Source organism: Engraulis encrasicolus, chromosome 22 (genome assembly GCF_034702125.1).
Source record: "Engraulis encrasicolus isolate BLACKSEA-1 chromosome 22, IST_EnEncr_1.0, whole genome shotgun sequence".
NCBI lineage: Eukaryota > Metazoa > Chordata > Actinopteri > Clupeiformes > Engraulidae > Engraulis > Engraulis encrasicolus.
Genome location: NC_085878.1, coordinates 43,189,639 through 43,261,727, shown reverse-complemented (window position 1 = coordinate 43,261,727; position 72,089 = coordinate 43,189,639). Strand labels below are relative to the sequence as shown.

Here is a 72,089-nt window from a genome sequence, read left to right as displayed (position 1 = left end):
GTGTGTGTGTGTGTGTGTGTGTGTGTGTGTGTGTGTGTGTGTGAACAGGGGAGGGGGGAACCTGTTTACTAAAGTCATGGGGAGGAAAGGGGCTCTGGCTGATGAATATAAAGTGCTACTCTGAAGGCTGACATTCCCAGGCTCTCTGCTTCACACACACACACACACACACACACACACACACACACACACACACACACACACACACACACACACACACACACACACACACACACACACACACACACACACACACACGAGCAGCTGCGGGGGGAAGCGGGGCTGACTTCTCTCAGACACTTTGACAGCCTCGGCCTTTTCAGCAGCACATTGCTGAGCCAGCCGGCCCCTCTCCCCTAGCAACAACACACACACACACACACACACACACACACACACACACACACACACACACACACACACACACACACACACACACAGACACACACACACACTCATGCATACAGGCACAGAGGCAAAGGCGTGCGCGCGCACACACACACAGAGGCATACGCAGGCACACGCACACACACGCACCCACACACACAAACACAAATGCCCGCTAACCTCTCTCTCTCTCTCTCTCTCTCTCTCTCTCTCTCTCTCTCTCTCTCTCTCTCTCTCTCTCTCTCTCTCTCTTTCTCTCTATCTCCTGCATCCAAGATACGACCAGGGGCCACAGGAGGGAGGGAGAGAATGGAGGGAGTGAGGGTGGGAAAGAAAAGGGGAGGTGGGGAGGGGTGGAATACAAAACAGAAGTGGATTAAGAAGTACCCCCTGCTCTGACTCTACCCCCACCAGACGTCGGCTGCAGTGAACTTGAACTTGATTGAGATCCTCGTCTTCAGGCCGGCTAATGAGATTACTCCTAGCCTCCTGATATCGCAGAACAAAAAAAAGAAATAAAAAATAAAGCAAAGTAAAACTATCGCTTTCTTAAGGTGCCAATGCAGCTTCGCACTTGGGGAAAACACCCATTCAAAGGGGAAAAAAAAACAACCACTAAGGAAAGTGGTAAACAAAGAGCTGCAAACAAGAGAACACCGTTTTTTTAAAGTTCAGTCCAAGAGAACTCTAAGCGATTTGAAGGCATACCAGCCAAGTTTGAGAAGCTAAATAGTGTATTCACACGTTATTCACTTGAGAAGCTCTGAGTCATAAAGAGGAACCAACTGTACAAAGCTTATTGAAATATATATGACCCGAGAATATAAAATAGAGTGCATTTTAATCACGCCCGTATCTCATGGTCTTTTTGTAATAGAGAGGTCATGGTGGAGGGGAAGAGGGAGTTTAAGTGCTCCCCACTCTCCTCTGCCATTTTGAAAATCTCTCTCTTTTTTCTCTCTCTCTCTCTCTCTCTCTCTCTCTCTCTCTCTCTCTCCTTGTCTCTGTCTGATCTCACTGCCTTGCATGAAAAAACGGTAATTGCTGTTCAATTTATATCCTTCCTCTCAGATTTGGCAAAAAGTCGGAGGTCCTGTCTAATTTTCCACTGCTTTATCACAACGTAACGTGCAATAACTCTTCAATTGGCCGTGGATCCGATCACTCAAACGTCTCCACACAGCTCTCTGCAATGAGTAGATGGATAAACACATCCTCAGGAGACAGAGAGAGCCCTCAGAAGGCAGAAGATGTTTTCTACCAATGCTTCTCTCCATCTCCATTGATAAAGGCATCATATGCTTACCCAGATGCTGTTCATTGACTTGGCTCAAGCCCTGTAGTCAGATTCAGGACATGTTTGCTTTAATCTTGAAAAATGCTAATCATTGATTGTGTAAAATACTAGGCTAGTTATTGATAACGGAACGTGCTTGTCGACAATGACTAGTTGTGTACTGGATAGTGTGCTTGACTAGTTTTCTGCTAAATAACTGAGCAAACTCAAGCCTTTAACATAGAGCTCAGAACTCACGCTCTTTAAAACGGAAAGGAGAGAGGGAAATAAAAAAAGTAATCCACAATAACTTGCAGTCAAGTTGCCCCCCCATGTTTGGACCTGAGTCACCTGTGGTGCGCTAGCCAGTTCCTTTGGAGCCTGTAAAGTGAACCAGGAGGACTCAGGCATGGGAATCCCCTGCTCCCCAGCCTTTCACACCGCCACACCGTCTAGAATAGATGAAAACGGGGGAGCTGGAGGAGGAAGGAGGTGGTGGTGGGGGGGAGCAAAAAATGTCTGAAAGCTCCCCTGTTGATGCTACAAAGCTGAGAACAACCCTTCTGCGGATAATCTCGCTTAGCCCGCAGATTAAGAAGGAATCTGCAGCTGAGCAATCCACACTGGGGGTCGTATCATTCACAGAAAGCACACCATTGACTTTAAGCAAATATGGTGAAAGCATTCAGGTTTTTTGTCTGTCCCTTTTTGTGCTGTTGTTACGGTGTGTAGGTGCATAACTAATGGTAGATAGCGCCGCGGATTGGCCCATAGAGGTGTTCTGAGAATGTTTGGAGATGTTTGAGCAGACCGGTGAAAGCTTGTTCACCAGCTCCTTTCTCTCTCTCTCTCTCTCTCTTTTAATATCTTAGCTTCTTTACTTGATACAGCACTTGACCCGTTGCTCTATTGAGCAGCTGGTGACGATTAAACGCCTGAAATGAACTAATTTCAAAGGCGGTTGTCAAGGTATGGTCAGAAATGTAGAGGGGTATTTTGTTTACCTTTTTCCAACAGCTATTTTTTTTTACTTAAATCTATGCAAATCATCAGTGGATCCTTTATTATTCACTGTTCACACAAACACCTTTTTTCTCCACAATCATTCACCTTTATCAATTATCACACTATCAGACATAAAAGATGCTTTGCTTTCTCTACAAATCTGAAGACACATTTCATGCTATGCGTCCAATGAAGACACAAAACAAGCTGTTTATGTCCAATCTGTGGCGTTAAAGAAGAAAGGACAATGCCATGCAAAAGAGCCCCCTAATGGCGGCCATATACATGTCTGTCTGCCTGCCCGTTACGTCGTACCCACATGCTAGTCTCTGGTTGGCCTGCACTATTCACATGCCAGCTGCTGCATCAGTCTTGAATTCAACGCACACACACGCGCACACACACACATGCACACACACGCAAGCAGGCAGTAATGCCCCTCCCCCTCTCTCATGCACACACCAGCATTCAAAGATGCACACAGGGACACTGAAGTACACTACCAAGCTGTGATGCTCAAACACACACACACACACACACACACACACACACACACACACACACACACACACACACACGCACACTCGCACTCACACACAGTTACCGCCATATTTATTTCGATTCATTTTTCCTCCTTAGAATATCTACACGTGTCTGCTTGAATTAATTCTTTCTTTACTGCGAGGGTGGCAAACAAGCGCTCTTTTCTCCGGCTCTCTCTCTTCTTCTCTCCCCATTTTCTCCTCGCTCCTTCTCCCTCTGCCTCTCTTGCTCTCTCTCTCTCTCTATCTCTCTCGCTCTCTCACTATGCCCATCCCACCTGCTCACTCGCTTAAGGTAAAGGCACTGTAGCTTCGACTCAAACATGGCGTCTCATCGAGAGAGCCATCTGAGCATCCCTTCCCTTCCCTTCATCTTCCTCTCCTCCTTCTCCTCCAGTGACCCTTTCCCTCCATCTCTGCCCTCCTTTAGCGTGGTGCACATATCACTTGCCGTCATGATGGGGCTGGCTCGCCTCGCCTCTCCTCTCCTCGTCTTGTCTTGCATACATTATCTTTTCCTTTTCTCTCCACTCTTTTGTTTTGCGTGAAATACTGTCCTCGCCTCCCCCCCACACCCAGTGTAAACTTTTTGCCCCCCCCCCCCCAATCTGTCTCTGGGCATTTGCTGTATCGCCATAGCCCCGTCTCTCAGAGGGGTTATATATTGTAATGTTGATTTAATTAATTGCCCTCCCCACTGTTGTGCTTGGACGGCGGGAGAAGAGACAGCTACTCTCCGTCTGTTCACCTCGTCCCCAGTAGGGCACGGTGGAGGCACATGTCTGGAGGGGGGGCATGTTGGGGTGTTGTGCACACACACACACACACACACACACACACACACACACACACACACACACACACACACACACACACACACACACACACACACACACACACACACACACACACACACACAAATACAAAACTAAAGGAGAATGAACCATGACTAGCAATGCATAACATAACATGCAATATTGCAAAAGTGCAAAGCCATGCTGGCCGAAGTAAAACGATCAGCTGCAAAATATATGCAGTAACACAGGTATTAGCACGTATGATCATGGCACAATTTGCAACAAGCTTCATGGAACGCAGCACTTGTGTGTTTGCACATAATATGCGTTAACATGTTTGTGCATTTCGACTTGTTGTTCTGCTAACACTATGCACTAAAGGTCACTTAGCCTGTAGTCGTATATGAAGTTTCACTGACTTGGAAGTGAAAAACTGGCGGGTTCAGATTTATAATAAAAAAGACTGTTGTATAAATGAGTCAAGTAAACGCTAGTTAGTGCCTCATCTGCATGGTGCATGAGCGACAACAACATCATGCCAACTGCTGCAATTAAGCTCACTGTACATACTCCATATGTCCCATTCATCATCGCTGGCTGATGAAAAGGCTGTCCATTAACATGCAAAATCATTTACATACATGCACCATAAAGTAGACAGACAGGGAGAGAGAGAGAGAGAGAGAGAGAGAGAGAGAGAGAGAGAGAGAGAGAGAGAGAGAGAGAGAGAGAGAGAGAGAGAGAGAGAGAGAGAGAGATTAATGCTCAAATGCATGCCAGAGAGAGGGAGAGACAGAGGGAGAGCAGCACCAAGAGGCCCCCTCTTCTTTGTGAATCTTTTTGGGTGGGGTGGAAGGGGGGCTTTGACGCCAATTTAAGCATCTGGTTCTGTCTGGTCGTAATGTCTTTCCCACCCTAGCTAGCCCTGCGCCGCCATGCACCCACCCACCCCCCAACACCACCACGACCACCCCAAGGCCCCCTCCCACCATCCCTCCCAACCACCTCCACCACCAGCACACATGCAGACAATGGGTGGGAACGGGGTTGTGGTCCCTGTTGAAGTAGCACCCCCACCCCACCCAACTAAACCAGCCCACCTCACCCCCACCCAGAATAAAGCCCTGATTGTGGCCAGGACAGGACGCTCATGCCATGTGCTGTTTACTACAAACCATGCAAGGCATACTCACAAACAGTACACAAGAGTACACATGCAGGTACTGTATGTTAAAGCACACACGCACACACACACACACACACACACACACACACACACACACACACACACACACACACACACACACACACACACACACACAAACACACACACACACACTGACTAAATTGTGTAATCACTATGTCATAAACCTCCCCACTATTGCACCAGAATCAATGGTATTTCTTTGACTGAAGAATTAGATTAGATCAGCCATACTTTATAGCTGGCACAGTTCTCTTGAACAGGTATAGCTCTTCTCACCAATCCATCTCTTCCCTCTTCAAACACACCATAGTTGCAGTAAGTAAAGATCTGGCTATTCTAACCTACAAAATGGCTAAATGGCTAGACTTCAGGAATCATACAAGTGATGTGTGGGGGGCACATCTTTAACGCCATTTTCACTATTGTGAGGGTTTAAAAAAATCAAATCAACTTAAATCGCAAAATTTAAATTTGACGAAGGTGCAGGGGAGATTATACCAGAATAAAAACAAATCATATCATTAAAATATCCTGCTTTACTTTCATATACAGTATAGGACCTACTTCCTTTTTGTGTCATAATTATTTCTGCATAAAATATTACACGTCACCAAAAATATGTATGCCAATGATTTTAAGTTGTCCATGGCGATGACTCATATTGTATGTCTACACAGTCTCACGTTGGATTAAAAAGCAAAACGGCGCTTACATATGCATATTGATTTAATTGAAACAAAACACTGACTGATGAAAGTGCATGGAAACCAGCGATTGGCTGATTAACACTAGAATCCAACCTGTCTTTAGCAAGGCATACATATACAGTGCAATAGAGTACAAACTTCCTGCTTTTTCAGGGCAGACTGAACAGCATTTAGCATTATAAGCATTTACACATAACACCTTTCTCTCCCTTATGTGTGGGTAGCACACACACACACACACACACACACACACACACACACACACACACACACACACACACACACACACACACACACACAGAGAGAGAGAGAGGCAAAGGCAGTCACCTAGAATTCCTTCTTGAAATATTCATGACAGCTGTGGCTTAAAAATGATCAACCAACCTAACATGGCAACACAACAGAGCGAGTGTTTTCTTTCTGCATTACAGCATTCACAAGATCACCACCACCACCACAAAAAAGCCCAGCCCCTTACTCCCTCTCTTCATTCTTCCTCTCATTTGTTTCTTGATGGCGCACGCGCGCTTTGTTTATGCAGACATTTTTCATTAGGCCTTGGGATATGCAAATGAGGCAGAAGGAGGCCACTCCCCCCTTCTGCTGCATGATGCCAGCTAATTAAGATCTGCCTATTAAAGGTACAGTAAGATTAAAGACGGGAGGGGATTTCGGACAATAGACTGACCGATGAATTGTAAGCAACCCAACTGTCAAGCTTTTGTCTCGCTTTTAGATCAATGGTAATTTTTTTTTTTTTTTAAAGAAAGAAAAGAAAAGGGGTGTTAAACCGTAAAAAGCCAAATCTCATGGCTCGGTGTTATGTACCAAAATATAGTTTTTAAATAAAATGTTCAGTACATAGGGTTTTAAAAAAAACAACTATTCAATTTATACGTTTTATGTGCATAAAACCATCTGCACTGACAAAAGGGACATGAAATAATGCATATGATCTGGAATTTAAAATGATAGAACAGTGTGTGTGTGTGTGTGTGTGTGAGAGAGAGAGAGAGAGAGAGAGAGAGAGAGAGAGAGAGAGAAGGCCCTAAATCTGTAGGCCTCTTCATTGTATAATTTTAAGCCAGTGCAGAAAAGCACCGTCTGTTAAGACGCTGCTGTTCCTTTAATAAGGGGCTCGGCCTTCGCAGCTCGTTTCTATGCAATTATGTTAATACGGGGATCCTGTCTGGTCTTTTTCATTAACGGCCGCGCTGGCATCATTGTTTCCTTTATTTGAAATCTCTGCGAAGCAAAGTCACCAGCAATGCTTTGCATGCAGTGGGTTTTCTGTTAGAGCAAAGATCGACTGTAAAGCAAGTAATCTTTTTGAGGATGGCTATGCAAATTTTTCTAGCTTAATGTAATGACTAAATCCGTGCGTTAATAGGTTAGCAGGATGACTGCTAATGCGCAACGTTTTCGTGTATTTTTAAGGACAACGGTGTCAAACAAAGCAGACAAGGTTCCTCGGGCAGTAAGTATGCGAATGATTTCTATTCTTCGATGTAGATTAACATGCTACATTACGATATCGAGGGCTTGCGTGATTTTCTGATGACGCATTTATCCATCCCACCATTTCCCCCCTCATGCGAGTAGGGTGCAAACCCTCATGCGAGGACAAGGAGCTGTAGCCGTTCCAGTATCTCTCGACCAACGCAGAGACCGACTGTATCTCTCCATCACTTTCATCACGGTTTTCCACCCATGCATACGTTTCTATCCCCCTAATGCAGTCGTTGGCGTTACATATATCAAACCACATTCTATAATATGTCCAACGACCTCATATCATTCATATCATATTCATATCTTATTCACACGAATTATTATAGATGACGTGCCGATATTTTTTACATGACGCAACCAGGGAGGTTTTACACAGGAGTCGTGGCTCAGTAATTCAATAAAGGACTGAACATTTACACATATCGAGTATATTATATTTATCATGAGGATGTTATAATCCAGGTTGAACTGGCTGATAGGTATGGGGTTTTTGTACAGTGATCAGGCGATATTAAGAGAACTATACATGAAATTAAGTCACACCATATAGGCCTAACCACAAACACATATTAAGGCAACAGTGAATTGTATGCCAATTGATATATAAGATACACAAAAAGTGTGTGTGTGTGTGTGTGTGTGTGTGTGTGTGTGTGTGTGTGTGTGTGTGTGAGAGAGAGAGAGAGAGAGTGTGTGCGTGCATGCGCGTGTGTTGGGCAAACATAGCCCTATGTGTGTCTGTGTGCACGTGTGTGTGTGTGTGTGTGTGTGTGTGTGTGTGTGTGTGTGTGTGTGTGTGTATGTTTGTTTGTACAGTATACATACTGTAATGTACTTGCTTATGCCTGCATGGTGATGTGTGTGACAAAGGATTTGTGTGCACTGTATGTGTGTGTATGTGTATATCTGTGTGACTGTGTGTGTACATAAAATCGAGCACACCTCATTCTATTGCGCTTACCGGTAGTCTGTGGCAGCGTACTCACACATTTTGCAAGTGTAACGACCCACTGGGCTAATTATCAAGTGGACGTTGGCCAAAATAAACAGGCAACACTGCGACACAGACACCCGGCGATACTGTATGTAGTAGCTGCTCTATCAGAGGTGGAGGTGTGTGTGGGGGGGTGGGCGACAGATTAGGTGACTAGTGTGAAAAACACAGCAAATAAGCAAATACACAGACAAACCAAAAAAGGAATCCTGTGTGTGTGTTTGTGTGTGTGTGTGTGTGCATGTGTGTGTGTGTGTGTGTGTGTGTGTGTGTGTGTGTGTGTGTGCGTGTGCGTGTGTGTGGGTGTGTGTGTACCCACCTACATATACTGTGGGTGATGGCAAAGCGGAGGTGGAGGAAGATGTGTGCGTGGGCGAGGGATTTGTTTACATGCTGTGTTTTTCACCACAAATTAACAAAAAAGGAAACAAATATAGTATATATTTACGGCTTAACCTACCTCATGCCAACACAGCCATTTTAAGGTAGGGGCGGCAAGCGGGGTCTCCATCAAGATGGCTTCTGGAGGCGTCTCTGAGGCAGGGCTAGCTTGTGTGTAGCGCTCCTGTGTCACCCTGCTCCTTGGAAGATGCCAGGATGCGGGGAGACCATCAGCCTCTTTGTCCCCTTGCCTTGGCACTAGGGCAGGCGCTTGGCGTTCCCGCTCTTTTTTTCTTCCTCTTCTTCACACCTCTTTTCTTTCTTCCATCCTCCCGAGGGCACAGATGGCACTGAAGGCTTCCGTTGATGGAGAGGGGAGGGGCAGAAGGCTCTCTTTCTCTGAGTGTGTGTTTTGTGTGTGCGTGTGCGCGCACGTGTGTGTGTGTGTGTGTGTGTGTGTGTGTGTGTGTGTGTGTGTGTGTGTGTATGTGTGTGGTGGGTGCTGGTTGGAAAAAAGGATCGTAAGAGGGTGATTATTATTTCTTTTTAGACAACTGTGCCATTCACAACCTCCTCCTCCTCCTCCTCATCTTTCTCCTTCTCCTCCTCCTCCTCCTGCTCTCTTCCTCTCCAGCGAGTCCCCGAGTGGCTGGGTGGGTGGCTTGGTGGCAGGAGGCCACTCTGAGGAAACAGGCAAATAAGCACAAAACAAAAGCCTTTCATTAGTGCCAAAGCCAACACCATGGAAACCACCATATAATCTTCCTGGAGGAAGAAAAAAAACAACAGAAAAAAAACGATGCAAGGAAATTAACAGTCGTCCTTTTTGCTAGTTTGTATTTGGGGCACACAACACCAACGGCCAGTTGTAATGAAAAGGAGGGTATGTGAAGATGCCGCTTGAACGAAGTAGATATTGTGGAGGAAACAAATAAAATGGACGTCACTTGGCTATCGGTGATACACACACTGATGGCCGACCCCTTACCTCGATGATGATTGTAGGAAATATTGACTACATGAATTGAATTGATTTGAATACATTTTAAGAAAAATGGGACATTTTATTGAGAGTCGAGACAAAAGACTGGGAGTTGATAAGACCAGTAAGGCCTTTATGTATGGTATGTTTACACTGAGGCCGCTTTCTACATTCTTTCATCAAGGGGTAAACAATCTAGTCCAATTTTGATAAATGAGACCATAAACGAGGCGATATAAATCTTATTCGCTCTATTCTTCATGCACGTGTGACTTTTGCATGTATGACACCGTAAACCTGCAACATGAAATGGAGCGCTGTTCAGTCTACTTCGTAAATGGGAGTAGGTACAGCTGTGTGTGACTTCATGATTGTGAGTGTAAAAGAGAGAGAGAGAAAGAGAAAGAGAATATGTGCCTATATCCTAGATGTGTATGATCATGCATGGTGTGTGTGTGTGTGTGTGTGTGTCCACACATGTGCAGTATGCATGATTGTGCATGTGTGTTTGTGTGTGTGAGTGTGAGTGTGTAAGAGAGAGAGAGAACAAAATCTACCTAGATGTGTCTCTGTGTATCATTCATGGTGTGTGTGTGTGTGTGTGTGTGTGTGTGTGTGTGTGTGTGTGTGAGAGAGAGAGAAGTGTGTGTGTGTGTGTGTGTGTGTGTGTGTGTGTGTGTGTGTGTGTGTGTGTGTGTGTGTGTGTGTGTGTGTGTGTGTGTGTGTTTTAGTGAGAGTGTATATGTCGCGTGGTATGGTGGGGATGCTGGAAAACAAAAGGCAAAGTGAATCAAAGACTGAGAAGCAGAACTAAAATGTGGCGTAGAGATGAAGCTGACAACGCTGTTTAGGCAAACAAAGCCGTCTCTTATTGACGAGCAAAGCCGCCACACTGTTGGTATCAAAGATTATTTTTGTCAGTCCTTCCTAGCCTGCTGTTACTCGCTATACCTACCAGTCTAGGTATATCATTCTCTCTTTCTTTCTCACTCTTCTCTACACTCTGTGGTCTACATTACCTCTCCTCAAGATCTCTCTCTCTATCTCTCTCTCCTTCTTTGTCTCCACTTCAGCTCAGCTCAAAGTGAGCAGCAGCCTATACAGTGCACTTGCTCTCCTGCCAATCTGGGTCATGCCAGTGCCAGTGGCAGAGATCACAGCATGCCTTTTGTCACTCCCCCTCACCTGAATCAAAGTGTGCAGGGTACAGGAGACACTCTCCTCTAAAAAAATCTTTCCATAATGAGAGTGCATTTCAGTTGTATTATACTGTACTGTATACTTAACATTTGTGTAGTGCATAATGTAATTCATTATTATGGCCCTGATGAATTGTTTGTGGCCCTTTGAAGTCGCTAGATTGGTTGGCACGAACATCATGGGCGCAGGTGCACACAGATCAGTGGTTGCATGGCGCGAGGGTGCCAACGTACCATGTAGACTTGCTTCTGTTGGCCTGTGTGATATTCTGGATGTTGTTTGATGAGAGGTTTTAGACTGTACCTAGAAAATAGGACACAGACAACACACATACATATATAAAGAAAAAAAAAACATGAAGCATATGATTTGTACATCCGTCCATGATCTTTAACTAGGCTGCATCATATTTACAGGGGGTGTATATTTTGAGCCTTAATATGCCTCAGCCTTATTTGTGTTCAGAAATGGAACCCACACTCCTACTGTGCCATCCTGTAAGGCAATCTCAACACAGATTTACTGACAACAGGTGTGCTGCATATCCCGAAGTAAAATATAGGCCTACTGTAGACTGTACTGCAATGAAACGGCCCACAATGGGGAATGGTGTCAAGTGAATGTTCAATTGCATTTCAGGGATGAGTGCAATTAAACGCCAAAATACACTGTTGACTTTCAACTTTTGGCATGACAGAAGTTGAAATTTGAATGTTAAAAAAACTCATTTTGGCACTCGAATAAGGGAAATCCTGTTGCCTACATGAATTGCTGTCCTATTCATTGCAATAGTAGAGGGTGCTGCAATTCCCCACTAACACACACTTGTGAGTTTTTAAACAACTATGGTATGGATGTTTGTTTCATCATTTCAAAACATCATAGGAACATCTGACTTTACCATACTGAAATGAAACCGATAAAACACGTTATGCGTCAGGTCAGGAGCCATAACCAAAATAGCAGTTTATTTGAAGAATATCTGTGTTAGTTTTGTCATGGTAGGCGACAAGAGGATGAGCAGTGAATCTTTAAAATCCTCTTGCAACATGTAGACGCTGTCTGATCGTGGGAAAACGGCGTTCAGACTTTTCACAGTCCTGTCAAACTTCCCGAATCAAGCCAATTAGCCAGAGCTCTGCTGTAGACATTGGGAAAGTCGACGCCTCTCTGCTGCTAGGCCCATTGCTGTGAGTGCTTGCAGGTTGAATGTAAATGGATTCCCGGCTTGAGTAGCCTACTCAAGGAGGACTTTTTTTTTAGCTTGCGCTTGCTTTAAGGGTTGTGTCTCAGTTCCATTTTAAGGGGATATTCGTATAGTTTAGAAAAATGTATAATGAAAGAGGTATTTAACCACGTCGTGGGATAATGGCTTACTATTATTCGGGTGAAGCATTTGGGTTTTCTCTGGCACTAACAACGTCTTAAAGCATTCTGTTAATGTATGGTCGAAGAGCATGCTTTTGAATAGGCCTACACCAACAACTCGAAACGCCACTTTGAGACAAATGTACTAGACTAATTGCACCAGGAAAAATAAATATGTGGGCATCTTACGCTGTCGATGAACTTTTTTGTTTTTACGTGTATTATTTGGATGAACATCACTGGTGTACGAAGTTGAGTGAAAGATAAACATATTAGACCATACAACCTTGGGTAAATTCTGCAATTGGTTAATGAGTCTACGTGTAGCCTAGGCTAAGGTCATAGATAAAATACCAATACAGTATCTCGTTCTTGGCGATGTGGTGTAACCTCGCAGATTAGCCTATAGGCCTACTATAATTTCAGCATATTCTGCGCAATCCGCATATGCGATACCAGTTACTCATCAGATATTGTAAGGCACACTGTAATGTTTTGTTGCTAAGCATTTGCTAATCAGTTCATAATCAGGCCTACCTACAGGCCTACATTACGCGTAAAAGTTCACCATGGGGTCACGAGATGGGATGTTTAAATGCTGACATTTTTTTCCTGAATGGTAGGCCTATTATAGGCCTAAAATACTAGCAAGCATTGTAACAAAAATCCCAAGAAATTATTAAATTCAAACTCACCTTTGTGTAAACCTTAGAATGGCCCAAAATGACCAATTACAGCTTGGTAGTTTGGAAAACGTTTCCAAACCGCTGTTTTGGAAGCCATTCCTACTTTCGGTGATCTAGCTTTATGACGGAAGATTATCACTCATACAGCTAGATAACCAAAGATAGTAATTGGCCTCCTTTAATTCACAAAGCCTGACACAGCATTGGCAGCACCTGCCCAGAAAAAAGAAATTGTTTACACATTCTAATGCGCAAAACACGCACGCACACACACGCGCGCACAGAGACACAGAGAGAGAGAGAGAGAGAGAGAGAGAGAGAGAGAGAGAGAGAGAGAGAGAGAGAGAGAGAGAGAGCTCAATTCCCCATGCATCACAGTGCCATGATACACAGTGCCATAATGTAACGGTTAAGAAGAGTATCAAGCATACCTTAATGTGCAGAATAGAGCTATGCTACAAAGAGAAATACCAACATGTCCCTTTCCAATTAGACAATTCAGTTCCCGCTATGTTATAGAGGGCTCAATGCAATAACAAAAGACTGAAACAATATTTTACGAAAACGAACGTAGGCCCTACTACTACTAAAATAATTATGTAGCCTATCGATGTACACCCTGGTGAGAGCATTGTGTTTAGTAGACGAGCCTCTGCATTTATATATGGCCCATACCTTTTAGGCCTACCTGAACTTAAACCCGTTTCAAAGAGGAGGGAGGCTTATATCTAAATAGCATCTCGGTCAGTTAGGCCTATACTATCGGCAAACACACATTGTTAATTTCATTTTCCTGTTCAGTTTCCTGTGCTTAACCTTCTGGTGCGTGTTGGGCATTTCTTTTAAATGAGGGGAAATCATCCCAGATGCATTAAAATAAACGCGCGGTCCATATCACAGTCAGGGCTCCGCACGCACGCGCAGCTATCACTCTAATGAACCCACGTTTTTCTTTTCATACGTCTGACGTCACCAAGTTTAATTGCTCTCATTTGCTAGGCTACTTGTAGGCCTTTAAGAATAATAGTCCAAAGTCACACTCACCAGTTTAATAATAGGCTATAATTGGGAGAATCTATCCTTGAATATGATAAAGTATAACGGGACACTAAAACGACCACTAAAATAGGTTTAAAAAAATAAAATAACTTAGGACATATCTTGACTTAATCACGAGTCACAGCCTAATGGCCTATTTAACCAAATATCAGAATAAAGTCGATGCATCCGAGCATTGGTGGAAACATGGAAGGCCAAAGGCCTTGTCAACAGATAGGCCCGACAATATGTGGAAGGAAATTATGTCAGTATCATGCGCTTGCTTTTTGGGGTCTATCTAACTTTGAAATCCATAATTACCCATAAAACACAGCATAATTACAACAAGCATGCGAATAGTAGGCAAACGGTTTAAAAAAAGGCTAGGGATTACCAACACAATCATTTTATTGCTGAGTGTATGATAGTAACCGATATGTCTGCGTTGGCATGACATGTTCTTTTCTCTGACGACACAACACATACCCTACAACAGCCCTAATAAGGCAACGTAAATGACATTATAGCCATTGTTTAGGTTTGTTTGACTGTGGCACAAATGCTATAAAAATCCACGAGCGTTGAGGCGCCACATGAATTTGGCCTTGCCGGCCGAGCTTAGTGCGAGACGCTCCACATCTCACACTAAGGATCTATTTGGCCGAATTGAATACCGTACAACTTTTTCAAAAGAACAATCCCTCTTGGAATACATTTCAAAAGTAGGTCACACTCACGGCACATACATCTTAGCCATATCACGTTAAAGAAAACAGTGGGGAATGAGAACGAGCGGCGACTATGCCTAAATTTGAGACGCTGCTTACTTTTTGTCTGGTTAACTGTTTATTCCACTCCGTTATGGCTGTAACCTGCGATCAGACAGACGACGTATTCAGATGATCCATTGAGGATGGCGCTGGCCCGAGAAGGTACCACCTTGTTACCAGAATAATTTTAGGTTAGTCTTGTTTTTAAGAAAATAATTCACCAGCCTCTGGCTCGAGATGAACGGATGTGTTTTTCTCCTCTTGACAAGCGCAGAGGGTGTTCAGTCAACGCACGCTAGTATGTCAGCGATCGATCTTGAAGTATCAGTTTATTTCCAAGATGGGGAATTCTTCCTCGTTGATCTTCGTGCCGTATTCGCTCCGGAGATGGCTCAGCCGGTGACAAACATCATCTTTGCGCGTAACCGGTCCGCAATCAATTACTAAGGAGCGGAGATGCGGGAGTAGAGCTGCTCCTCTTCATCACGCTGGCGATGCTCGCACTACCCTCCAAGCCACTAGTCTCTCCCCTTAATGCTTCTTCCACAGCCAGTTCTCGCCTGCAGTGACGTCACTTCGACAGCAGGCTGGCGAGTGACCAATCACAGATACAGACAGAAGAAAAGATCCGTCTTTCTGTCTTTCTCCGTTTATGTGTTTTGGGCGCGTGTGCGACCTAGTTGGGGGAGTGTGTGTGTCCGCGCGCGCGCGCGCATTGGGAAAGAAAGGGCTTTTACTTATGTATCAGAGTACGTGTTAGAAACAGACTGAATGGCAGAAAGATATATATAGAGAGGATGTGATAAGTGTTAAAAAAAACTTTTTTTAAATACTGGCAAAATTCTACATATGACCGAGGTGTTTGATGCGCATGGGTCCAGTACAGTTATATATTCACAACGTGTAATGTCTCTTAGGCTATCCCATACTGCTTGTATAGTTTTCCCATTGTCTTTTAAATGCTTGGATTTGTAACTGGAAGCATCGTATAGCCTATATTAAAACAGCGAGTTGTTCGGTATAAACTTTTGGTCGCCAGACTTTGGCTGATTATGTACCCTTAGCAATGGTTACCATAAAACACATCCCTGGCACCAAGCGAAGACTTGAAAAGGGATTATGAACTAATGTGGTTAGGAAAGTCTAGATCAGTTAGGAACATTTGCACAACGTCCTTTTATAAATGGACCATTCCAAGCATCTGTTGCGATTATCATTTGCAGCCTATCAATAGCCTATCATTATTTAAAAGAAAGTTTAATATAAGAATGGTCCTAACTTGTGTGATTGCAAATATTGCAGGTATGCACAAACTTATTCTAAAGGCACTTCAAATGCAGTTTCTTGGGAATAACAGCATTGGGGAATGAGAGGAACATGCATAACCACGTTAAAATAAACTTGAGATTTCTGTGGATTCATAGGCGACACACAAATGAGCACTTATGCTAGGCCTATATGAAAAGTAAAAAATATTTTTTATTTTGTAAAGCTTTCATTCATCAGCACTGCTGCCTTTGATGCAACGCTACATTTTATATAGACCAAGCCTATTTTTAATGCAAAGAAAATTATTTATATCTCCACACATTCTTGTTTTCTGTACAAACACCCAGCTTTTGTGTCCTCATCCTGCCAGCTAACGGCGCATAGGGATTCCTTCCTAATTAAGCAGCAAGCGTTTTGAGAAACCAATCAACCTCAGAGAAGCTATGCCGTCATTAAGCGCTTCTCATTGGCCGTAAATTGCAGGGGAGCAAATTACACCAGCCTGCTCAAATGTCTCTCAATCTTTGAGATACTGTGGTGTTTAGCTAGATTTAAACGCACAGGTTGCATCTCGGCTTCAGTCTTTTCATCTTAAACAAACAAAAACACAGCATCTGACAACTTTTGGAGAATGCGGTCTCCTGGGATTATTTTTGCCTACTGTATCCTGAAAAAAAATGCTCGACTATTTTCACTCATATTTCTAATGCTGAGATAAAAAAAATGGCTATCTTTTTGGTGCATGCCTTTGGTAGGCTACACTTTGCTGTCTTGCGAATTTGGTTTTGTTTCCCAAAAATAAAGCAGCATGTCATGTTTAGGCTACAGCAGTTGCGTGAACACATCCTTGGTGTGAATGCAAGTTGTTAGGCTACTTTGCGTCAATTCAGCCTCACATCGACTGCTAAATTGTCAGAATAAACTTGATACACAAGTCGCATTTTCAAAGATGTAGATTAAATATTTGAAATGCTTGCTACATAGGCTTTATCCGAAGTTGAGAGGGAAGCGTAATGACATCGGTATTCCGAGAGTTTGTGTAAGGCTGAGCGCACATCGGGCTGCTGCGACCCCTGCCCTCGGTGACATTGCAGAGACCCATGTGAATAAGAGTCCGGTCTGTCAAATCACAAGGGTGCACCAGGGGTTAATTTAAGTGCTCGTGAAGCCTTTCATCACCACATAACGTCCATGGTTACCAGTTGTTCTTTGTCACGGACCAGTTTATAGGTTAGCCAATAAAATAGTCTCGTTCAAGTGCAAGCGTTTGCGTGGCATGAGACCATCTTCTTTGCATCAACCGGTTATAGGCAATCCGCATGCAGCCTAGGCCTAGGCCTACTAATAACTTATAGGCTACAGCAATCTGTTTACCGATTTTGCCATGCAAAAGTGTTTTATGACATTTATGACTAGCCTACTGTGCAACGTCCATTAGGCCTTTTTGAACTATAGGCCTATTTGTGTCATTTGTGTGTGAGTGTTATTTTTTTTTTCTATTTTAAATATTGCCGAATTTGTCATGCATTAGATAAGAGTGTGGTTTGTCCGATGATGGGCATAGTTGGTTTGACCGAGCAAGCTTGGTCCAAGACTGGTGTGTGGCATGCGGTGGTCGGGGATGATTTGGGGAATACTGGCCTCTTGTGGTGAGAATGGGATGTGCTTTTTCACATCAGGACACACACTGGCCTCCGAAGTCAGCGTTTTAATTAACAAGGTAGTGGGTTCTCTGCTAAAACGTGCAAATAGCTTAATGACGCACGATACAAAGGATTTCGTTCAATCGAACTGATGAACAAAATAAGAAGTTATTTCAAGAAGTGTGCAGCACAAATGAATCGACTATAGAGGGATGCAAATCCCCTCTCACCTCATTTCACAAGTCGTCACTGTGACATTTCTGTGTGCGAGATATCTGTTGATTGTGTATAAATCATGAACTGTTTTTTTTAAATTATTATTATTATTATTATTTTTAGAAAATCGAACATGTTTTGTGGGGCTATACGATATCTGTCATGGTGATGGGCACGTGAGCCCGTTATTTGTTAAATATATTGCGTCTTAGGCCTACGTGATTTGATGTTAAGCAGTCGTTTATTGAAAATAAAGATGCATTTAAAACAGCTCTGTGTATTGTGTGTGTAGCCTGTGTATGAGCGTGTTCTGTACTGTGTGTGTGTGTGCGTGTGCGTGTGCGTGTGTGTGTGTGTGTGTGTGTGTGGGGGGGGGGGTTGAGGAGGATTGGGTCTGCCTGTGGATGAGACATGGTGGACTGGATTCCAAAATGTTTAATGACAGTAGGCTAAAGTTTTACTGTAGCCCCGTTATGTAGGCTAATGCGCAATTTTGCGCACAATCTTGAGATCTAAATTCGATTCATTACAGAGCTCAGCCACCAAAGACCTCAAAAAAGCACATGTAGTCAATAGACTGTGATTATTCTATGTAAAACGCAATAATCAGATATCCCAACATTACAATCGGTGGTCAATTCGAGAGTTTTCACAACACGGGCCACTAGGCTAGAGGGCCTACATCAATTTCGAAACGCCATGATAGGCATACCCTTTAGACCTAGTAGCTACCAATAAAAAAAAATGACACAATGAAAGAAAAAACTTTCTCTCTTTAAAAAAAAAAAAAAAAACTCAACCTGCTAGCTTTGGCATTCGAAGGACGTCGGCGGGAGTTCTTTTTTGGGAACGTGTCATCTGTCATCGAACGAGTGATAGTTTTTTTGACATGTCATTGCAAAAGCCCAGTATACAGACATACGTGTAGGCTACATGTGGGTCTCAAACTTTTGATTTGGTGAGACAAATAGCCCTTTCAATAAAACGCACTTCTCCATAACCATCGTTAAAACACATTGTAGGCTAATTTGCAACTGTAAACACACTCGAGTGGAATTATAAAGACAGGTGGTTCATGTCTCATGTCTCATAATGCCTGGAGCCCCATAATGCGCGTCGTTCCACCAGTGGAGCGCTGCAATAATAGTCGTTGAACAGGGGCCGTATGTTAATGGGTTAAACCAACGTCTTCTCCTTTCAACCACTTGCCTATGCCTATTTATTTTAGACTTTGATAGAGATGCATCAAAACCTTACTGTGAATACCTGCTATAGGCCTATCACTTCAACCAGGAAAGCTCGTCGAAGATGAATGACTGTGGAGTCAGTCCAGGACCAATCGAATGCCTTGTGGAATGTCCCTTTCCCAAATTATTGTCTAACAATAGCCCATAGAGTGATATATGTTAATTAATGGATTATTAATGAATGAACATGTATTTATATAGCACAATATCACAGCTACAAAGCTTACTCAAAGTGCTTTGCATTCACACACACACACACACACACACACACACACACACACACACACACACACACACACACACACACACACACACACACACACACAGTGGCGACTCCTGGTGACTGGCCACTAGCCTGGTGACAAGATGCACCTCTGCAATCACACACATGCATGCACACAATGGCGACTCCTGGTGACTGGCGACTGACAAGATGCACCTCTGCGCGCGCACACACACACACACACACACACACACACACACACACACACACACACACACACACACACACACACACACACACACACACACACACACACACACACACACACAAACGGAGTAGATGTCTTATTGGCGGTGCAGTGTCAGCTGAGTGCATTAGATGTGTCACATGTTTTAAGGAATCTGAAAAAGAATCTTCAGCTTCATGCTTACGTAGTTGTGACAATTCAACAATGGAAACAAAAAGCAGTGTCAAACGTTTATTTTGAGGCTCTATTTTTTTTTTCAAACATTGACAAAATAAATTGTAGCAGGCCTAATAGGTGGTGACATAGTGTTGTGCTTGCAAGGTACAGTTTATTTGTGTTGTCCATATTATGTAACATTTATTTTGGAAATATGCCTAATGTGAATGAAAAGACGTAATTAAACGTGGAAATACCAAAGTGCTTTTCCTGAACAAAAGGGAATCTAACCACGGTGCAATGCAGCAAAATAACACAACACACGAAAACAAATGTCTATAGCCTACTAATGCATCACAGTCTCCTAAATGAATTGCAGGTATTGCAACTGGGCTGCTGATGCGTAGGATTGCTGGTGTGATGGCTACACAATATAAATGCACCACAGTATGACAATGGACATTGGGAGTAAAGATAGAATAATATGATATGAAAGATTTTAGCTGGTCAGTGTTACAAAAACAACAAAACAAAAGAATGCAATGATCACCCACTATTCATACAAGTTATAGATCATCATTCTCTTCTTTGAGTCATTTTGGTTGATGTATTTTTTTCAGCTTTATACAGCTGAGCTGACCGCAGCCTGCCACTCGCCAGTAAGACATTTACTGTACCACTGCTGCCATCTGGTGGCCAATAACTGAATATGTTCAAGAGATGCAGTTAACAAACATTCTGCAATTGGACTTAGGCCTACTCTAAGGTCAATGACATTAACAACGCTTAAGATATCATGGATGCGTATACACCATAGAAATTATTTTTTTCATTCAGTGAAACGTGTTTTAAAAAAAAATACTATTAGTATTGATCTTTCACAGAAAAAGTCATGTAAGTGGGCATGCTGAAATTGAGGCCATCTAGGACGTCTTTTCTGATGTAGTTGAAAGGGTCACAAACTGTCAATGAAAAATCATGTTGATTTATGCACTCTATTCCTACCCTTTCTACACGTAAAGCTCAATTTTTGAGAGGTTGCTGACAAGAGGATTGCCAGAGACAACTGGAAAGAACAGTAAGTAGGCTACCCGTACAGCAGCTGATTTTGCGCTTAAATGGCATTCTCTCTGTGCACTGCAGAAAATGGTTTCCCACTGCTCTTGGTGTTCACAGGTGCACTACAATTTTCTGTGTGTGTGTCCACTAATAACCGAAGGGTCAAAGACAAGTAAAGAATCATGATCCTAAAACTGACAAATATCTGATGAATGATGTCAATGCATTTGAAACATGAATATAGCCTACTACATACAGTAGCCTATTTATCATACGATCATATCGTATAAGTTGTCAAATGAAACCAGATTATAGCCAAAGGGCTGCTCTATATATATATATTATATATACTATATAATATATATTATACGTAGGCATATATACGCCGGTAGTCCCTAGACAGGAGTGCTTGTTAGAAATATAGTAAAATAAAAGAGAGTGATACATTTCACAATGACAGTCAATGGAGGCAGCATGGACACAACAAAAATAATACACATTTAAAATCCAAGCGTAACAAGCTAGAACAGTACTCAGCATTGCCTTTTAAAACACAACAAAATAGAGTAGTATGACTCGAAATCATTGAAGATGATTTGATGACTCATTTGAGAGCAGCTGTAGTGTTAAGTCTTGTTGACATTCTTTAGGCAACAGCTTGGTTTATCTCAATCATAGGATTCATCACATCCTACAAGGCAGATATATTTATATCTGCACGTTACCCCAGAAGCACAATTTCAGACCATATCAGCACTTTGTGCACCATGAAATATGCATTTGCGCTGGTAACAACAGTAAATGATGCTGATGTGGAGGCACAAATGAACACATGGTTTGGTATCACAACAACATATTGTGTTTACAGCTAAAAAAGAGACTATTTCATAGCCTTTTAGACATTAAAAGTGATTGTTTGCACCCTTAAAAGACTAAAATATGCCTTGAAATATAATAATTTGAGATGACTTCAACGTGACCCAAAATGTTCAGTGAAATCATACCTGTGAAACCCTGGGCACCAAAAAATCGTTTATTATTCTGTGGAGAATGATGGGGGCATGTTAGGCTACTGTAGGCCTATCCAGACACATTTAGTGAGCTGTGCGTTCCATTTGAAGGTAAGCATACTGTAAATTACTTGCAAACATCAAGTTACTGTAATAGGAAGTAGACAAACCTGCCTAGTGGTCAAACACACTGCCCTAAACATCAAACATGCTTTTGCCTGAGTCTGGTTTTCTATACAGGCTAAGTAAGTACATTTGTATGACAAAAACCAAGATTATGTGGCCGACTGCTAAGATATTCACACAGCCCTCCCGAGCACCAACCCATCCAAACTCATCAGAATCACCAGTTGCTGTCAGTTGTGACAGCACCAAGACTGGGATTTATCAAGGCACTGTGTTTATTTGTCTTCTACTGCCATCCAGTGGTAGCTTAGGAGCTGTTTCCACGTAGCAGGATATTTTTAAATGTGGATATTTTTTCTCCTGTTTACATTGGTTTTTTTGGCCTTTTGTTTCCCACGTAAGCAGATTTTTTAAAACCCACATATCAAAAATCAGGCTTTAAAAATATGCCATTTTGGGGGTTTAAATGCATCGATTACAGTGGCGTTTTTATACTTATCCCCATGTTGCGTTTCCACCTAAACAGGAGAAAAAAATATCCACATTTAAAAATATCCTGCTACGGGGAAACAGCACCATAGTAAACTACAAGCCCACCTAGAAGCAGCAGCATAGTATAGCTTACATTTAACCCCTTAGTGCAGAGCATATGTTATAACCTACTGCCACCAAAATTGTAATGGCTATGTCTAAAGATATATTACTTAAGGCTCTCAGTAATGTCATGGCAATGATGTTATGATGTAGTTGAGTATTTTCAGCAAATAGTGCAGCTGGAGTCGCCAGCTGGTCTATTCACTAAGAGGCTAAAAGAAGTTTGTTGAAGTGTACTATGAGAATATTGCTATTGTACTTAAGTGTACTATGAGTATGCTTTGAAGTACATTTCTTTGTAAACTTTATTTTATACTCACAGAGCTAGAAAGTATACTAATTTAAAATACTTCTTTGGGCTGAATTGGAACATTTTCAGTAGGCCTATGTAAATCCATACTACATAGTTCATGTTAAGTACTCTTATTGGTGTGCTCTGTACATGGATTCTCAAGCCCTGGATCCAGCCGAGGCATGGGATCCAGTGAGAATATTGCCACTTGTTTTCCCCAGATACCCAGGGGAGGTGTGAAATTCATTACTGTAAAATGACGCAAATTGTTTGCCTGTCAGCAGGATAACTCAAAAAGTCGTGAACAGATTTTTATGTCTAAGGATTCAGGAAATGTAGGCTACCATTTACCCATAGTATTATCTGATGGGGGGTATCTTAGTGTTTTATCAGACATAGCATTTTTTTTCAAAGGCAGACAGAAGTCAGTGTTGCTAGATTGAGCAGTTTCCTCCGCAATTGGGCTGTTGGGATGGCCATCTGCGGGTAAAAAAGGCATAGCCCCAGTCGGCCCACGAAACTGCTTGTTTCCCCCCACGTTTGCTCCATCTGCTGTATGTATTTATTTATTTATTTATATCTTCTTCATCATACTTATTTTGAGTTACTTTTAAAGGGACAATGTGTGAGATTTTTAGTTGTTTATTTCCAGAATTCATGCTGCCCATTCACTAATGTTACCTTTTTCATGAATACTTACCACCACCATCAAATTCTAAGTATTCGTTATGACTGGAAAAGTTGCACTTTTCATACATGAAAAGGGGGATCTTCTCCATGGTCCGCCATTTTGAATGTCCAAAAATAGCCATTTTTAGCTGCAAAATGACTCTACTTGGACCGTACTAGAAAATATTTGTTTATTACTCAGTAAACTTTCATGTAAAGATCAAATTTGCCAATAGGCAGCCCAGTTTTAATGAGCAGCAAAGTTGCAGTACCTTTTTGGGACCATTTCCTGCAGTGTACCTTTAAGGCAATATTCTCTTGGTTTCTCCCTCTCTAGTACACAGGGCATACAAACAAACAACAGGGCAAGAGACATGTGTAATCAGTACAGTGACCTTCAACTTCTCTTGATCCAAGGCACACCTTTCAAAGACAAAGATGTCAAGGCACATCATCAATAGTAAATGGTAACAAAAGTAACAAAAATAACAACCAAAATAACTATTAGAAATAAGAACAACACCCCAATGCCTAAATAAACATTGTACAGTGATTCTATGATTTTTACGACACAGTAGACGATCTCTCACAGCACACTAGTGCTCCCCGGCACAGTTGGTTACAAAAAGTACACTGGCCTAATAGAACAATTGCTGCTGGTTGCAACTCTTTTATCTCTTCAATCATGCGCTCACGCACAAACCGTACTTTTAAAATCAGGTCGTAAGAAATGGTTAAAAACAGGACAACACTGCATTTCAGTCATAGGTCTTGTGTTGTGTTTCTTGTGTCCTTAATACCATCATAGCATGTTTTGTTATTATATATCTTATTATCATTAATTCTAATCATCTTCCTTTACAATGACAATTCTTGACCAGGACTACAGATGAAAGTACCCTTATGGTTATAATCTGGCTCAAGTGTATGTTATACACGTTACACACAATTGCATGTTGTACTTTGTATGATAATCCTTGTAAAATAAAATAAAATAAAAAAAATAAAATAAAATAAAATAAAAGTGTATGTGAGCTTTTCTTAACACCTCTCGGCCACAGTGACCTGTTGTTCACCCAACTCAGCCTTAGAGTCAAAAAACAAACTGTCCCTGCATTGTGGTTTTTCGCATCTTCAATTCTAGTTCTCAGTTTGCTTGGAGCAACAGTGTTGAACTTGCTTAAAAAACAGAAGCTTAGTTCGGAACATGTACAATTTGTATGCCTGAGTGTCTGCTATACAGTAGGCTACGTGATTTGCCTTCTCAAGTGGTGCTCGTAAGACGAAATTATCTCATCTGCGAGCATTTAGGCTTAATGTGTCCCCCAAAATAAGCTCAGTAATTTTCCAACTATGCCTCATCCTTAATGCTCTTCTGATAGTATATATGTATGTCTGTTTATATATCCTTTCACATGTCTGTTTGTGTTCTCTTTCTTATACAACACAATAAGTTTTTTTTCTTTATACAGATGAAGAATTTCAGGTGCCTACAGCACAGATTTGTACAGAAACAAAAAGATATTCGGCTTTGAATGGAACATGTAAAAATGCATTTTGGGATAAAATCGTTTGATTTCACTAGGTATATTAGCTGATATCTTCAATATTGGTAAAAGGATCTTTTTCAAACTTGGTATATACTCACTTTAAGTTCTTGATGAAAGTAGTAAGAGTTTCATGTCCCTGGGGTCAAAGGTCAAGGTCACACTAGGTCATACTTCACATAAAATGTCTGCCTTTTACCTCTCAAACGTATTGAAAGATTGTTATCAACCCCATCACAGCTCATTACCCCTGTAGATAAACTGATTAGGCATTAAAGGTCATAAGGTCAAAAGTAGAGATCAAAGGTCATGAGGTTACAGCCCAATGTAGCTCACATCTTACGGCAACAGCTTATACATGGGTTCTCAGTGTTTGTCAACACGATGTTACGAGGAGGGGCAAGACACTGGCAGCCAACCACGTGAGCTAATTTTTTGACCGACAGCTGTTTCCAACAATCAGAGTTTGAGTTGTGCGCAGCTAGGTTTGCACAGTCAGGTTATAAACAAAATTTAGAAGCCATGTATAGCATTAACATGTTAATTGACATGAAAAGATATAGCCACTGATTAAGACACAATAAAGTTTATTCTGTGTATACAAATAGTTGTTTTTGGGGGATGGTGTTGTATAAGAGTCATACTAGTCCCCCATGGGCTCATGGGAGAAAATGTAGCTAAAACTGTCTTTAAGTGGTGAATTTTGAGCATACTGTAGCGACCCAGGGACAGTGAACATTAGAAGAACTGCCAACCACCTTTGTTACTTCATGATTTGGCTGTCATAAAACTTTTTGCACTGATGAACGTCTGAGGACCCAAACGTTTTCAATGCACCCCCACTTGGTAGCACTTTATTTTATATTTGTTTAAGTTGATGGATTAACCCTATGAGACCTGAACAATGAAAGCATAGACAGAAAATTCTAATTTCTTGGAGTTTGCCTCAGTGTTGGTTCATCATAAGAAATGTTTTTAAAAAAAAATCCAAATTTTGTTAAGGTCTTTGAGATATAAAATGCAACATATATGCTGCATCAGGCTTTAAATATTTGACCAGGCCAATTTCATGACCATTGAAAAATGACTTTTAATGCATTTACAACTTTTTTTTATTAAGTTGTCAGACAATTTAATTTGAGGATTATCTTTAAATATTTAGTGAGATACTACCATTTTTTTAAACTGTCCTTTCCCACAGCCTGGTTGGGTACTTTTTTTAAAAATCTATGTAAAAACATAGCTGATCGAATGCTTAGCAACCTATTTATGAGTGTAATATAGATCATTCTTAATTTTTTATCTGTAATTTGAATATATGGGTCCATTACTACAATTGGACCATTTCTCCATTCACTTCAATGCAATTTTTATGAGATTATAATTTCAACATTTTGCATTACATATTCAAAATTGCAAGTAAAACCTGTTTCTCAAGGTATTATCTTTGTCTTGAAGTAAAACAACTTGTGTGTTTTGTTAAACAATCGTCGTGGTATGCTTTGTAAGTTTCCCTATGGCAAAATGCACTGATGGTTAACTTCCTGCCAACACCAGATGGTGCTTATTTGTTTCATCAGTTTTAGCACGTAAAAAATCAACTCTTCCATGATTAATTGCACAAAGTAAGTGTTCAAATTTAAGTATATAGAATTATATTTCGGAAATTTGTACACAAACCCTTTGCAATTTGACGATATTTCTGCTCCGGTCAGGGAAACCGCTCCTACCCCTGTGACGCCATGTTTCGCCGAGCTGTGGTCAAATTGTCAACTCTTGTGGCGATTTCCGTGTATTGCAGGATGTTTTGAAAAGGCACGCAACCAGGGCCGTCGTTAGGCCTATTTTAGGGGGGCTTTAGCCCCCCCTACATTAGTATTAGCCCCCCCTTTAATGATTTTGAAAAAAAATAATATATATATATATATATATATATATATATATATATATATATATATATATTTACATTTTTCCAAAAACAAATGCAGTAAAGCACTGAATACGAACCACCAAGAAGGCAAGTTAATCTGAATATAAGTTCCTGTTTGCTTATTTATTGTTTAATGCCACTTATATCCTACTGCACAGCAATAAAAGCAGGGTGCACAGCAATATGTTATGCAAGGGGGGAAACAAGTAGAGGATTGTACTTTGTGAGTAACAGCTCGAGAAAACTGTAATTACTTACACGGATGAAATCTTCAGACCCAAAGTACCAATTTTCACGCACAATACCCGTGTAATAAATACATTTGACATTGTCTTGAAATTATAGTTGAGCTTTAATATTTGTCTTAACAGTTTGAAAACACACATGAACTGATTAAAATAGCTACTAATGGAGAAAAAATGACCTAATATCTGCCGGGGATGCATAGTTTTCCAAGTAAGGAACCTGTTTGAATGAATCGCTTCCTGACCACTGCTTCTCCTGGAGACTCGCAGTTAGTAACTCCTTAAAATGCCTAGTCCTTGTGTAAATTATGCTCTCAGCATTTTTATCTAATCATTTTAACTTCCGTAGGCCTACATAATATTCATCAGTTGAAACATTTTGAAATGTTTTGTTTAGCTTACATATAAGGAATGTTCATTAAAATGTGAATAAAAAAAAAAATCACTGTAACTAGTGTTTAAAAATCGGTATGGTGCTCTTAAAATAATTGTTCAAGAAGACGCTTTTGCACACCTCTGTAGGTGGGCAGGTGCGTAGAATATTATCCCAGTGGGGTTGTCATTCAAGTGTAAAGAAATCCTGCACACTGTCCATTCCACCAACAAACTTTAATACAACATGAAGAAGGTCGGATGACCGAAACAATGTATTAAAGTTTGTTGGTGGAATGGACAGTGTGCGGGATTTCTTTGCTCTTAAAATAATGACTTCATAGACGAAACCTTAGCAGGTGAGCTGATTTTTTTTTGGCGCACGCTCTGCGCGCGCATTTTTCTTCCTCTGGGGCTAAGCCCCCCCTGTCTCTCAGACCTAGTGACGGGCCTGCACGCAACATTTTTTGAGATCGATTTTTTTTGGTGTGTCAGCGGGGAGAGGGCTTTGAATTTGATGCAACAAATATGTTGCAATCGGCGTGATAGGGTTAAACACCTTTCTTGCATCGACAACTCTTGGTCAGTGTTGCCAATTCCGCTTATTATAAGCGACTTTGGGCTTGTTTTCTTGGAAAGTCGCTGGAAAATATGGGAAGTCGCGGGTTGCGTTTTTTTTGGGCTTCTCCTGCCTGACCTGTGGCTTGTTTTGGGCTTGCTGTCAGTGCTGTTCTGCTCGGTTACGTACACCACTCCTCCTTTTTTTTTTTTTTTTTAAAAAGCTGCGGGAAATGTAAACAAATCACTGTCGCGCAAACACTGAACACAGCTACCTAATGAATCATCATACAGTACAACATACTGTACTGCACACACCCCCGGGAAACTTGAACAAATCACAGCAGCGCAAACACTGAACTCAGCTACGTAATGACGTAGCCTACTGTACAAGCCTACTGTACAGAGTAATCTGATAGGCTACTGTACGCACCCATACCCAGGAAATTTAAACGAATCACATCAGCGCAAACACTGAAACACAGCTACGTAATGATCATACTGTACATGTACTGTAAGTGTAGCAAGGTGGTGATCTTGCCCTAATCAAGTGCCGTGCGTTCTACGTCTGGGTCAGCTGATTAGTCAGCTGATCAAACCCAGCTGATTTAATTCCAGCTGGGATGCCGGCATTTTCGAAGCTGGCAGTATTGTGGATGAGCGGCGTGCGTTTCCTCCTCCATTCATGGAGAAGCCACGAGGAATTGTGACCGGTAAACGGGCTTTTCCAGCGATTCGTGGGCTGTCTGTTGTGGAGTGTAGCTTGGAGTATTAACGCGCTCCGCCATGGGCAAGATCATCCATCCACCTGTTGCATCTACGCGCCTGGTTGTTGCACTGCTCATCGTGTATCACTTTGAGCTCCTTTCCTGGTGGTTCAGGTAGGCACCCCCCCGCGATGCCATTATAGTTGCTTGGCGCTTCATGTACCGTTGGGCTTGGTTCTAAATTGGTGTTTTATTGTTGTAGCCTGGGTATGCGAATCTCCACCTGCGCGATGGTCTGTAATGTGTGCCTCTCCTACATTACATCTGAAGGTGAGTATAAGCTTGTAACCCCCCCCCCTTCTCTTTGTCAGAAATGGTGTAAATGCCCATTTACATTGAAGTTGTACTCTGTTTGTAGGCGCTGATGTAGCTGTGGGCCAAGTCATCTCCACGATTGTTGCTGCTTTGTTCCCGCTTGTTTCTTGAATTGCGCGCAACGCACTGGTTCTGCAACAGAGCGGGTCGGTGGTTCATCGTTGTGGGCTAGCCACAACCGGAGTGTGTGACGCCTGCCTGTGACCGCGTTCAGTAAATGTGAGAAATACATGTGTGCGTGAGTGCTGAAGACTGAATGAGTGAGCGTCTTGTGAAATGTGTCGTGGTGAGAGCACGGCCTACTAGCCTCTACATCAGCAGCAACTCCTTGACTGCAAACTTAGTCAGTGGAATACATTTGCAGTTAACCATGTATTTTCTTTTATTTTGTTGGTGTTTGTGTGTTTGTTTATTTTAGTTTTTAGTCCTACACCTCCTGTTTGCGGTGCTCATCCATAGTGTGATTCACAATCTGCATGCTGCATGTATTTTTCCTCATGAATGAGGCCATTGTACAGTTTGTAAACTGCATTTGTTGAACATTCCTCAGACTGGGTATTGTTAATAATATGTTTGCTGACTGCATATTTGCACCTGCCCTGGGTTGGACATCTTAGTACCCAGACTTGTGTATATCGGTGTGTGTGTGGGCCTGTGCATGGGAATGAGGGAGAGAGTGTGTGTGTGTGTGATGGGGGAACATCCAACTGATTTTAATGTCTAAATGTGAAATGTCAATAAATATATTTTTGTTACGGAATCCACGTCTACTCTTGTAAATGCAATAGGACTTGTGTGGGGATTAAACCTGTGGTTCTTGTGCAGTCCCTGGGCTGCAGTTCCTAATATTCTCCCAGAGTGGCGTAGTCTTGTTTTGAAGTAAGAGAAACTTTGACAATTTAAAATGTAAAACTGCTCCTGGCCTTGCCACTCGGTTACATAAGCACACACCACACCCCCTTTCAGTAAACAGGAAGACATACATTACGATTGATTAGCTTTATTGATTAGCAAGAGGATGTCATTGTACTAAATGCACCGCCATCATCAACCATGTCATTGCCCCCTGCATGTTCCGTGACTTACTTGCCGACATCGGGGAAATGCAGTATTCTCTAGTCATTGATGAGAGCACAAATGTCACGGCCATTAAGCAGTTGTGTGTTGTGGTCCGCTACTTCAGCCGCTAACTCACTAAAGTCGTGTCCTCCTTCCTGGGACTGGTCAGTCTCAGTGGGGAGACAGCTGAGGCCATCGCATCCACCTTGGTGTCTTTCTTGGGAGGATCGGGGTTGAATGTGAAGAGGTGCATAGGTGTTGGCACGGACGGCTGCAGTGTCATGGTGGGGAGGAATAACTCAGTGTTTACGCACCTCCAGAAAGCCAACCCCCAGATCCAGCTGTTGAAGTGCGTCTGCCACTCGATCCAGCTGTGCGTGAGCAGGGCCGTGGCGACACCGCCACGGAATCTTGAGTACCTGGTGTCACACTCCTACAACTGGTTCTCACCAGAGGCGATTTTCTTAAGCTGAGAGTCCCTTGTCCTGCCCTTAAAATAATAATAATTTAAAAAATCCTTACACGTGCTGCCGACATGTTCATATTACACGTAACTGTATATGTGTTCAAACAACGTGAAAACGAGAGGTTTATTCAGTCGCTATCCTACTTTAGGTCTGCTCCGTAGGCCTACTGTTGGCTACCGCTTTCTGGTCAATGCATTTCCTCACAGACGTATTGAAGTCTCTGGGACTGCATGGAGCATATTTTCCCTCGCCGCTAAACTCGACAGGCATTGGATGAAAATGCCGAAATTATGTCCCACCCAGACGCTAAGCTTCCCTCGGGGTGAATGAGCCTCGGCTGGACTGGACGCTGAGCGGCACGCATGGTGATTGGAGAAATATGAATATGAATATGATTGACAGGAGGGTTGACGAATGCTACCCACCACTAACACTGTACTTCCACGAGCCATCATCATCATGACAAGGGCTTCAGTTGAATGAGTTTCACATCAAGTTATTGAGATGCTTTATTTTACGAAGTGTCAACACAAACACTTGGATTTAATCATAACGACCGGATCCCCACACGGACGTTTCCATATGACCGAAATCAAGGTAGGCTAACTTTGCGTCAGTAAACTGATGTAGGCAACCGTTTCCGAAAATGAATCGGTTTGATGTGGACCCATCTACTGTCAAAGACCGTAAAAAGTGCTGCAGTGCTACCACCAATCTGAACAAACTGGTAGACCAATGTATTACATTCAGAAATGTTCAATTTGTCTGTCTGTGTAATCTGACGTAGTTTTGCTTGTGCATCTTGCTTTCGCTATTATAGAGCTCTACTAGCTTCTTGTTGTTAGCGACTGCTATGGACAGAGTAGCTCTATTAGCTTAGGGCTAGTGACGGTGGGGACCAGCAGGATCATTTTTATGTCGAAACGAAAATAATTTCCGATGTATTACAAACTCACAATTTAATCACTGTAAAGGTTTCATAAATTATCTTGACTTAGCACGTTGAGACGGGCTGTGCGTACTATTTAGTCATGATGGATGGGCGACAAAAGCAGCTTTCCAAGTTTGTCTGTCTGCCCTGCCCTGTTCCTTGTGCTTGAAGATGTGGTCGGAATTGCACAAACCACTCACTCCTTGGCGAACAAATTCACAAAGATGACTGACAAGTACTGCTTTTGTGCCAATTGTTTACATTTAGCCTACTGACAGTTTTTGGTCCGCTATTGGTACTGGCTGTGGCGCCCTGCAGCTTCTATTCAGCATGTTGTGCTGCATGTTGTGCACTTATCGCTCTAGTGCGGATGATGTGGGATAGTTGGTTCTTTGGACGAAGCGACATCTGTATGATGTGCCATAACCGTGGCGTGCATGTGTTTTGTCTACTCTAGCCTTCTCTACCGGCACACAAGTGGCTGGCAGCATCCTAATTCTATCATGGCCACATAACTTTTGTGTCTGAATTTCCAATGATCATCCCAGTGGGGTATGCTGTTGTTGAGTGGATACCGGTAATTATGTGAACTGTTGCTGTAAGCGGTATCCTATTACAATGCAAACATTTGGATCTTATTTTATATTACAGATTACATTAGCCTAAGTGATGGAGTGAGTAAGGATGCAATTAACGCAGCATGGTAAAGACTGAGACCAGCAAGGAGTTTGTCTGAAGAGCTCAAAATTCACCACTTAGGGCGTTTTTGTACAAAAAACCCCCAAAATCTCGTAAGCTATGACATACGAGGTTCAGCGTCCCTTATTTCAAAGACCAGAAATCGCCACTGGTTCTCACATAGCGCTGTCCGCCGCAGGGAGTACGCCAAAGTCTACGGACTAAGTAATCCAGGCGAAATGCCACTGATGCTGGTGCAGATGTTGAGCACGCGATGGCTTTTCATCCACGACTGCTGCGCTCGTATCCCAAGTCAATGGGATGAGCTGAAGCTCCATTTTCAGCTGAGCAAAGATTCCCAGCGGTGTTATCATGCGGAAATTCTTATCCAGATGTACAGCGACCCCATCAACAAGCTGTACATTCATTTCCTCATGCCCTTTCTGCAGGAGTTCCACCACATCAACAAATTGTTCCAGCAGGACAGTGGCAATCCGTTTAAAATGCTGGAGTGCCTGTTGGAATTCTTCCGCTCTCTGCTTGTGCGAGTGGTGAGTCTGGAGCGTATCCCAGCATCTGACAGCGATCTACTGTCAGTGAGCATCACCAGGGCTGTAGTGGAGGGTAAACGCAGTTTACGCACCTCTGGAATTTAGGAATTAGCATTTACCCACCTCTAAATAGCGTTTACGCTGCTCTTAATGGCAATTACACACGTGAAAGTTCCCTGCGCCTTGTGATCTGCCGTTGGAATAATCCAAAATAAATTTGGTGTCATTTAAAAAAATATTGTTGATCATACTTAACGCTTTAGTAGGAATCATTTTCATCTGCTCTGTATTCGGGCATGTGACCTTCCAATCAGTGCCTTTCGGCTGCGGCGGCGACACCAATCAGGATCCAGGGAATATGTAAACACATACAAGTTGTGTATGATTTTGCATTGAAAATGCACATTTTAAAAAGTCGCCAGATGCACCAAAAAGTTGCCAAAGTCCCTAGATGAGGTTATTAGTCGCCAGGGACATCAAAAAGTCGCTAAATCTGGCCACAAAGTCGCTAAACTGGCAACACTGCAAACATGGCGAAGGCTTCCCAGAGTAGGCCTATCAGTGCTGCGGCTGTTTTAGCTATTAATTATAAAGTTAAAAATGCTGAAATATATCAAACCTTTTATTTAATATATTTTTCACTGACATAATACAGAAACCCATTATGATATTATTTCTAAATGTCAGTAGGCCTACCTTTTGATGCAAATATCAGCTCCTGCAGCACCAATCTGCTTTTCAGTTGAGGTAGGATCACCAAATCTTGCTGCAAATTGTAGCACAGCTGTAGATTTCCGCACCAGTGTCGATATTGCAGTCTTGCCTGGTGCTTAAGTTGCTTACAACAGATAGCAAAACACATTTTACAAATAAACATAAATGCTGTACCTTGCATATATGTTGCAGAAGTGGTGTTGCATTCTCCCCAAGCATGAACTAAACAGCACATGTTCCCTGATGGTTGGCAATTGAAATGTTGCGCATATTCCACACTCAATCTTCTCTTTGGTTCCTCTGCCTCCCTTTCCTTTCTGATCTGAACAATATGTCACCCATTGTCCAATTGCAATGGTGCAGCAATATATACAGAAGACAGTGCCATCCACAACGACAACAACAGACTCTCCCTCTTTTGCCAGCTTCAAAGCTATTTCAGCTACTAAAATATCTGCGTCGCCATCTCTTTGCTGCACAATAACATGATGTCATCTCAGTTCCTTGGTCTGCTTATTAATGAACTTGCATTTGTTGGACATATTTCTGAAAAATGAATCAATTACGGACTTTGACCCAGCTGGTACCTTTGCACAAACAGAGACATTATTGGTGAAATGGCCACGTAATTTGACTTTTCGCATCATACCATCATTGAATAATGGTGTTGTTACAGCTGCCAACTCATAGTCAAAGCATGAGACTATGTCCTCTTCTCTCAGAGCCAAGACAGTGAGTCTTGTAAACAACACTATTGGATTAATAGTGATTGTTTCGATTAATAGTGATCAGGAGCAGGGAAAGGGTAATGAATTCTGAAAAGCTGGAAAATCTGGAGTCCCTGCTTAGCCTACTGATGCCAATCTCCACATGCTGGTCACTTGTTCTGTGGACAAGTCCTGTCAATCCATTCATGGAGTTAAGTACATCACCACATCTGTGCATGCTGTGTATCCATGTGGCAATGACACTCTCAGTCATGCCTCTCCCCATGATGAGTACACCCCTACTCTTAACAGAGCTGATCATCCCTTGTTCAATCACAAGATCTGACCACAGCCCTTCCCAAAATCTGCTGCTTCGTTGAATTGTAAAGTAGCCATTACTGAACATTTTGGATAGCCATGGATGTGTGCTTGGCAATTTCAGCATTGTCTGCCGATACACTCGAGCACTTTTTGCTTTTTGTGGCAGCAAAGAAGTTCAGCATCCGACTAACAGCTGATGTAATGACCAGTTGCCTGTTCTTTCAGCATGAATGAAATCCTTCCCAACCTCAATGTTCAGGTATTGGATCCATAATTTTGATGTTCTGTACTCTGTTGCTAACCGGCATTTCAGATTTGTGAGAAGTCTATCTAATTTATCCAGCACTGCAGGAAACGTTGTATCTGAATCTGGATTTGTCAACATTCTGTCATAAGCATCTTCAAGCTCCTTCATTTCATCCAATGACAGACAGTTTGTATCCATAAGCCTTGCTTGCACACTTGACCCTGCAAAATCCATCTAACCTTCACCCGCATCTATCCTCTCCTCCTCTCTCTTGGCAATTAATACTGACATCCTTGACTGGAAGCAACATTTCCAAAAGAATTGTGTCCAGTGCTGATGACACAAGAAGGTGTCCCCTCAGTCCTTTGGAAATGTCTTTCCCATTCATCATCTGCCCAACAGAATTTGGTGCAAAGACAGTTTCAAGGACTTCTCTCAGTCCTGATCCTTCCATCAATGATCCAAGGCTTCCAATAAAGCTCATTTACATGTGGAATCCACCCAGTTGAATGGCTATGCCCATTTCCTCCTTCAAAACAATGTCAATTGCTTTTATATAGAGAGGTTGGTCAAATGTCACACAAGGAGACACAAAGGGTTGAATAAATGCAGGTTTCATCACATGGATTCATATTTATAATGGGTACCATGGTGACAGAAGATTTTCCAGGATAACTGCCAACTGTTACTGACTGCATATAACCAGACCAGCCAGGTGGTAGATGCTTGAAGAAGCGTGCACTTTTCCACAGGAGTTCTGTTCCCCATTGCTGTGATTTCTGTAAATGAAAGGCAGTGTCCTTTATATTCTTGAATATCACTTTTGACAATCCCATACTGTGTGAGGAAATGTAGTGCTTTAGGGTTAGACCCTTGTTCTTTGTGACATCAGCTACATGTTTCCGTGGCATCTGTAGGACTGCCATCACACCATGAAGAATGAGTCTTGAGTTCTCATCCTGGGCACACACATTTTCCACAATGTTCAGTTTCAATGAGGTTTGGACTATGAATGCTGAACTGCCTGATTATGCTTGTCCTTGCACAGTCTTTGTAACCTGTTCTTGCTCTCCTTTTACAGGTGTTGCGGCAGCAATGATGCCCATCCCATGGAATGTCTTCTTTCCATCTAATGTGTCTTTACACGCTAGGGTGTACCGCAGCCACTGCACCTGGCAGGAGTTAACTCCTGTGCAGTGGCTTGCAACAAAGTCGCTCCTCCCAGACGTCTTCAGCTGAGGGCAGAGCTGCACGACATGGACCTTTAGACTTCATAGGGTTTTCATGTAGGCACCCCACCAAGCTGTCTTCAACGTGATACTGCCATATCATCACTGTCTCGTGACATCATGGCCAACTGGACCTTGGCTGTCTTGAACTCCTCCACAACAGATGTAATTGGTAGTTGTAATTTACTCCATGAGCTGTAAAGTCCTTGGGAGCAAAAACCTTTTGGGACTGACAGCCATCTCCTGAGGAAGCTTAATCTTCCGCTCCAGAGCCTCCACTGTTGACAAAGGGATCTCAAAGCACTGGCCACAGGAGCCTCGGGAGGATGCCGTTGATACTTTGACGTGGTTGTTCATACTGATGCACTGACTGCTTAAATGCATTATAAATGACACTGAAGCCCAGTTTGAACAATTCATTAGTTTGAATGAACTAATGCAGTAACATGGAAAATAAAGAATCATGAGGCTTATTGAGAAAAACTAAATAATGACATTGATCCCAGAGAAAAAGAGAGATTGTCAGTGTGTGCGTGCGTGCCTGCTTGAGTGCGTGCGAGAGAGAGAAATTATTGCTTTTCAAAACAGTCTCATCTTCTAGAAACAAAGGTTAGAACGTTTGTCAGATACCATGGTGTGGCTGCTTGACTTTCAACAATTCTTTGCATCCCTTATTGTACTTACCGGTATACCTGTCCTTCTTGGCTACTTATATATATATACTGTATCCCATTTTTTTTTTTTAATTACTTAACATGATTCTTTAAAACAACATGCACATTCATATACCCACATTATTTGATTATGATGGACAGCACAAATGCCACACTGCAGTGGAGTTACAATGGCCAACACCTAAAAATGTGTGTGTAGACATATTTTTACTGATAGCTAGATATTGCTAAGAAATACAAATAATCACGAAAAAGCCGTGGGGTGCTTTTTGCCAATAACGATGTATCGGCTTAAGTGCAATGTAAATGATTGATTCTACAAATGTTCTTAGATTTTCTACACCTATTTCCCAAACATCGTATGTGAAAGCGTGTGCAGAGCTCCTAAAATAGTTAATCTGCTTTTCAGGGGCGCTGTCCGCACAAGTGGTGCTGAAAGCCATCAGCGTTTGCCTGAGCGAGAAGCTCAGCACCTCTGTCACCTCAATGCAAACACGAGTCGCCATTGCCTCATCAGCAACACTGGAGAACACTGCCGCACCCCTACCCATCTGTCTGAACATGATTCGGGATGCCACTACGCCTACACGTGGACGTGCAAAACGGAGGCAAAGGGGATTGGCGTAGGGCTAAGGGGTGTAATGGGATTCACCCATTGTCCTAATGTATGATGGCCCTTTTCTCTGTGAAACGAACATGAAAAAAATCACTATTAACGTCAACCTAATGCATGGAATTAGTGACAGCTGATCATTCCTTGATTGTTGAAGGCATATCCCAATTCGTAGCTGTTGCGTTTCAAGCCCTACACCTTACAGCTTGGAAAGCATGAAGGGCATGGGCAAGGCGTAGGGATAGGGGTAGAGATTAGTAATGGGAAAGGCCCAATGTTAAACTTAGTACAATGGAATAATTACTACCACTTCAAAACCGTCAATTAAGGCGAAAATACTTAAACTTGTGTGCTGTTGTGGGTGCTGCGGCTTGCCGCCAATTTTTAAATGAATTCGCAATGCATTCAGGGAAACCTGTCTCAGCCCTCAGTCGACGGAGTGTGGTGTCGGAAAATCTCTGTGTAAGCCCTTCGCCGCACCCCTTCCCTAACCTGGTTCTCACTCGATGGTTGTTAAGTGTAACGAAGATGCACGAAGCACTAGGGGTTTCGCGAGAGCCAGGCTACCATTTAAGGCCTCCACTCTGCACAAACAGCAGTTTGGTGAGAGCTCCAATGCTCGCATCACGCATCCGTATTAACCCCTGGTGGATGACAAGGCTACTGGATACTGTAGATCAGAGTTACTCAAACTTTTTTAGACTAAGGACCACTTTGTCCCAAAATGTTTTTGGCAGTACCCATCTGTCAACTGAATTGACGGGCTCACTTGCACCTAAGTAATAGGCGATGCAAAGATAAAAATCGCTAATTTTAAAGATTTAGAAGCCTTTCTTATTCAAGAGAAAGAACAAGTCCATCCTTCTGATAATGTTACAAAAAATATAGCCAGTGTCAGCTTGTCCTGGAAACGCTGACTGCATTTGTAGAAATCCCCTTGTGGACCACTTAAGTTCTCTGTTATGGAAACACAGCGTTCCCCGGACCACATTTTCAGAGTCACTGCTTTAGACTAAGAGTGTCTGGCAGTAAGAGGGACGTACGGAGAAGTAGTGCTCCAGGCAGCTTCGGACGGAGCCCTGCGCAACCATCAGGAGGGAGATATAGGTGGAGCTCTCCTCCCTCCTGCTCTCAAGTCCACAGCTGTTCAACACGCAGGCACGCATGCACACTGTAGGTACAATTGCAGTTATGCAATCGGAATTACATTGTTGGGTGTGGATAACTTCCTCACACGGCTTGCACCATTAAATGTAGGGGAAGTACAGTAATGTAATTATAATTACATTAATAAGTATAAAATTCTTATACAGTTCCAAATATGTAATGTGTTATTACTATATGTGAGGAATAAGAGTATAAGAAATGATGCCTGAAGAGTGTGTTAAACTCTTCGCGCTGAGTATCAATAATGTGTAGGTGTGTACTTATGGAATCGTCAATTGTCTAATTAATGATTGCACAAAACACGTTTCATGACCGTCTCATAAAATCATGACCATTATTGAGTAATAATCTGAAGGTTTTGTGTGAATTCTTTTCTGGTTGACTTCGTAGAAATTGTTCAAATAAGACAAACACGGTTCACCACAATGCACATTTATTGTAAAAGCATCATCCGGTCATAACACTGATACAGCCAATGTGACTTGCAGGGCATAAGAACTTAGGTAAAAATATACAATATATACACGGGGTATAAGAGGATGCTCTATGCGTGTGTGTATGTGTGTGTGTGTACGCTATGCGAGAGAGAGAAAGAGAGAGAGGGAAGGAGGAGGAGCGAGTGGCGCGCACTTTGTGGGACGCCGCTCGGCGCCTTGCGGAGCGCTTCTGTACAGCGACCGGGGAAGAGAGAGAGAGAGGAGTATGTTCTGTATGAACTATGACTCAAATGATTCTGCGCAGCTCGGGCGCGCAGAACCGAAATATGAGTTACAAGGAGGGGCGTCAAGCTTTCGGCTGATGAAGCGGGAAACTATCTTCAAGATAAGAATTCAAGCTGATCAGAGAATACAGTCCTTTGTTTAAAGGTTACAGTATACGTGGGGGAAGGGAAAGGGAGCGCTTGGCGCTCTTTTCCGACAATAGCTTACGTCCTCGACTCGACAACTCGATGGGTTAAAAACACTGGTACATGTATATCTGTGAGAGGATAATTTACATGCGGGTGCAAGTATGGCAATACTGCAACTACTGTAAACTAGGAATAGCGTGTGGCTATTTGTGGTGATGAGAGGGGCTAAAAGAGAGAAAGAAAAGAAAGAACAGATAGAACGAAATAACCCAAAATAAAATATATCACACTCTACAAGTGTGGATATTTAAACACAACTCCTCAAAGCTATGTAACAGTCCTAACTGCATATCTATGGCCAATTCAGTGCTTACTGCGTTATCCTTGGTAGGAAGAGAGACAATCTTTTTGATCTCTCTGGGCGAGATGGATGTGTGCTTCCTCGTGCACGCAGGTTCCTTTGTTTTCCAAGAGCTCAGGTCCTGTGTGGCCGAGCGTTACTACACGGTTCCGGCCGCGAGGTTGCAATATGTCCAAGAGTCTTGCTTCGTTGAACAGGGAAAGGAGAGGGGTATTTCGTTGTGTAATCCGATGATCTTGCGCCGTCCTGCGGGGTCCAGTGAGAGGGGGGTGGGTGCGCGTGGATCCTTCCACGTGCTCGCCAACTCTACGCAACTGTACCGGGTTGTCCACTCTCTGGGGACAGACCATCAGGCCTCAACCGAATCTCTTTCGACTCCAGGGAGGTTCCTTTGATTTCGGTACTAGAAAAAGATTAACAATTGTCCGTACAAAAGTTATCCTATAGCGCGTGAGTTCCTCGTGTGTCCTGACTCACTGCTCTCCTAGCAGTGTTCGCAAAAGTCACTCGAAATATTGCAATGGGAATGCGATACACAAACGAAAACCGGTTGAAGGAAGAAATATATCGACCGTAGTGTTAACCTGGCCAAGATAACTTACAGTTTCAATAATTTCTAAAATAGACGTCTCCAAGGAGACGTGTCCCGGCACGTCTCACATCTCGAAGGAGGAAGTCGGGCGTCGGGCCAAGATTCACACCTTGACCTGGGCTTTACAGGTACAGGGCGGGGCTGAGCTATGTATGTAATCTGATGCCAGATACAGTATAGAGAGAAAATGGTGTCCTCATCTTACAAAATGGCGGGCATTCGTAAAATGAGGGGAAATGAATTAAACTTTGGTGTAATAGTCCCGACAACACGCACGCACACACACACACACACACACACACACACACACACACACACACACACACACACACACACACACACACACACACACACACACACACACACAAACAACCTTCATTACCATCAGGATCAATTAACCCTTTACAGAAAGTCTTAACTAATAGATGGAATGCTGTCATTATCATTTTGATAAGAACAAGCTTATAACAGATGCTCTGCCTAAACCATTTAACTATCTCTACACACACACACACACACACACACACACACACACACACACACACACACACACACACACACACACATAAAGAGGCTACGCATCAGTGCCTCTGCTAGACAGTAGTAATGTATATTGCTAAAAGCCTCTTGACATGACATGCTGAGTGACTGACTGACTGACTGACTGACTGACTGACTGACCTCCTGCCAGATCTTATGTGCAGGAGCTGGAATGAGAGAGTGTCCACTGGGCACTGAGTGGGCACGTCGCCCAGGTCATGCCCAGTGACCCTCAGGCCCAGCAGACACTCCGAGAGGAACTCGTGGGCGTCCTGCACATGCACATACAGAGAGAGAGAGAGACAGAGAGAGATAGAGAGAGAGAGACAGAGAGATACACAAATAAAACTGTCAAGGTCATTTGCAGGGTCTCTACTACAAAACACTACACTGTGCAATATTAAGAAGAGCAGTATGCAAGAAATGAAACTACAAAAGAGAATATTCTGCTGTTCTTCTCTATTCTAATGTGTGTGTTTGCCCTCACGTTCTGGGAGTTCCCCTCGAAGCGACGGTTGCGCAGGGAGACCAAGTGCTTCAGCTCCAACAGCACCGCCATTTTCAGCTCCCTGTCGATGGATGTCCTCAGGCCCAAGACACCCACCAGGGAGCTGTAGTGGAGGTGGAGGTGGTGGTGGATGAAACCAACAAGACAGAAAAGTAGTATGATGTACAGTGGAGATGTGCTCATGTACTGATTGTGTGTGTGTGTATGTGTGCACGTGTGTGTGTGTGTGTGTGTGTGTGTGTGCGTGGGTGTGGGTGTGTGCGTGTGTGATATTACCTGATCAGCAGTGCTGATGGGCCCTCCCTCACCACCTCCTGCTGCCGGCGCAGCTGCGTGCAGAATGACTGCCCACGGAACAAACACTGAAGGGTGGCGTTGATGTAGCAGGTGTTCCCGAGGTTGGGAAGCCTGAGAGAGAGAGAGAGAGAGAGAGAGAGAGAGAGAGAGAGAGAGAGAGAGAGACTTTGATTTTTAAAATTCCTTTATTGAACCAACCATGGCCCACACATCCACCAAAACAAACCCCACCTCCCTACCCTACCCTATTAAAAACAACCCTTACCAAAGAAACCTTAACCAACCACCCTCATTAGCTGTCCACACCCCTTTATCAACACACCACTTGTTATAGAATAGTTCAAGGTTGTCTATAGCCTGATAGTAAGCATGCTCTACAGCAGGGGTTCCCAACCTTTTCCAACTTGGGGCCCACTCGAAATTGTCACAAATGTTCGGGGCCCACCTCTGACCCGATTACGAATAAAACTCACATAAATCAGCAGCAACACACACCAAAATGTGATTAGAATTTTTAGAATATTATTTCAAGGCCCACTTGGTATACCTTCAGGAAAATTGCATCTAAAACTCTGTGCACATCCTTATTAGTAATTATTATTATTATTTTATGACTTGAATGGTAAAAATGGTGAGTGACCACAGAGACTGGTGCGGAAAAAAAATCCACCTCTGACACACGCACACGCACACGCTCACGCTCACGCACACACACACACACATCTCCTCTGGACAGTTCACAGTGCAGAGAGCGTGGGGGGCATTTTTGGGTGACTTACCCCCTGCACTGCAGCTGCCCATCGTCCACATCCACCAATGCAGTGACTTCAGGCACAGACCTACACGAAGACAGCGATAGGTTAGAGATCGTTACTAGATCCAGCACTCACGTTCATGCTTACAGACAATGGTCATGTCACGTGATGAATGGCACACACTGTGGCCAGAGATTCTTTAAGTATATAGAGATATGCCAACATAATAGGTTTCTATGGGCACCTAACGTGACCAGGTTCCGGTCTGCCTAAAGGGGCGTGTCATAATACTCCTAGAATGAATAGAACAGTCCTTAGGTCTGCCTAAAGGCCCTCCCCCTTGCGATGATAGAACCCGGAAACAATGGTCCAGCGGAACCTCTCTCTTATCTACTCTCTCTGCTGTGGCCCTACTGAAAGAAAGCAAGGTGTGTGGAGGTGTTCTGGGTCTATTACTCACTGCTCCTCGTCCAGATCGCTGACCTCCTCCACCTCCACCTCCTCCTCCTCCTCTGAGGAGACCTGCGACAGTGAACAAAGCTCATTTCAATGTCAATTGCTACGTTTACATGACGGTTTGAATTCTGAATGAATAATTCTGAATTAAATAGCTCCGTCGAGTTTCCTTTGCTCTTTCATTAAATTCCGAATTAAGAAGTGTTTACATGACGTTTCCAAAGTGGAATTAAGCTTTTTTCATAATTAAATGGAATTGATTCTGAATTAAATGCCTCATGTAAACAAAGCCATTGGCTCAGAAAATACAATATTACAGGTAAAATACATAGGTGAGGGGATGTAACGTTTGCCAGTATGGCTTCATTGTCAGGCCTGACTACAGCCTGATTGTATGTTTATTGCTAATATGTTAGCGACAGTACACAAAGCCAATTACAATCTCATTGGCTCAGAAAATACAATGTGGCAGGGAAAATAGTGCAGTATTTATATGACATGATAAAGATGACTGTTACAGCATCCTCCTTATTATTTCAAAACTTGTCGTGTGCTCTCACAGCATTTCCGGCCTGCTACTACTACTGCCCATGTTTCCAGAGTTACTCACCAGAGAGGCATCAGAGGCAGAGTCCTCCTCCTCACTGGCTAAATCCCTGTTGAGGACATGCAGACTTTACTGAACACATTGAAAACAATGACACTGGGCTATCTACTTTTCTTGTGCAGTGTTGAATGGTCTGTGTGGTATCTCATGAACACACACACATGTATGAACACAAATGCACACTGACTATTTGTGTGAAAAGACAACTGACCAAACACCTCAAGACCCTGTCTAGGCCCCCGTCCCTCTTTCCATATACCTAGACATGTGAATGGCACATGTGGCCCAACTGAAAGTAAGCAAGGAGGTGTGTGGAGAAGTTTCTGGATCTATTACTCACTGCTCCTTGGCCAGAACGCTGACCTCCTCCACCTCTTCCACCTCCTCTGAGGAGACCTGTGACAGTAAGCAAAGCTCATTTCACTGTCAATGACTAAGAAGTACAATATTACAGGTAAAATACCTAGATGAATAGATGAATGCAACTGCAGTATTTAACGTTTGCCAATATGGGTTCATTGTCAGGCCTGACTACAGCCCTTAAGAGAATTGCTAGTTTCTGTGACTGCACATATGTTTATTATTATGTTAGCGTGAGTTCACTATGTCAGCCCATTCAGTGTGTTGTTTATACTTCTCCATTGTTCTAGACCCAGTCCGTGTGCTTGGCCACATTTGCTCGCCGTCATGTCTTTCACGAAAACTGCTGTGCCACAGAAAACTAGTAACATCCCTCCAACTGCAAGACTTCCTATGTGCACAAATAGGCCTAGGCTATCAAGTCTCCAGAAAATTCCCACATAGCCTCGCTGTACATCTCCCAGGCTTCAATTAATATATTGATGAAAACATGAGAGGATGCAGTGAGAACACACAGTGTTTAGATAATATAAGAGAATGTCAGAAAAATGTTTTACGTGTTTTTTTTGCCACACATCTGTGTAGGCCTAGGCCTACTCTGAGTCAATATTTTAGTATTCTACAACAGAAAGATACCCTCCTCAGTAAGTGTAACACTGAATGAAATAAGGGCAATACTGTGCATCAAGCTGTATAGTGTTTTACAATTTGCACATTAAATGGTTCATACGAGGAGTGGTCTAGTTGTAAAATCAAACCAGGGTGGATGGTCAGAAATGGATTCTGATTATTGGGGGTTAGGGGGTTTCTCCCCCAAGAAACTTTTGAAAAATTAGTTGTTGAAAGTGCAATTTTAACACAATATGTGAAGAAAGGATGCCTGCTTTAGAGGGGGATGATTTTTGACCATTGTCATTGAGGGGGATGATTTTAGACCATTTTCATTCTAGAGGGGATGGCATCCCCCCTCATCCCCCTACAACTCAAGCCCTGGCACACAAGCATATACATTTGATTGTCATGTCCATTAGGGAACAGTGGTGTGTAGTCAGATGAAGTAAACACAGCATTGACATCCATAGAAGGTTCAGATGTGTTCAGAAGTGGTGGTGGTATTATTATTATCTTGTTTCTTCTTTTCATTTTTCAGAAAACGGAGAATGGAACTTAGTAGATCTCCATGGCATTGTTGCTCCATGTGAATTTGTGTTTGTTTTGGGCTGGATGGCCCTATTGAACCATGCTTAGGGCCTACTGCTTTGTTTTAATGGTGTGACATTGTGAAGATGCAGATTATATGAGTAATCAGTTGTCCTTTCCAGGGAAATAGGGGAGGGAAATAGAAACACGTATGACATTTTCATGGGAATTCTTGCTTTTTTTAATTAATGAAATAAGCAACCCATTTTGGCTATAGAAAAACAAAACAAATACCTGTACATTAATGCTGAAATACTGAGCCAAGACACTGTGACATTAATTTTGTTTCACTACTTTTCAAGAATATGCAAAATTCTTTTTCAACACAACCGCTTTAGCCGGACAAAATATTTCCAAATTGACTATTACACGTGTTAATGTGGAAATCCACAGCAGAAATGTAAATGATTAATTAATAATGATTTTGACTTATTATCTATCACCGATCAATAATAATCAATCACAATTACAAAGCAAGCATATACAGACAAACAAATGACTGAGTCAAGAAAGTGAATAAGATTACAAAGTGCAAGTCTTGGTTCTTGGCTCTGATGAGTAATGGGTAAAAAAACCTCCTCTTTTTAGCAGGATCGGGGCAGAAGTCAGTGACATCATTATGACTAGATTGTGGAATACAGCCTTCTGAGGTGGTTACATAAAAGCTCAAAAGGTAAATTCTATGTGTTAACTTTGCTATGTGTCAAGGTTTGTGTCATTTGTGCCATGTTTAACATTGGACTTGCAATTGAGTGGTAGCCTATATTTGTATAGCCTAGTAAACTAGCTCCACCCGCCAGCGGCGAGAGGGTCTAGCCTCGGACAATGCCCCAGGCCCTGAGACCGGTGGACCAATCACAACACAGGAGATTTGTTTTGGATCTTTGGATGCAAAGCGGACAGGGTTTTGAGGGAGTGACAACAAAGCGTTGGCCAATAGGCACAGACATGGTTGGAAAAACAACGGGTTGTTCCCATCAACAATCTTCCGATGTCTCATTGATCGGGGCCAGACTAAATATTCACATTTAATCTGACATTTAGGCTGGCTTGCCAGGTTGATATTTTAGTCATATTGTCTTGAACAGGGAGATGACCAAGGACAAGGGCCAAGGCAATGGCTGTGGGATACAATGACGGACACATGTGAATGCAGACAGACTCACCTGTCACTGGACGCAATGGACAGAACAGTGAGCTATTTCAAAGTTCTAAAAAGGGGAACACGGTATGTCAGCTAAGATGTACTTTTGACATACAGGATGTTTAGGCTGTTCGCAGTCTTCTGCCTTAAAACGCTCCTTTTGTATTTTTGACCATGCCACAATGACAGAGGGGCAACTACATAAAATGGTAAATATTCTTAAGCCCCCCCACATTTGTGCTTGCACGCCCACCCACGGGGACCCTGGTTCGAGTCCGGCTGGGGTCATATCCCGATCCTCCCCTGTCTCTCTGTCCCATTCGCCTCCTGTCACCATCTTTTTTTTTTTTAATAATGTTTATTGAAGGAAATAGACGTTTTACAAGATTTCAATATACCACATATTCCTTCGTATTTTGTTTTAAGTTTTATACATAAGGAACAACAAAACAATCCCAGCCAACCCCCCACCCCAAACAAAATGCAACTGGAAGAACACAAAGGAGAGAGAGAGAGAGAGAGAGAGAGAGAGAGAGAGAGAGAGAGAGAGAGAGAGAGAGAGAGAGAGAGAGAGATAGAGAGAGAAACCAAAAAGAGCCAGCTAACTAAAATAAGGTATAGAGGTAGGAGAGTGAAAAGACTGTGACAATGAGAAAAAGAGAAGAAGGAGAGCTCAAGAGCTAGGGGTCAGTGGCCTGCGTTTCTGACCATTTATTTTTAGAGAATGCTCTTTCCCTGCCTGTGTTGTTGCAGTGCAACCGTTATAAATGCAACACACTACCCAGATCTCTAAGCCATTGTTGGAACTGAGGAGAGGCTTCTGATTTCCAATGTTGGAGAATGAGACGTTTAGCCAAGAGAGTGCAGAGGGAGATAGCTTGTCCTACATAGCCACTTATGTTGACATTGTATTCTACACAGCCAAAAATGGCAAGGAGTGGGTCAGGCACAATAGTTTTGTGGAACACTTTTGAGATGTAGTCAAATATGAGAGTCCAAAAGAGAGTCAGTTTAGGACATGCCCAGAACTGGTGCGTCAGGGTACCTGTTTGTTGTTTACATTTGTCGCATTGGGGAGATGTGTCAAGGTAAATACTGTGTAGCCTGGCCTTGGAGAAGTGAAGCCTGTGGACCACTTTAAACTGTAACAAAGAGTGTCTGGAGTTTACTGAAGTACCGTGGATCATATCAAGTACACCCTCCCATACTGATAGGCACAGCTCCATACCAAGTTCTTGTTCCCAGCTGTTTTTGACCTTATCAGTGTTCACTTTCTGATGAGCCCCCAATATACCATACAAAATAGAGACTGTGCCACTGTTGCCTGGAGTAAGCCATATAATGCTGTCCAGTCTGTCACCATCTTTGATTGTCCTGTCAAATAAAGGCATAAAAGCCCCAAAAATATATATATTTTAAAAAAATGGTAAATATTCTGCTTTAGTGATAAATAACACTGTTGTCTGTGGTTTTGCTGTACAGAATCAAAAGCAGCACGAATTATTCAATGGAATATGTTGGGACCATAATAAGGTGTTGCTGCCAGAGTATATTGACTTGCTGTCAACTCAAAGAAGTTACAATATTTTTAGCAAGTTGCACTTCATTTTAACTGCAATATTACTAACTATTTGAATTGTGGTGTTGCAGACCAACACATGAGTTGTTTTATGTTAGTGATGCAATTGCAAAGTTGTTAATGTTAACATACAGCTCATACTTATTATAAATCTATAAAGATGAAGTAAAATAAAACCAAAAGCAATTTAATGAACTGTTCAGGATGAAGAGCAGGCCCCTCTCCGGTGAACAAACTGATAATCACAGCTAGAGGGCGCCTTTGTGCAAAAAAAAAACCTTACAGTGCAGTAATCTACACTCTGATCTGATACTGGTGTTGTGTAATCTTTCATTTTCTCTACACTATATGACTGTGTAATGCCCTCCTTCCCTTAAAAATAAACGCAATGGTTAAAATGACACCTGTATGTGAAAATATCTATTTGAAATTTATCTTGGTGAAATGTATCAAATATGTTGTCCTTGATGTTCAGAAGACCACCCCTAATAGAGTGCAATATAGAACCAGAGAGCTGTGATGCTGAAGTTAATGTGTGCCCGTGTGGTGTGTCTCACATAGCCTCATGAGGTACACCTTTGGGCTGAAGCTATAAACCCTGCTTGAACACCTGATTTCACCCATATAAAATGAGAATAATTGGTCTTAACAGCACTTGCCTTCTTTTATACACAAACATAGTCAGCATCTTCAGCTCGAGAACCATTTTTAACTAAGGTAATTCCACCTTAATTCAAGAAATATTGAGAAATTACTTGTGAGATTTTGCAGACAACATCGCACAGTTCCAGAGCTTGGCACTGGAAGGGACTTCAGAAAAGTCAGCCAAAAAACAAGCTTTGCTTATGATCCACTTCGCCATGTAATGGATACAATATCACTAAATGCGAATCTGTGGAAAATGTAGGCAAAAGATAAAAGCAGTGCCTGTGATTTGGCTCAGCAGTGCACTGATCAGAAGCAAGTCTACTTGTGTCTGTCTGTGTGGAGAGCTTAACAGGGGCACACGCTGACCTGGCACGGGTATCAGTCTAATCATCTTTAATTTGCCCAGTTTATGAAAGGCACTGCTGTGAGAGTGTAGGGATGTTTTTCTGTCTGGCAATCCCAGGGCTGCTGACAACTTTGGCTAGACACAGCGCAACGTCATCCGAATCCCATCTCTCAAAAGAAGAAACACGATTGAGGTGTGTACAGTTTGCCCAGCAGTAGAGCACAATCGGTATCTTTCAAGGTACAGGACAAACAATGGCTGTAATTTGGTCCAAATTACTCTCCTAGTGGGGCTGTCTCCTGTTGTGGATAGCCAAGCAGACACCACACACAACAAAGACTGAGGATGGGATATTTCATAACATCAAAGAAATCAACACACAAAGACTGTTCTATTACAGGTGACCCGTACTAAAACGGAACCCTGAAAGGGCCTTAAAAAAACCCCACAACAACCACCTCAACACACAACCTTATTGGGACATGAAAGACTGTTCTGATGACCCAAAGGCACATTTCTTACCTTCAAAACCTTCTTACCATCAAAGTCTCAAGAATTCCAATTATATGGGACAGTCTACTTTGAATACAAATACACTGAGAAGTGGAGGGGAAAGAAAGACATGTTCGAGATGAACCCAGACCTGACCTCTACTCAGAGCTGAACTTAGACGAGGGGAATAATTGTGGTTAGTTATGAAATGGCCCACCTCATTTCTCAGACCGAAGCCAATTAAGATCCATATAGGTCAAGTTTATGCTAAGTGGAGGTGACAGCTTTAATTTGCGCTCATAACGCATGTGTGATTTCGGTTTAAGTGTGCCACTTTAATGACAATTAAGAGGTCAGACAACTTATCCTACACAGACATCCCAATTTAAAACGCATTTGGTAGTCTATGTTGTAATGTAGGGATCATACCAAAGCTGTTTAATGCTATAGAATTGTTTTAATTTTTATGCTAATTTGGAGTACACTGTATTGGCTCTGAAAAAGCCAAGCAATCCAGCAAACCCTAACACATTCACTTTTATTCACAGCTGTCTGAACATATAAATGCTCTCAGGTAAAACTTGGGTATACTGAGCGATGCATATAATTCACACCCCAATGACACAAGGAAGACAGGGTATCTACAATGGTGAAACAATTTGAAGTCAGTCGATTGTGCATTCTCTACACAGTTCAAATGGTGTCATATACAGTATGTCCATCTTCATGTTGCACAAGTCATAGAAACAAAAGATGCTTCAAGTCCTTCATCCTTCTTCTACGGTTAACATCATTCATAGGGTGATAAATCATATGTAAGTTTCATATCATATTGTACTTTCTCCACACATTCAACATGTTCATCCAGTTTATGCATTTACCACTATACAGTATGTATCACACAACAGCATCTTCAATGAATTCTACAGAAGTGAGTAAGAAAAACTCATCAAGATGTCTATCTTTTGCATGGCCACTGATATTAATTTTGTCCTCCACATTGTGCAAACGTTAACCTATTACCACGTTAACTCACTACCACTGAAAGTATTGTATCTGTGCTCTATTGAAGCCAGCCACTCCACCTCTGATCATGGAGCTTAGTGTAAAAAAGTGCAATGCAAAAAAGGCAGACTGGCATCATGCAAAAGTGTAATCATTTCAGGAAGTCCAACAACCTTGCATGTTAAGCCGTGCTCTACAATGCTGCGGGCACTTGTAGCACTTTTGTCACGTGACCAGGTTTGCACAGTTTTCAAGCAGTCATAGCGACTTTTTGTTGCCCACAGCGAATTTCTGTCACTAAGCGGGAAAATGCTCAGATGTGCCCTGACCAGAACCATCCCTAACCCTAACCTATAAGTTAAGCAACATTTATTTTGCTTTACTTTTGCGAATAAAAGGAAAACAAGCAAAGGAAATGGCGATATTGGGCCATGACCAAAACCACCCCTAACCCTGACCCGTCTCAGGGCGTTGTGGAGCACGAATTAACATGCAAAGTCGTGATGCACAAACGCGATAGACGGTTGAAGTCGGCTTGTTATCTTAACACTTTGGATGATGCCATGTTGCGGAAAAGGAATGGTGTGGGGTTGTCTAGTGCTCAGGGAGTTGATCCTGGTATCTGACAGTCACTTAATTCACTTCATCCAATTCCTCCATCAGTAGTAAACATGAAAATGGTGGAGTAAACCCACTTCTTTCCTAATCCAAGTTTCATTGACCAAGGTGTCTAACCCCACAACTACAGCATTGGCACAATCCCTGTACCATATTCACTAAAAGCTTCTCTGGATATTAGCTCAATAATCTAAATGTAGTATGAGCATAACACAAAAACAGTGCTGCTGCTGCAGGAACATGATGCTGCTGCCGTTCACATGCAACACTGACACTGTGTGTTCCTCGACCTACACCTACACACCTGCATCCTGTGACCAGTGATCAGCAAAAGGAGTTCATTAGCTACAAGCTACTTCCACATATGCCCCCTGACCTGGTGTTACCTGTCCAATTGAGTGATCACCTGGTTGAATTGGACAGGTAAAACAAAGTTATTTGGAATATGTGGCAATGGATTGTAACTAATTAATCCATTTTGCCCATCACTGCATGTAACTCACTCAGAGAGGAGAGTCCTCACCCCCCACACCCCCACTTTACTCAGGCAAGAAGTCTCTGAATGACCCGAAACTGAAGCTGCGTCCAGCGGCGCCGAGCGCCGAGCCCGAGTGGATCCTGGGGATCTTCTCCATGAGTTTGGAGACAGCTCTGCGACGGAAGGAGGGTGGCGAGGCGTCCAGCTGCTGCGCCACGTCGGCATACAGGGCGTGGAAGGCGCCCGCCGTCTCCTCCCAGCTGTCGCGCGCCGAGATCTCCCGCAGGGGTACCTTCAGGCCACGCGACAGGCTCTCACCGTCCTCGGCTGTCACCATGCGGTCGTACTCCAGGTCCTTCTTGTTGGCCACAATGAGCATGGGCGGTGGCTCATGGCCGTTACTACTGCCGCCCCCGCGCCTGCCAGCCCCGCCGCCACTACCGCCCCCCGAGTGGATGTGGTTGACCAGGAAGCAGAGGCGCATGACCTCATCGAAGCTGCAGCGGTCCGTCACTGAGTAGACGATGAGGAAGCCGTCGCCCCAGCGGATCTTCTCCTCGATCAGCAGCGCGTCCTCCTCCTGGGCCAGACGGACAGGAAAGGGTTAAAAAAATTGAGGGACAATGACAGAAAATGTTTGACTGGGTTGAGATCAACATGCCATGTAAGCAGAGGCGTATGAAGTTTAAGTATACGTATTTTTACTGAGGTCATTACAACACTAGTGCATGAGCTTACATAGTTTATATCAGGCGTCACCAACCTGGTGCCGGCGGGCGCCAAGTAGCCCTCCAGGAGCTTCTGAGGTGCCCACCAAGGATGTTAATAAACAGTGATGACTACAAGATTTTAGTCACAGTTAATGTTTTTCTTAATTTAAATATGAGATTATTTCTTTATAACCTATAAGCAAATTATCATTAAATCATAATGTGATTAGGAAGGATGTCAAGACATCAGTAGAGGATTTTTAACAAACAAGTATCCCTCGGGTAGCTCTCAGTAGCTCTCGAGTAGCCCTTAGTAGCCCTCAGACCCAGAAAGGTTGGGGACCCCTGGTTAATATGCTAGTTATTCCACTGTACCAACACGGTATGAGATATATAGAGTACATTGTGAGAGTATTTCTACTTTTATTTTATACATCTCTGCATGTAAGAATGACTGGTTGCAATTTATTAAAGGATCCCAGCATATATGAGTATTTTTCCCTAAGTGTCAGATACCTTTCTCTTCTGGTATTTTTTAAAATATTTTTAAATATTGGGAAACGATCCAGGCGGGGAATCAATCCTGGGTCGCCCAGCGGCAGTCCAGTGCCCAGCCGTTAAATCCACAGTTGGTCTTTCTATTCTTAATGAGATAGTTCCACATCCAATGTAGGGCGACAAGAGACATGGGTTAAAGGTTGAGGTCAATATGTCATGTAAGCAGAGGTGTATAAAGTAGAAATAGAGGTATTCTTACTGACGAAATTACAACACTAGTACACAATCTTACATAGTGTATACCCTAGTTATTCCACTGTACCTATTGAGGTAGATAGACTTTAAGAGTACTTCTACTTTTACTTTATACACCTGCATTTAAGTACGACTGGAGCAGTAAGGATCACAATTTTTTCACCTTGCTTTAACCCATTTTAGCCTAAGCCCTTTTTGGGAAAAGGGGCCCTCTCCCTATTAAAACCTAAATATCTCAGCCTCCGAAGCACATAAAAACATGGAATAAGTTGCATTTAAAAGCTAGAACCTTCATCTTGCACTACAATGTGTTCATTCAGCTCTAACATACCCACATTTGTAATAAAACAGCTAAAATCTCAAGAACCTGAATGCAGCGTATTTGTCGCTCCAGGATAGCCTGATAAACCAGCCTAAATGGTTGGATGTCTAATTTACCAAATGCAGGCAAAACATTTTGCCGTCCAGCAGTTGGCGCTGGTTTTCCAGGCTAGCTCCAGGACACAATGGTTTAATGGTTCCTGAATCAATTTAGTGGTTCATCAACTTGCAATACAGTTCTGAATTTGCTTTCCGACCCTCCATGGGCTAATGCCAGACATACACTGTGCGATGTTTGGCCCGATTTTGCCATAATTTGTCAGTCACACAACTTTTTGGGAATCGGGTTGATTTGGCTCAAATGGAGGTAAATTGTTAGTCTTGCATCGTGTAGTATACATGGGGTCACGGCATGCGATTTTACCTCACAACAGGCTTGCGATCAGCTATCGTATGGTCACAAGAAAATCGAAATCCTGGTCGCCCCTCGTGAGTGATTCGCATAGTTGAAGCAGTGCTACCACCCGATTTTACACTACATTTCACACCACCCATGCACAGAAAGGCACAAATTGCCAGGACAGTGCAATTCACTCTTGAGCGCATGCTTGTCTCCAACTCAGGTGTGTGTTCCCCTTCGATATTCATATTTTTGGCAATAGTCATTTCAATATACATATGTAAATACGTGTTCCTCTCCTGCAGAGCAGATGTGTGTGAAGAGGTCACTGACTATTTTATTTTCACAGCAGTACAAGTTATATCTCTAAAATCAAACGTAAATGAACTGTTTTACAGTATCTATGGATATAAAGTATATAGACATACTTTTCCAAATGTCTTGCTTTCTCTTTCACACTATACATTTGAACAGGTCTGTCCTGTGCTATGGCCAGATGTTTCTATTCACTATATGTATACACTATTAAGCAGGCACATTTCTTAAGTGCTATGAAACTATTATGAAATGAGTGTGTTTAACCATGATTATAATATTTCACTGAAACAAAACAGTCATTGTTCTCTGCTAAACCTGACTTTCTGACCTCAGACTGTGTATTGTTCTTTCCAGCTGACTGCACAGAGAGAGGTATGTGTATGGGCACATTTACACACACACACACACACATGCACGCATAAGCATATAGAAGTGTGTGACCGTGTGTGTGTGTGTGTGTGTGTGTGTGTGCGCGTGTGTGAGTGTATGTATGAAGATCTACCCTGGCATGGAGCTCAGGTGAGGTGGTGCATATATCCGGTGTGATGCCAAGGAGTGATTCTCACTCACTGTGAAAGACAGCCCTAACAGGACCTGACACCCATGTGATCTCAAACAGGCTCAAGCTTTCACAACCGTTCATCTTCTACGTAGAAGCCAGGCTGCTTGCAGCAGCCCCTCTGCACACATGGAAGTGTTTGAGCACTGAACAAAATGTTGTTTTCTAAGAGGGCACTTGGAATAAGGGTAATTTTTAGTATAACATCAGGTATCATGCAACAAGTTACTTACAACCACAATTGCTTTAAATAGTCATGTTTTTGCAAGAGTGTAAGGGGTTCCTAACCTTTTCCAACTTGAGGCCCACTTGAAATTTTCACTAATGTTTGGCGCCTACCTCTGCCCCAATGAACAACCCAACTAAAAACGTAGTCTACAGCAACACACACACAAACATTATTTTTAGAAAATGATTTCAAGGCCCACTTGAAATACTCTCAGGATCCACCAGGGGCCCTCGGCCCAAGTTTGAAAATCACTATCTTAAACTGGCAAAGTGCTGCAGACCCCTTTTGATAACCAGTGTTTAAAGGTACCTTCAGTCTTCTTTATTCCATGTGGAGGCAGTACCGTATATGTGTATATTATATACACAGCTTTCCTAAATGCTGCCTTTAGGACACATGTTTATGTGGTGTCTCTCATTCTTTCATGCCTTCATTTTCCATCAGGCAATGAAGGTGGACAGAATGTTGGTAATGGGGAGAAAGAATGATAAGGCATGGTTGGTTAACCCCAGGCTATATACTAAAAAGCTGGTTTGGTAGTAAACCAGGTTAAGTTAACCTTGTGGTAGAGGTCATAGAAGAGCCTGGAGTACTCATTTTCATAACTGATACCTGTACCTGTATTATTAGCAGGTTTACCACTTCCTGTAGGTTAATTAAGTCTGTTTTTCCACTTAAAGATGTTATTAGTGTACCCCCCTGGTCTTCAATATTTACTGTACATGCCAAGTTCATGGTATGGGTCGTAATTAACAACTGTCCCGCAGCACCCCTTGGTGAAGAACTGGACATGATGCTGAACAACCCAAGCAGACAGAGGTATTCTGATTTTACTTGTTTTTTTATTACTTACTCTGATTTTATTCCGTCTTGCTAATTGGGGTATTCAACTCATAGATAAAGCACAGAGCCAAATTGAGAGAAATGCCTGCGGTATTCGGAGCCCCAGTGCCCCAAATGCAGGTCCAGAGTTCAGAGTCAATTAAGACTCATTTCAGACGGTTGCTGCCAGGAAGAAAAAGAGGTCTGCTTGGTGTTTGGCAGTGTGCTAATAGGATTCTGTCACTCGATTAATTATCGCCGATTTAGAGAAGGCCATCAAAATACATCTGCTAGCAAGATGAGACAAGGTTGTTGTCTTGTGACTCCCCCCCTGCTGTATTCTTTTCCTCATCATTAGTGTCAAATGACTAGATGCAGGTTCTTGTAATACATGTATGTATGTGACATGTTTTGTTTTATTCATCATTTTACAAAATGTATTTTAAGAGGGTAGTGGCTGTTGGACGACATGCAATACATGCTGCCCTCTGTCTCTCATTGTAGCCTAACGCTAAATATATAAACAGAAATAGGAGCAAACAGGGATTTGTACGTTAGCAGCTATTTTTTTGTTCTCAACATGCTTCGTTGCAATTGCATCTGTGATATTTGCCGCTGCGGGTTCTAACTGCTCCTTTCAATTCTTGCTCCACTGACGATTGACGATCTTATGATGCTTAAACCGCATGATGAATATCAAACTGACAGGCTGAAGAGGCAGCCAGTGACTAGACAGAGGCATGACGGAACAGGCCAGCCGTTTCCCAAAGCTGATGTGTGCAACGTGCCAGAGGGAAGGGAACGGGAAGAGGCTTTCGTTCCTCTGATGATGAAAAGCTTTGATCTCCTGCTCATCATCAGAGCCTTCTAGCCCTTCCTAGTACACAGTAAAAAATTGCAGTGTTAAATCAACACTATTGGTGAGTTTCGGCCAGAGTACTCTCCAAGTGTTGAATAAATACTGCAGCTAAGGTGCCACATTTTCCCTTCCATTACAATCACGGTCCGCAAGCCAAATCTTATTCCCTAAGTGTTGAATCAACACTTTTTTTTTACTGTTCTATGGGTGCCATGTTTTGGAAGGAACTCCTTGCACATATACTATACATACTGGAACTAGCCTGATTGGGAGCATGAACCTTCACTGTCAGACTTCCCTTCCATCACAATTACAGTCAGCCAGCAAATGTTATTCTCAAAATGGTGAATTAACACAACATTTTTTTTACATGTTTTGAAAGGAACTCCTTGTACACACACACACACACGCACGCACGCACACAAACACACACAGAAACTACTGATTGGGAGCATGGACCTACACTGTCAAGACTTCTCATCACAATCACGGAAGAGCAAGCCAAAACTTCCAGCAGAGAATGGCAAGAGAGCTAGAAAGCGGGCTCGGGACTCCCTCCCTCTGACCTGGCTCTGTGGGCCTGCTGTGAGCACGTCAGGTCTGCTAACTCATTAACAGGGCTACTTTGTGCAGTGGGTAGCCAGGTTCATTGTAGCTCATGTTGGAGCTAATAACAGTACATTTTTACAAGGAATGTGAGGTAACTGCATCTCTGTCCTGGGCAAAGCTCTGTTATAATACACAGGGCAGTGATGGGTAAGCGGTTAGGGCGTCAGACTTGTAGCCCAAAGGTTGCCGGTTCGACTCCCGACCCGCCAGGTTGGTGGGGGGAGTAATTAACCAGTGCTCTTCCCCATTCTCCTCCATGACTGAGCATGGTAGGCTACAGTCCTGCCACAGTGCTCCATTGGGCCATTGGGGGCTGCCCCCTTGCAAGGGTGAGGCATGAATGCAATCTCGTTCTGTGTAGTGTGCTGTGGAGTGCTGTCACAATGACAATGGGAGTTGGAGTTTCCCAGTTGGGCTTAAAATGCAAGAAAAAAAAGAATAGGTTGATCATGTAGGCAAACAAGGTGTGTGTGTGTGTGTGGGCGCACGCGTGCGTACGCAAATTTAAAATAAATGTGTAGGAGCTAAATTGACCTATAATTTCCCTGCAACTTTCATACGGACATCTCGCTTCGAACATATGTCATGTTTTCACAAACTGACAAAAGTAGGCTATTAAACAATTGGACAGACTGCCTCTGGTAGGCTCAGCATGACACAGGAGTGTTAAGCAGAAGTAGACCGTTTTCATGCAGGCCAAAAGGCTAAAAACCTGCTGTGCACTGTGCGGAGATTACCTGACTGACAGAAATGTCATGTTTCTGTTCCATGAGAGACCCGTTAGCCTAGATTTTGAATATTGCCCAACTGACACAGACTTAGCTCTTTCAAATTTCCACTAGGCCTAGTTGTATGATCCCCAATGACAATAAAGTCAAGTGGATAAAATGGAGACAACCCGTGGTGTGTAAATCGTTGTGCTCTTTCATGACCTCAGCGCAGTAGGCTATGTGACGCGCCCCATGCCAGTTTACCAGGCAGTCATCGACAACATCGTTATGAGAAAGATTCAAACGGAGATCTCACCTGCCCAGCTGTGTCCAGTATCTCGAAGTGTACAACATCTCCATTTATGGCCACCTCGTGTCGGTAGATTGTCTCTGTTGGGCATGGAAGCGGTTCATCAACAATCTCACATGCGCAATTTCTGTTTCACAGTGTATGAGTGGAGGGCGCTACATTGTGTTTACCTAAAAGGTGAATGAAAATACCGAGTAGCCCAGTCCTCTTCCAATTTATCAAAAGTTAGCAAACAACAATTCGTCTTCTCTTCCAAGGTACATACCTAGTGTAGGGTCGTATTCTCCAATGAATCTCTTGGTGATAAATCGCACTGCCATGGCTGAAGGGAAATGTTTGAATAATTTAATAGGAGAATCGATAAGACTGGTGGAAAATCCTGCAGTGCTGATAGACGCCTTTCATCCATCATAGGGGACTATGCAGAAAAACAGCGCTTGCATCTTTGTTACACGATTCGCTTGGTAGCCTGAACATGCACAAATATATTTGAGTATCGCTAATTAATTTAGTACAACATATAATAAACATTTGAGTTTCTGAGTCTTACCCGTCTTCCCAACAGCAGCTTGACCTAAAATCACAATTCGAACCGTTCGAGATGTAGGTAAACTTCCACTTCTCCTCAAAGTTCTTCGGTTTGTGGACATGCTGATTTGTTTGGTCGTTTTGCTATTTGCGTTTGATTTTTCCGTTACGGTTTTGCAGTAAATATAGCTACAGATCGCATACTGGAAATCTCGTGCCCCAACTCAAAAAAATAATGCATGTTATGACACACGCAGTTGAGTGGTGTACTTCTACCACGCCTTTTGGAGGTCTGTTGCGAACAGTTGTGCACGGCCACTGTCTGTGCGCACAGCCGCGCAAGCACTGAAATCCAGACCCCTGACCACGACGCACCTCCTTTCTGTCTCTCTTCTCCCAGGTAGAGCAGAGCGAGGTGAATCCTTAGAAAACCAGTAGATCAATGCATTATTGCATTTTTAAATGTCGTATCCATGAGGTCTAATCATATGCCCTGCACAGTTCGAGTAACCAGATAGTTTGAGAATAGTGTCCGTGCCACATGTGGTCAATTACGCTCCCTTCACACCACACCCTCCAATGAATCACAAACACCCATCATTCCTGACAGAAAAAAATGAAAACATGGCCAGAGCCACGTGTACCCGGGGCACTCCAGGGAAACAGATGTCATTTGATTACGTTACAAAAGTAGCCTACGGAATGAACCATTGCACTTTGCTGTGGCGTCTGATCTTTTCTGATATGTTGTCAGCATATTGTCCTTCTGACTCGTAAGATAGATCAATGGTTTCATTGGTAGCCTACACCACCACCATGTGTCTTATTTCCAATGCATCGATGATATGCAACTTCGTCTTGGTGCAGAGATTCACAAACTGAATGCAATTAACACGGTCTGAATGCAATTAGCACATCTACAACACACACACACACGCACACGCACACACACACACACACACACACACACACACACACACACACACGCGCGCACACACACACACACACACACACACACACACACACACACGCGCACGGCCTGGCCTCCAGGTTCCCATAACATCAGCAGAGACATGAAACTGACAAGAAAATAAACCCACACATTTCCTGAAAAATGTTTTGCCAATGTTTAATTACACAGCGAATCAGTTATATATCAAAGGGGATATCATTGCAGAAACAAATTTGTTTATTTACAGTCTTGAATCAACTCAATCTTGGAGCTACTTCAATGGAATTTATCCGAAGAAGGGTCTGGGGCTGGATGATAACTGGAAAAGATTTGGCAAAAACAAAACATACAGGTCAGCCAGGAAAAATGTCTGTTACTATGTCTAAATATAGTAATAATCATCATCTTATTTCAAATAGTCACAAGACAGAGCAGGTTTTATTAAAATATACCATACATGCAATTCAACTTCTGCAAAGCCAGCCAAAATAGTTGACTGCTGCGTCAGTGACTTGGTTATGTTTATAAAGACGAAATGCTTAGCCCTATGATGATTTCCCTGAAAGTGAAAGCGGCTTGCGCTCCAAGAGTGTGGGGTGGGGCTGTGTAGGGGCCTGGGGTATGGTGGGGCCACGGTCTGATTTCCGCTCCAGGCAAATAGTATGTTCCTGTTTACTCCAACTAAATATCTCACACTAAATTTAGCCTGTAATTGGTTTTTCAGCATGCTGGAATTTAGGTCATTCATTGGGACCATTACAAAAGATCTAAATTCTTCAAAAGCATATTAAATATGTGTTTGCATTGAGCATTATGTACGTCTCATTGACTATTACTAACCCCTGGTCTTCATGGTGTATTTAGTTGTAAGTCTTCACGTTCAAAAAAAGTGTGTTCTCAAGTAACAAGGAAAAAGATTAGTGCTAATGCCTTGCCGACTATTTAGAACGGCAAACCCCAACAACCTAAGTAAACAAGGGTTCATGGCTCCAATCTGTCATTTCCTGAGATTTGTAGCCTTTAAAAATTATACAAACGTTCAAAAAGTGGGAACTTTCTTGTTCTTTAGTATTTCACTATTGCTGTATGATGTTCCCCAACATGTCTGTAACCCCACCCCACACCCCTTATCCCTGTTGAAAATCAATAAAATGTTGATCACAAAAAAGTGGGAGCTGTACTGAACAAATTTTTTTTTTTTTTTAATTAAATAAAAATAACAAAATTAGAAACAGCTTTGTGGTGGCTTCAGCTGCATGTTAGCAACTTATAACAGATAATACTTTTAAAGGGGGGAGGAGTGGCGAACACACAACATGGTGAAATATAAATATACATACTCTTTTTCCTCTGGAAGCTCTTCCTTTTCTTAAACACCATATGAACCTTGGGCCACGACTCCGTCTTTTCGATAACTGTTGCCTCCACCCGGACCAGATCACGCCTAGGTGTGGAAAGACAAGGAGAGACGGTGTGTGAGCAGTGTGGTCAAAAGGGGGTTTTATTCCTAAAGACCTGCCCCTTCCAAGAACTCTGCACCAAGGCAAACATTAGCAGATCAACACTGACCCTACAGTTCATTTGGGATGCCACTGAGATATTTTAGTAGACATAAGAAGCCACATCACAATATCTTGGACATTGGCTTTATTGAAAAAGTGGACAAGCATACCAGACTTGCTGCTGAACGCCACAGGCTCCATCACCCTTTGGCATCTCAGTGCCATATCTACTTTGCTATTTGCTAAAATCTACTTGTATGGCGAATACAGTATATACAGAAAAGTTTTTGTAACTCTTGCCACATTGAATGTTTTTGCAATTTTGGTATGAGACCTACAGGCACATACAGTAGCTCGTTTAAAAAGGTTAAAATTGTTTCGGAAAACAGCTCTCTTTTCTAGAAACGCAGATATTGCATCTTTCGTTACATATGCGCTTTTTGACTCTCCGAATCAGTACTATTTTAACAGTCGCATCTGTTAACAGGATAGCTGCTAGTCTCTCTAGACGTGGGCATTTGTCTTTTTGATAAGGAAAAGTGGACCCACTCACCCAACCCTGATTGCTACTACTACCATCACATCTGTTGTGATACTTTTCTTTTAATTTGCTTCTGTTTTTGCGTCAACGTTTGTTAATTGATGGCAGCAAAGTTTCCAAGTCTTTCCGTATGTCCCATGACGAGCAAAGCATTGGTGAGACAGCTTGTGTTTCGATTACCCCAAAACGTGACGTGACGTGATCAGGAACTTTGTAGGAGTTTTTTTGATCATCATGATCTACTGTATGTCAGTTCTGTTCACCAGAGTTAGCAAAATCACACAAAAGGTGCAATAGAGTATTTAGTTTTGAAATAAAACAACTCAATTTTACAGGTGCTGGCATTCAATGCATGGGGAGAAAAAACATAGAATTCTGGTATGTGGTAACTTTGGTAATGGAATTCCATGATCTTATGGGAATTCCAAAAGCTTAAATTTCTATCCTACACGTTTGGTTCGATGTTGATGGAAAGGATTCTTCAGTCATAGCACAATTTTTCCACATTACAAGCCATTCAAGCCATTGTATTTTATTCAGAGAAACTTCTACTGAACTAACAGCAGGGATACGAATGGAAAGCCATCCAATAAAATTCGTAACCGTAATGGCGATCAGAGATTAAACTTTATAAGTACGTTTTTATACACAATCAAATCTGAGTATTCAAGAGGTATGATACAGTGCTATGCCCCCTTTTCTTTTACTGATGTTTTACTTGTTGCACCTTTGTCACAGTTGACCTTTTCAGATCATCAAACAAATTTAAACGTTGAACAGGGATAACCCAAGTAAACATAAAATGGAGTTTTTCGGTGATTATTTTATTTATCAAGAGAAACATGCGTGAGCTTTTGTGAATTTAACACTTGTTAAATATGTTTTATTTCACAGTAACCTATATTTCACAGCAACCGAGGCCTGATTGCAACCAGACCTTTAAAATCAAGATAATATAATAAAAACTGTTTGACAATGTGTAGTAGGACCTATCAAGGTCATGACATCATGCTGTGATACATCAACGTTCAGGAGCAGCATTATAATAAAGATAATTTACATGTCTTACTCTGTAAAAGGTTACAGAGCCATTTCTACATCATTGTGATGTCTGCAAACCATTATTCACAAAAGGGAAAGCATGGAGAAATGGTGAATTTCAGAGTGGCTGTCATAGAAAAAGGACCCCAAGAACACAGTAATGGTTACATTTTTCAGTATTGGGGGGGGGGGGTTGTTAGGCCTAAGAAGTCAAGGGGGCATTTGTTCAAAAAAGGTTGAGAACTACTTGTTTTGGATAAAAATAGCCTTTTTTTTTCTTGAAACAGAGATATAGCGTTTTTGTTACATGCAATGTTTGACTCTCCGACTCTCCGTTCCCAAGTCCTTCCGTATATGTCCATGAATAGCAAAACATTGGCTTGTTTTGATTAGGCTAACCAGATGAAATATCCAAATTGTGACTTTATAGGACTTTTGACTTTGTAGGAGTTGGCAGTTCTGTTCATCAGTTACCAAAATCACACATAAGGTGCATTAGAGTGTCTAGTTTCAGAATTTAGAATGAAAAAAACTTGTTATTAAGGGTTAATACAGTTGTGGCATTCAATGTGTTAAGAATTTAATTAAGAATATGGGCAAATGGCATCCTGCTCTGCTGGTGGGTTAACACTAATAGACCAACACATTTGCAATTATAATGCCAAAAGACATTGTTAATGTCACACTCAACCCTTTTTGTGAATCTATCTGGTTAGAACTGGAGAACAGAGAATGAATAACAACTCCAGAATGGGAACTGTGCTGTCTAATAGTTACTGTGGTGCCTACCCAAGCAGTGGCCGTCCGACGAGGGTGAAATTTTCTCCTCCGACAAGCAGCACCTACAGCACAAACAAAAGAGGAAAAACAATAGGTCAACTTAATGGGCAACAAAAGCTAATTACGTCCCATCTCCAATTCATATCTCACGTCGCGACCCGGGCAAGCACATATTGTACGTCATGTGCGTTACGTAATCCCATGTTGTGAACCGTAATTATCAGTGGCTGACAAAATGACAAAAGGACTGCATGCACCACTGCATCCTTGAATAGTCCCCCCAAAACAATTACATTCCATCACACTCAGATGTAATTTCATTCACTTCTTCACTTGTGTTTGAACCCTCTCCCTCAAAGCAGGATTAAGGGGCAGTCAGTGTAATTGGGACTGAGGAGGAGGTGGGGGGTGGTGTGGGAGTTGTCAATCCGGATGACACAAACCTTCTCCATTCGTATTCTGTCGCCACACTCTGCCTCGATGTGGTTCTCGATGAGGATGAGGTCCTCGTTTGTCACTTTCCACTGTCGGCTGGCGAAGTGAACCACGGCAAACAGCCGCCCGTAGTCCCCTTTCTCTAGGAGTGTGTTAACCTTCTGCACCACATCTGTGGAAAGAGAGAGGGAGAGAGGGAGGGGGGTGCACCAAGGCATTACATGTCAATCCGAGTAAAAATCATTAGAGTCTGTTGTATATGTAACACTGACTACACTGTATAGCATAACATGCTCTCATAGCCTTTAGTAGCCAGTCCTCTAGTAGTGAATCCTGCTGAGCGAATAAACACAGCTACAAATGGAAATGTGCGACGGGATAACAAGCGCCAGACCTTTGGGGACTCTCGTTGCTAATTGAATTTGTTAATCAAGTTATCAGGACTTGCAAGTAACAGAGGCTAGATCAGCTCAAAGCCCAAGACCCTTGACATCATTTTTCATATTATCTGCGCAAGATTTCAACTTCAAGCCTGAGACGAGACATGCAGAGGTACAAGCAGTCTGCAAATCTTCACAACACAAGAACAACACCATTAAGAGAGGCATTGCAAATTGATTCTGAAATCAGCTTGAATAGATGTAACATTCATTTGTTATAACAGTCCATGTTAGATGATATCTTCAACATGATGAATAAACAAAGAAATAAAAATGCAATTTACACTGAGAACTGCTTCATATCGCCGTAGTGCACAAATTAGGGTGTACTTTGCTTGAACTCGGCACTCTATTATGGTGCCACCCGAGTGTGTATAGTTACTATGCCAGGGTGCATCAATTTAGGAGGCGTCGTTATATGGTAGGAACAAAATGCTGGCAGAATGACGCTGAGAAGGGACCTCTCAACCTCTTCAGTCTCCTGTTATTGCAACGCAACAAAGCATTCGGGACATCAGGCAGCCCGGAATTGTAAATCACACCACGTACAACTAGACCAAGCATTCATTTGTATCAAAATTGGTGATTCAAATCAGAAAGGCTGTATCTAGCTACATTCGGGATTGTGGGGAGGAAGTGGCATATTTCCCTCCCTTTTCCCCCAGACCAAAACTATGACATTTGACACTAAAACTCAACATACTGAGTATGTTGAAAAGCAGAAAAGGGTTTGGCGTGAAATAATGTTTGCTATTGACTAATAAAAGTTCATATCCATAACCTTGTGATGGAGTACCAAAGATTCTCTGGATGTACCAGTGCCATAGAACACTTTTTGAGTGATGTTGCCAAGCAACAACATGATGGATTCCTAATGCTGTGATCTTGATGGAATGAGGATAACACATTGGGGTTGACAGTGGCTCAACTCCAGCTCTCCCTGGCTAGGACACAGTGTCTATGAGATGCTGAGCCCCACACTGCCTCTGACGTCCCAGTTGGCACTTTATACAATCATTCTCCATCACTGCATGTGTGTGTGTGTGTGTGTGTGTGTGTGTGTGTGTGTGTGTGTGTGTGTGTGTGTGTGTGTGTGTGTGTGTGTGTGTGTGTGTGTGTGTGTGTGTGTGTGTGTGTGTCAGGGATGGAAATAAGCACAAGTCCACCTGCCAATGACGGGTGAATTTGGCCTTTGGCGGGTGAAATTTGTCCACCCACCCGTCACCTTGACAGCTAATTTTTCTACAGGTGCCCGGTTAATGCTGAATTATACGCAGCATCCAACATCAAAGGTGTAAGCAAATTGGTAATGAAAAGACTTATTGACAACACAACTGAATTAATGACCTCTGAAACAAAAGAATTGATCATAAAATGATCTTGCTTGGCATTACAATGTTTGGAACGGTGGAATATGAACTGGCAAAAATGGTGTGTGTGTGTGTGTGTGTGTGTGTGTGTGTGTGTGTGTGTGTGTGTGTGTGTGTGTGTGTGTGTGTGTGTGTGTGTGTGTGTGTGTGTGTGTGTGTGTGTGTGCGTGTCAGCATACCAAGGCATCTGCAGTTGATTTAAAATCTTTCCAGCACAAACAATGCTCTACCACCAGTGAGACTAAAAATGTGTTCTCAATACAGATTCATTGCATTCACCTGACGTTACGATACACCATATCAGTGACTTTAATGATACACAGGGCAATGTTACATGCAATGTTGGTGGTCAACAACATGCTTGGCTCCTAATGTGCTGTTGGAATGAGTAAAAGAATGTGCCTGCTGCTGCTGCAGTTTTCATTGATAGGTGTAATCATGATAAACAGTGAAAACTTATTGTAGTAAAAACATCTTGTACTGAAAACAACACTGGGTAATATTTTTTAGCAGTTTCTTTCCAGAACTCATGCTGCTGCACATTTACTAAGTTACAATTAGGGCTGGGCAATATGACGATATATATCGTTATCGTGATATAAAAGTGTATATCGTGACCTTTCTCCTATATCGTTTATATTGTGATAGTAATTTTATCAATTTTATACAATTGAATATCATTTAATTACATTTCATGTTGTCACAATACACACTATAAGTTAATGCTATACTGTAAAAATAAGAATAAAAAGATCCATTTTAAAGAAAGGTTGTTTTGCGACATGAAAAAATAAAGAGCAAATAAAGAGAATAACTGAAAACGTATGTAATTGTGCTATATCGTGATATATATCGTTATCGTGATATAAAGTAATCCATATCGTGATATTGTATTTTTTCCATATCGCCCAGCCCTAGTTACAATTTTCAGGAATTGCAGAATTCAGGAATAACGGTACCACAACCATCAAATTCTAAGTATTCATTATGACTGGACATATACACTCACCGGCCACTCCATTAGGAACACCTCTCTAATGCTGGGTTGGACCCCCTTTTGCCTTCAGAACTGCCTGAACTGTCTACAACAAAACTCGGGTAGGCTGTGGCATTCCAACAAAGATAAATTGGTACTAATTGGCCCAAATTGTGCTAAGAAAATGTCCTTATGCCATTATATCCCCAGCCTGAAATGTTGATGTAAAGCAGGGTTGACCCACGTTTTCACGCTGTTGACGCCAAATTCGGATCATTCTACCTGAGTGTTGCAGTAGATATCAAGACTCATCAGACCAGGCAACATTTTCGATCTTCTAGTGCCGTTTATGGTGAGCCTGTGTAAATTGTTGCCTCATTTTCGTGTTCTTAGCTGACAGGAGTGGCACCAAATGTGGTTTTCTGCAGCTATAGCCCATTTGCCTCAAGATTTGATGTGCTGTGTAATCAGGAATTCTCTTATGCATACCTCGGTTGTAATGGGTGTTTTTTTTTTGTTTACTTAATGTTGCCTTTGTATCAACTCAAACCAGTATGGCTATTCTCCTCTGACCTCTACCATCAACAAGCCATTTTTGCCCACAGGATCGCTGCTCACTGCATTTTTTTTCTTTTTCGTACCATTCTTTGTAAACCCTAGAGATGGTTGTGCGTGAATATCTCAGTACCGGTAGATCAGCCATTTCTGAAATTTTCAAATCAGGCCCTTCGGCATCCACAGTCATGCCATGTTAAAAGTCATTTAAATAACCTTTTTTCCACATTATAATGCTCGGTTTGAACTCTATCAGATCATCTCGGCCATGTCTACATGCACAAATGCATCGAGTTGCCACCATGCCTCAATGAGCAGTTGTAACAGGTGTCCCTAATATAGTGGCCGGTGAGTGTATTGCACATTTCATACATGAGCAGGTGAGAAGATCCATGTCTGCTATTTTGAATGTCCAGAAATTGACATTTTTTAGCTCCAAACTTTCTGTACAGTACTGTTTAAATGAGCAGCATAGTTACAATACTCACTCTGGCCACTATTCTGCACAGTGCATGAGTGCATCTTTAAAGTGAATAACATACAGAGACCAGCATGGAACCCGGACCAGTGTGCTTACTCATTACCTCATAACTAGCAGGAGAATCAAATATGCGAGTTCTAGAAGTAAGCCGTGCATTCACTCTAGTGATAACACTGGTGGCATGAATACTTTCTGCTATGTTTAATGCACTGGTAAAAAAGAATGGGGGCACCAAAACAATATAATGAAGGCTTTTGTGAGATCAGCCTGACCAGTTATGAACAAACATTGATGGTGAGTCAATTTCACCTGATGCAGTGCAAACTGAACAGACAAGAGGCAAACATTAGAGTATCCCCTTTAACAGAGTGGCTATGCAGGTGGTCAACGGTGAATATGCCATTGTGTTCTCTGCCATATGCAAAACACGTTCTCACAGGCTCTTGAGATTTGAGTTTTAAATAAAAATGTGATTACGGCATGTAAGAAGAGCTGAATGAACACAGTCTAATGCAAGATGACGGCCTAGTGTAGCTTTTAAATGCATCTTATTGCATGTTTTTATGTACTTCGGATGCTGAGATATTTAGGTTTCTATAGGCAGAGGGCATCTTTCCCCAAAAAGGGCTTAGGCATTCAGCAGGTGTTTTTTTGCAGGTGCCTTATGCTACATCAAAAGCAAATTCGAAAGAGATGAACAGACTAAGGATATGGATCACTGGAACCATGTCGTGTGGTCTGATGAGACCAAGATAAACAAATTTGCTTTAGATGGTGCCAAGCATGTGTGGTGGTAATACATATGAGGGTATTTAAACAGTTTTGCATGCTGCCCGAAACATCACATTAAATTAAGAGAAATGGAAGCCTTGGTGGGCACTGACAAAATATGATACAATCTTCAGCCAGAAAGGATGAGAACACACATAGATGTGTGTGTGTGTGTGTGTGTGTGTGTGTGTGTGTGTGTGTGTGTGTGTGTGTGTGTGTGTGTGTGTGTGTGTGTGTGTGTGTGTGTTGTTTTGGTATTCTCTTCTTTTTTAGCTATGTAGTAATGTGTTTAAGGAGGAAACGTCAGTTCCTGCACATTAAGTAGTCTGTTCGTCAGTTGCACTTTTCAGCTCCCCTTCTAAAATGCGATAGCCTTTGCAATATGTAATCAAGATAATATTTCTTAAGGTGGATGGCAGGTTAGCCATTATTAGCCGCCTGAAACATGATGTGCTGTGGAGCTTCACATGAAATATGACACAAAACACTCATAAGCTTAAAATTGTTGTACTAATATTAGAAATTGTATTCACAACACAATATCTTCATCTTTCCAAGGGACATTGTGAAGGCAGTAGGTGTCTGTTGTCAATGTGGCCATCTTAGCAATTAAGTTCTGGGAGAAATCCTGTATTTTACAAACTGACAGTGGAGCTCATGTGCCATGACAATGAAAGGGCTGATATATGATTGAGGGCACATCTAGAGCAGCGTTGCCTGGCAACAATATGACCCTTATTCAAAATTGATTCAAAGTGATTACAAAGGCAACATTCTGATTATTTCCGTTACCCTGATTAAAAAGTGCTGACAATTATCACTGCCAGAGATACCAAACAGCCTCTGTAGGTAGCGTTTTCTGGTAGCACGCAAAACAGTTGCCTCGTGTATAGGGTGACCATCTCCGTGACAGGAGAGAGGAGGCCATATTTTAGGACGGGGGGTTTAGGGGTCCTCCCCTAAGTAAATTAGCGTTTCTTAGATGCAATTTCATGCATTTTAATGCATTTTTGTCCGGCTTAATGCTGTGCCTTACGCCGGACAAGGCACTGAAAAGAAGGACGGTCCTCCCTAAAGAAGGACGTCTGGCCACCCTACTCGTGTATCACCACCTTAAATTGTGATGTGTGAACACAGAGTTGTAAATGACCAGAGCGGCTGATGGCTTTGGCTGAGCCCGGGACAAAACCATCTGAAGAGCCCCCCCACTCAATAAGTTTACAAACAATGTAAGGGGGGCCCAATTCTGAGCTCACTACCCCCTCCCTGGCCCACCTCCGCCCAGAACCCCCCTGTGGACTTGTATAACTAACCTTGATGCTGCTTTGCCTCTTCTGCGGGATCTATGATTTTCACCTCTGGCCATGGAGGTCTGGATAGTGACGTTTCAGGAACATAACTGTGAAACAGAATGACAACAAACGAAACCAAATACATATCATTCAGTGAGCCTATTTTTGCAGAAACATAACTGTTAAGTATTGATTAGATTCATCTTGCTAAACAATCATCAGGATGCATTGTTAGATGTCTAATGTCAGTAGGGACGAAGAAACAAAAGCTGTCTGCTACCCTTAAGCTTAGATCCCATAGACAGCACAGACCCCATGCTATTGTCAGTGTCATATTATATTACAGTATTCTCTATCATCTTTAGTGGTGAAAAGGAAATGGCACAAATTCAAAATATGCATTAATGAATCTGTAGTGTCACACTGTGTGAGACAAGGGTGTGTGAAGGTGCAATTCATTTACTTGGGAGGGTACTTCAGGATCTGAGAGCTCTGTTGACGTACCAAGGCAGGTAACAGACCCCCTGAGAATAGGAAAACGAGGCAGAGAGAGAGAGAGAGAGAGAGAGAGAGAGAGAGAGAGAGAGAGAGAGAGAGAGAGAGAGAGAGAGAGAGAGAGAGAGAGAGAGAGAGAGAGAGAGAGAGACTGAATGTAGGAAATGTTCGACCAAAAACAACTAAAAGCTGACAGACTACATTGCAAAAAAATCTTGACTACCATTACCCTACAGTCTTCGGCCCACACAATTGATATGGTATAACAAGGTAGACTAGCCCAAGCCTACTATGATACAATATTTCAAGAAACGTGAATTTAGCACCAGCATCCAATACACAGCATTGGACTTGACACGATTATCTCAGAATCCAACAGAGTTACGGCCATTATATCCACGTATGATAATCATTACATGACATGAATGCAAATGTGAAGGCAAGAAGGTGTTGTAGGCTACCAATGACTCAGAGCAAGAAAAACTACCAACTGTACCGTGCATCGTAATGTACAAGATAGAAAAAACATACTATCAGACCAACCTATGGGTTTTTGAAGGGAAAGCTGCAAGCCGTGGGACCGTAATCGCCAACATGTACGGATAAATTGACAGCATCCATTCCTGAAAGTCACCGCCATGTTACTGCGGCCGGAAACATGTGTGTTGTTGTGTTACTGAGAAAAGGGTTCGTGTGGAACAAGGACAAGGGGAAATAACTGCCCGAGAACGCACACCCCATTCATGCATTCATTAATTTTACTTACTTAGAGACTACTACTTACTACTTAGGCTACCCCCTCATCCCCACAATCAATCCCTTTGACCACTTAATCAACTTAATACCAACATCATTTACCACAATATTGCTGTGTAGGCCTAATTGATTTTAACATTCACTGCAGATCTGTGCCAAATAGGCCTACATTGCAATGTCTCAATCAATCAGCTAAATGGACATGTATACAGTATTAACATCAATATTAATTGATTATTTACAGGTTATTTCCCCATACCCGGAGGTGCATCTTGTCACTAGGCTTGGCAGACAGCCGCTTTTGGGCCCCCAAGCCCCTGGATGGTCAATAACAGCTCACACTTTGCTAGTAGGCCTACAGGTAGTGGTTTTCAAATGTTCACTCCTTAGACATTTTGCTTGGGGCCCCAGCTGAACCTAGAGTCGCCTCTGCCCATAACCAATAAAATGGACTACCCTCAGATTCCCTCATTAAGCCTACTGCAGCTACTCTGCATTTGCAGGCATTGAACTGAACCTTCTAACTCCAACCACTGAGGTCCTTATTGTGAAAAATTGTGGAAGTCTTCACTGAGCAGCTTGAAAAGTTTAAAAACACGTTTACATTCATGGATGTAGGAGCTGTATTTTTGCACCATCTGGTGGTACTTTTCAGCCATAGTATCAACCAACTCACGGCTTGCTGTCACGTGCTCCTATCTAACACAAATATAAAATCTAGCAAGAAGATAATTTTTTCGTGTTATTTTAATGTTTTGCATTTGAACAAATATTGATTGTCCATGTAGCCTTTGTCCTGAATTATTGGTTACAGATAAGGATGGTCCTATTCCTCTTATTCTACCTCTCTATTCTACCTATTCTGTCACACTATCGTCCTTGTCTGTCAGGGGGTTTAATAGGGCATGATGGTCAGCACATGAACACACGCACGCATGCACACACGCACGCACACACACACACACACACAGAGAGAGAGAGAGAGAGAGAGAGAGAGAGAGAGAGAGAGAGAGAGAGAGAGAGAGAGAGAGAGAGAGAGAGAG

At 42.4% G+C, this 72,089-nt stretch overlaps 2 protein-coding genes across 2 annotated transcripts; both read right to left on the bottom strand.

Moving 5' to 3' along the window:
* Positions 1-49,893: 49,893 nt before the first annotated feature.
* Positions 49,894-58,921, bottom strand: LOC134438517 (ras-related and estrogen-regulated growth inhibitor-like). Its single transcript, XM_063188101.1, has 4 exons — positions 58,682-58,921; positions 58,397-58,453; positions 58,138-58,211; positions 49,894-52,111 (listed from the first exon to the last, which is right to left on the bottom strand). The coding sequence occupies exons 1-4, from the start codon at positions 58,779-58,781 to the stop codon at positions 51,593-51,595; spliced, it is 750 nt and encodes a 249-aa protein (XP_063044171.1). The 5' UTR covers positions 58,782-58,921; the 3' UTR covers positions 49,894-51,592.
* An 853-nt stretch (positions 58,922-59,774) lies between these two features.
* Positions 59,775-70,978, bottom strand: mrpl21 (mitochondrial ribosomal protein L21). The gene is made up of 7 exons (XM_063188890.1): positions 70,834-70,978; positions 70,259-70,319; positions 69,817-69,902; positions 63,919-64,082; positions 63,485-63,537; positions 60,952-61,055; positions 59,775-59,930 (listed from the first exon to the last, which is right to left on the bottom strand). The coding sequence occupies exons 1-7, from the start codon at positions 70,928-70,930 to the stop codon at positions 59,866-59,868; spliced, it is 630 nt and encodes a 209-aa protein (XP_063044960.1). The 5' UTR covers positions 70,931-70,978; the 3' UTR covers positions 59,775-59,865.
* Positions 70,979-72,089: the final 1,111 nt, after the last annotated feature.

Bases quoted from the DNA above. Each gene is read 5' to 3' on its own strand.
- LOC134438517 (XM_063188101.1), bottom strand. From the start codon at position 58,781: ATGTCCACAAACCGAAGAACTTTGAGGAGAAGTGGAAGTTTACCTACA. The intron at 58,212-58,396 runs GTATGTACCTTG...CATGCCCAACAG, and splicing joins AGAATACGACCCTACACTAG to AGACAATCTACCGACACGAG. The intron at 52,112-58,137 runs GTGAGATCTCCG...CGTCTGGCCCAG, and splicing joins TACTGGACACAGCTGGGCAG to GAGGAGGACGCGCTGCTGAT.
- mrpl21 (XM_063188890.1), bottom strand. From the start codon at position 70,930: ATGGCGGTGACTTTCAGGAATGGATGCTGTCAATTTATCCGTACATGT. The intron at 69,903-70,258 runs GTAAATGAATTG...TCTGTTTCACAG, and splicing joins ATCCTGAAGTACCCTCCCAA to TTATGTTCCTGAAACGTCAC. The intron at 63,538-63,918 runs GTTTGTGTCATC...TTTGTGCTGTAG, and splicing joins ACAGAATACGAATGGAGAAG to GTGCTGCTTGTCGGAGGAGA.